This window comes from Pinus tabuliformis, chromosome 3_2 (genome assembly GCF_031772625.1).
Source record: "Pinus tabuliformis cultivar Carrire ecotype Pingquan chromosome 3_2, CPIR1, whole genome shotgun sequence".
Lineage (NCBI taxonomy): Eukaryota > Viridiplantae > Streptophyta > Pinopsida > Pinales > Pinaceae > Pinus > Pinus tabuliformis.
The window spans coordinates 1,265,816,772-1,265,888,860 of NC_142302.1; the positions used below are offsets into that span (position 1 = coordinate 1,265,816,772).

Sequence of the window (72,089 nt, forward strand, 5' to 3'; positions counted from 1 at the left end):
TAATACAATTTTAATAGTAATATTGAATAAATGAATGAATCTTTATTTTATTGAAATACAATCCTAATTAAACTCTTATTTCAACTTAAGGTGGATGAGGGTGGTTGACCTTTTTTTTAATTTATTTTAATTTAAATATATTTTTAATAATAATATTGGATAAATGAATGAATCGTTTTTTTATTTAAATACAATCATAATTAAACTCCTATTTTAACTTAAGGTGGATGAGGATTTGTTAATTTTTTTTAAAATGAGGGTCTAGATTGACTCTCAAGGGAATATGCTCAACATATGCTTCGTATGAATGCTTATCAATAGTTATAGTGTGTTACAGGGTTTGTTAGGTTGCCTTGACTTTTAATAAATTTAAAAAATTTGATGTCCGAACATGGAGCAAGATTCGCGCCATGCCCACCAATTTCCTAGAGATTTTCAAAGCATACCTAATTTTAAAAAGAATGCCTTATATTTTGGTTGGAAAAGATAGAAACTTTTCAACACTTTTGTTTTTTATCAAGCCCTGATATTCTTAAGGGTTAAGTAAAATAAAAGTTAATAATAATGTTCTTGTTGCAATAGTTAATAGTAATATGGATTTTAATGTTGTAAGCAATAAATGTAATAAAATTTTTGTATGTATATATATGGTAAAATTTGTATATATGTATTTTTATTTTATTTTGTAAATTGTTAAATTTTATGAGAAGAATTGAAATTAGAAATTGTGGACATTATAATCATTTAAGTCAATTTAATTTAATATAATTTTAATAATAATATTAAATAAATGAATAAATCGTTTTGCTATTATAATAATAATAATAGGAAAACAACCGCACTAATCTTAATAATACTAATAATAATCATCACACGAAAATAATAATAATAAAACCGAAAGAGAGAAGAAAAAATCAAAAACATTCTTGATGGGTCACTTTCCTCATTCAAGATATTTTCTAGAGGTCTCTATGTCTTTCCATTGGAGGGTTGCGAACTCCCAACCATCCAGCGCTTGGGATTTCTTCTTGGGTATTTTACGTATCTATTCGAGTGGAGAGTTATTCAGGAGTGGCTTGAGGGTTCTGACGTCTAGGGGAGTTTTGAACCTTCGTTGGGTCTGTAGCCTTTTTGTCTCCTGGTCTTATTGGTTTTTGATCAATTTGATAATTCCACATCAACGTAGCAAAGCTAGGATGGGGATGGGTGAGAGAGAAAAAGTTGGAAGATGCAGAAAAAAGTGAGGTTGTTGACTTTATCTTAGCCCATGCAAGTGCTACTAACGACCCCATCCTGACTCAGGATTTATTTGGCAATCAACTCAAACACATCAATTTATTTTTGGATCAGCTTAGTAGAGATTGGCATAATGATAGGAATGAGATTATTTCCTTCATGAACGATCTCCACAGAAAATAATGGCATATGCAAGACAAATTAGCTAGCCTACAAAAAGGGAAGTGGCACTTGCAAGAGAAACTAGATAGATTTGAAGGAAGATTGGTCCATTTGGAGAAACATGTGCATTGTGACTTCAAGCCTCTGCCATCACCGAGATTTAGACTTGAGCATCTCGCTCTAGTAAATTCATCATACTGTTAATGGTTTCTGGTTGTATATTAATCTTGAAAGTTTTATGATTTTATGTTCTTTTTCAATTTTGGTTACCCATGTTTCTTTAGCAATTTGTACTTTTTTTGGTAATTATCCACTGGTTAATAAATCTAGTAAGAGTGAGGTTCGGTAGGATTTTGGAAAACCATATACACTAATGTAATCTTTTCACATAAATGAAACTATTAGATTCACAAAAACAACACTAAGCTAAGTCATAACCTAAAGAAACAAATAATTTATAATAAATTTTCTGAAAAGAATCACTCCAATTAATACAGAATTAAGAAAATTTTATCCCACTTTAAAAAGCAAATATGGATGTCAATTTAATTAGATGAAGGCTTCCTATTTCAATATAAGGTGGATGAAGATTTGTTGACTTTTTTTTTGACCTAGATTTATTCTCAAGGGAATATGCTCAACATATGCTTCATATGAATGCTTATCAACGGTTGTAATGTGTTAGAGAGTTTGTTAGGTTGCCTTGAATTTTAATAAAATTAAAAAAATACGGGGAGCAAGATTCCTGCCAAGAGGCTCCTTCCGCACCAATTTCCTAAGGATTCTCAAAGCATACCTAATTTTAGAAAAATTTCCTTATATCTTAGTTGAAAATGATAGAAACTCTTCAACACTTATGTTTTTTATCAATACCTATGATTTTTAAGGGTTAAGTAAAATCAAAGTTAATAATAATATTTTTGTTGCAATAGTTAATAATAATAATTTTGTTGCAATAATTTTTTCTTTTATATATTTATCAATGGTAGATACGAATGAAACCTTGAGCTATATCAACCACATTAATATTTTTAATGTGATTGAACTAGTTTAGTACATAGTTGCTCTGCAAATTGTCAATAAAATATGGATGTTAATATTGTAAACAGTGAATTTGGTAAAATTTGTATGTATGTATTTTTAATTTTGTTTTGTATATTGTTAAATTTTAAGAAAGGAATTGAAAATGGAAGTTGTGGATGTTAATATTGTAAGCAGTGAATTTGTCAAAATTTATATATGTGTATTTTTTTTTTTTGCATATTATTCAATTTTATGAAAATAATTGAAAAAGGAAGTTGTGGAGATTATAATCATAAAAGTCAATTTAATTTAATACAATTTTAATAATAATATTGGATAAATGAATGAATTGTTATTTTATATATAACTAGCAATTATCCCAAAAGGTACAAAGAGAGGTCGATAGGATTAATAAATTAGAATTGTTGAATTTTTCAAAAAGAGATGTTGATTCAAGCCTAACGGATGAGCAATTAGAGTTGGCGAAAGACATTGTAATTGTTTTTTATTATTGTAAAATTATATTGATAATTCATTGGTTTTACTTCCAAAACCCTGAAGGAATTTGAAGAGCAGGTATAGAATTGCTTTGTGGGATTTGATCCCAAAATCCTTGATTTGTAGATATATACTCAATGAAATGTTAATTGGTTGAAATCCTACACAAATAAACCTACAATTTATCTCTGCAACATAAAATCAGTAGTCGTTTTTGTCTTTTTCTTGGCATTTTTTTTCTTTTCTATCAATTTTGGTTGACATTTAATAGGGATTTTTTTAAATTTAAATATTAAGTTGTGTATAAAGATTTTTTTTAAATCAAGTTTATCTATTATACATTTTGGAAATCTGATGATTTTATTTTGTTTTTCTAGTTTTTGATTTTTTTTGGCAATCACTCTTAAGTCTTTTTTTCTAATCCCTAAGGCTTCTTCTCTAACCGTGTTTCTGTCTTTATATCCAAAATCTACCAAATTTCCAAAATTTATAATAAATAATCTAAATTTTTTTATTCATTTATATATTCAAAAATACAATTTACACAACTAAAATTTACAATCCAAAAAAACAAACAAACAAACATACATCTCCTAAAATTTATCTACGCTCATTCCCTCGCCCTCGCCTTGTGAAAAAAACCCCTGCAGAAATTAAGCATTTCCAATTCATCTCACATTAGATCGTCTAAACTTCCATTAACCAAACCTAATTTCCGTTTAACCCTCGTCGCCTCATTGATGGAGTTACTTTAAAGTTTTTACTGCACGAACTACGAAGATGATCAAATCAGATATGACATTCTACCTGCAAAAGCGTGGCAGCAACCACGATTGGAAAAACTGCAATAAGAACTAACGCGAGTCTCCACTGCAACACAAACCCTATGGTACATGCGACCAACATTAACGCAGAATTATGTACTATCATGGAAATCATGTCGCCAATGGCAGATCTCACATTCGTGGCATTAGAAGCCAAACGAGCGACAACTTGGCTGCTATTGTTCTCTTCTCGATCAAACCAAATGACCTCATTGCGAAGAATCGCCGACAGACAGAAGGATTAGGGTTATCATTAGTCAGATTCATACTTCAAAAAACATAAAAACCAATACTGAAATTTTTTCACAGAAACCGTTTTATTCACCTTCAAGCATTGTCTATAGGACCTGCTTTGTCACGCCCCTACACCTGCGGTAGTCTTTCAACTGCTTATAGCGAGGTGCGGCACCACCGAACACTTTCTTTTCACCAATACTTATGTTCTTGGACTACGCCTAATTCACTTTCTCCTACTTAGTTTGTGTTTCGCAACCAAGTATTATTATGTTTATCCTTTATACCAATGAACACCCATACTCATTCATTATCAATAGCAATTATAACAAGAACACAATTGCACAGTATAAAGGGAGGGGCAACTCCCTGCAATATGAGTCTGCCCGAATCAATATATTATATAATCATCACTTTTACAATGTACAAGCTAAATCTTGGGAAACCCCAAATTTACACTTAGTCAATTTTCACAACTTCGGCAAACTCGGTTGCCCAGCTCGTCGGCACCTCCGCACGGTCGCTGCACGACTCACCAACCCGTTGTTCACCTCGTCGCACGTCTTCGCCAGTTCGCTCTTCGTTTGGTCGCAAACGCCCAAACCATGTACACCTGCCCACACACAGTCCCACTTGCCAACCTTGACAAATGCCCAAATCGTGTGAACAGCATGTAGTACCGCCTCTCCAACTCTACAACCTCCAATTCCAACCTTCGTCTCACCTTCGTGCACACATGCACGGTGGGCGGGCTCTCACCCGAGTCGCCAAGACACCCACGCCAAGTCGTCACACAAAACGGGCGCCACACGTTCACCGTGCACGCCTTGCCCAACCACTGGGCACACCTTCACCCGCACCTTCGCCCAACACCAAGTGCAACCTTCCTTCACCATGCGCTCACCCAAGAACGGCGCATGAGATGTGCGCCTTCACTTCTTGCCTTCTACGCACTAGAACTGCGCACTCCCTTCTTATGCGAAGTTGTCAAGTGATTGTTCGATGTCAAATGCTCTTCAAACGCATCACATATATATCCTTTGCAACGTGTGGGCGGGGCTTGCCCAGCCGACCGCCCAACCTTCGTTTACACCCCCTTATCCAACGTTCAGCGCCCAACTTTTAAGTCGGCCTGCCCGCCATCGCAAGTCGGCCTCAAGCTAAACGCTCCACGCTCCTTTGGGTATAAACTCCCATCGCATATTCATTATCGCATGTTTTTGTTGTAAGTTTCGTCGCACACTTGTTGCAGCTTCGTCGCACAACCGTTGTGCGCTCTAACTCACCTCACGCTCGCGCGCGCGTCCGGCTCGCCCGGCGCCCAATCGCGCTGCACGCACAAGGACATTACATCCTCCTCCACCTGAAATCGTTGTCGTCCTCGACAACATATCATCCTGGTAGCCATCCACCAAGATCATCAATATCCATGATGTCAACTCCTCCACATACTGCAAACATCACTGCAACATATGTAGAACCACCGTCTCCACCATGTCTCGCCCCGGCAACCATCTGTCACCAAGATCACCATACCAAGGTATACACCCATCGGTATGTCATATATCAGAGATCATCTCAACCCATGATCATCAATCACTCTGTCACAATCTCCACATGCTGCTCTCCATCATGGAAGGCTGGTCCCTCCATCCAAGCTACATGCCCACTGCAACATCTCGTGTCGACCTCATCATGTGTCATCATGTGAACTGCTGCCATGATACTCCAACATAATGCTAACACATCTCTGCACATGCTATAGCCCCCATGTCTGAACTAGTTGGGTAGCTAATCCAACTGTCACGCTCAAACCATGAGAATGCACATCCTCATGCCACCATCAGTTGTTTCTCAAAACATCCTGCCACATCCTCAACTCGATCAAGAATCCATCTCCATAAGTGTAAGCCATGCTCAGGTCCATGAAGTAGTCCTCATCTCATCTGCAACATGCTGTCCATGATGTTTGGTGTCAATGTGCTACATGAAATCAGCCACATCTATCCCAACATCATCCATGTGTGTATCTCCTCCATATGAAGAGATCATCTCATCAATCTCCAACTCTCGGTGTGCCACATCCAGGTCCATGAGGCAACCTCCATCATATCTACAATGTGTCATCCCTAAAGTCTACCATAGCAACAAGTATACACTTGTCTCATCTATCCATGTGTTGCCCATGATCATAGATCAATCAGCTCCCATGTCAATAGGTAGTTGAGTCTTGGCTCAACTCATGCCCAAGTGTTGCCACCAAGGCATCATCATCATCGTAACTCCATCAATCCAAAGTGTCTCATATCGATCCTCTACATCAAGTCACTCTTTCAAGCCATTCCCATACATGTACTTGAAAGTATGCACCCCATCCTACATCAAAGTCTCTGACCTCAGCTCCTTAATGCATCAGATCCTCCAAGTCCACCATATATGAAGTCCCTCTAGAAGTCACAACAATCTCATGTCATCATGAGCTCCATGAGTCATCTCCAACCAACATCTCAGCAAGCATACAAGTCTCGGCCCAAAGGTCTCTGCAAGATGCCTCAGCTCTCCATGTAGTAGGAATGCTCCATAGTCTACCCACAACTCCATCCAAGTCCATGGCCTTGTTGTACATAAGTGCACAACCTCTCCATCGGCTCATAATAAGTCTCCATGTCACATCAGCAAATCCATCTGCACAACATCCCTACCTTGGCACTCCTCATTGGATGTCCATAAGTGACACCTCTACAAGTGCTCCCACATAATGTTCCTGCATAAGACTGCCATGCTCCATGTCTCCAACCTGATGTCCATGACTATGTTGTCCATGTAGTCCAATCAAGTAGACCCATCACAAAAATTGATCATCCTCATCCAAGTCTTCTATCTTTGGTCTAGTGAACTCGGTCACCCAACCATATCATCATCATCACGAGTCCCTTCCATCATAGCTCCCCACTGAAGGTTCCACCAGGACTTGCTCTTGGTCTCGGCCATGAGAAGTCCACCCAAGCATCATCATACCCAAGAGTGTGCCCTCCAATCTGTCCATGAGCCATGTTGGGCACTTAGCCAAAGTGGCTAAAACATGACCCACTCCTCCAAATCGATCATCATGTTCCTCCCTTGTCACGGGCCTTTGCACCTTTCATCATAAGGCCACAAACAACCCCAACAAGTCCTGCAACAATCAACAATCCTTGCTCTTCATCATCATCATGAGGTTCCTCCAAATGAGTATCCTCATCCATCCATGTCTGCAAATTGCACGATCTTGGTCCAACTTGATCAATCTCAAGTTCATCCTCCATCGTTGTCACATCTGCAACATCTTCAACTATCATCACTTCCTCTTCCTTGATATCACAATCTGCAACTTCACCTTGCTCCATTTTCCAACCAAGTTGAAGAAGTTTGTCTTCAACATTCTTTTCCAAGACTTCAAGCTTATCTCGAATCCGGGGATTCTCTTCTTTCAACCTCTTCAACCTGTATAAGGTAAGCAAGAGCTTCCCTTCGCATTCTTCCAAACTTGCCATGCCTTGTCGTTCAGCTTGGTCCAAGCACTAAGCTTCACCTCTACTAAACCTGTTTCACCATTCACCAGCTTCACCAAGTTCCCTGCAACCATGAACCAGCCCTTGTTCCACTTATATGTGAAACTAGCTTCCTTCACCTGCAAGTACCTACTTCCACTGTCATCAACTGTCAAGTTTCCAAGTGTACCCACACCTGCACTTCGTCACAAGCAACCCTGCTCTGATACCAATTGTCACGCCCCTATACCTACGGTAGTCTTTCAACTGCTTATAGCAAGGTGCGACACCACCGAACACTTTCTTTTCACCAATACTTATGTTCGTGGACAACGCCTAATTCACTTTCTCCTACTTAGTTTGTGTTTCGCAACCAAGTATTATTATGTTTATCCTTTATACCAATGAACACCCATACTCATTCATTATCAACAACAATTATAACAAGAACACAATTGCACAGTATAAAGGGAGGGGCAACTCCCTGCAATATGAGTCTGCCCGAATCTATATATTATATAATCATCACTTTTACAATGTACAAGCTAAATCTTGGGAAACCCCAAATTTACACTCAATCAATTTTCACAACTTCAGCAAACTCGGTTGCCCAGATCGTCGGCACTCCGCACGGTCGCTGCACGACTCACCAACCTGTTGTTCACCTCGTCGCATGTCTTCATCGGTTCGCTCTTCATTTGGTCGCAAACGCCCAAACCGTGTACACCTGCCCACGTGCAGTCCCACTTGCCAACCTTGACAAATGCCCAAATCGTGTGAACAGCATGTAGTACTGCCTGCCAACTCTACGACCTCCGGTTCCAACCTTCGTCTCACCTTCGTGCACACATGCACGGTGGGCGGGCGCTCACCCGAGTCACCAAGACACCCACGCCATGTCGTCGCACAAAACGGGCGCCACACATTCACCGTGCACGCCTTGCTCAACCATCAGGCGCACCTTCACCCGCACCTTCGCCCAACACCAAGTGCAACCTTCCTTCACCGTGCGCTCACCCAAGAACGACGCATGAGATGTGCACCTTCACTTCTTGCCTTCTGCGCACTCCCTTCTTATGCGAAGTTGTCAAGTGATTGTTCGATGTCAAATGCTCTTCAACACATCGCATATATATCCTTTGCAACATGTGGGCGAGGCTTGCCCAGCCGACCACCCAACCTTCGTTTACACCCCCTTATCCAACGTTCAACGCCTAACTTTTAAGTCGGCCTGCCCGCCATCGCAAGTCGGCCTCAAGCTAAACACTCCATGCTCCTTTGGGTATAAACTCCCATCGCATATTCATTATCGCATGTTTTTGTTGTAAGTTTTGTCGCATGCTTGTTGCAGCTTCGTCGCACAACCATTGTGCGCTCTAACTCACCTCACACCCGCGCGCGCGTCCGGCTCGCCCGGCGCCCAATCGCGCTGCACGCACGAGGACATTACACGCTTGGTCAGATTCTTGCCAATGATTTCCTAAAAGGAATGTTGCATCGTATTGAAAACGAGGGCGCTGAACGATATCTCTATCAGAACGAAGCAATATTTCTTGATTTCATTTTTTATGTATAGCGGATCAGGGTTGTAACAGATGCTCAGAATGGCCCTCAGGATGTAAGCGAAGAGTGCGCTATTGGAACCGCAGACCATGGACCCTACGGATCCTAGTAGGGCATAGGCCCATTCTGGGGCATTCATCTTGACTAGTCTCCAGAATGACCCTGCCTGCTCTATGAAGGGTACTTTCTCTGTTTTGTGTGCTGAGTTGACATCGACAGATGTGCTGAAATCGGAAGTTGAGAAGTCTGAAAGCCTTTTGGAATAGGGAGATCAGCCATAAGAAGAATTTCTTCCAATTATGGGCGAGCTCACAGAATTCCTTGCGCTGGAGGGCCTGGAAATGGGCAAACAAACAAAAAATCAAAACGAGAATACAAATCTATGTTCATTCTATTTCCCCTTTCTTCCCGGGATCATTCAAACTGATAAATACTGAGAATTTATGGAAGGTACAAAACAAGTTTCCTTTCTATCTTGGTGATGAATGAGTGGGTCATTCAGAATGTGACAAAATGTAAAAGTCCATAAACTTCTACAGAGTAAAATCTAAAGTACCAATAAACACTATAAGGGTTAATGGGAGGAGCAAAACAACTACAATTTAAGAAAAAATATTTATCTCTTGACCGAACAAAACCATTATAATTTGAAGAAAAAATAGGAAGGATTTTATGAGAAGGCATCCAAATAGTTTGGTGGAAAATCTTTCACTGTAATAAAACCAAAAAAACTTGGCAGCTGCTAGATAATTTTCCAAAGAAGACCCTGAGGATCTATAGACAAACAAAACAATTATAATTTCACAAACTGCTAATCTAAGGACGAACAAAACTAGTATAATTTTATGAAGAAGAAGCTGAGGATAAGCATTATAATTACAGTTTTACAGAGAAGACCCGAAGGATTTATGGGACTGCAAAAAAATTACAATTTTATAAAGAAGGCGAGAGGATTTGTGGGAGAAACAAAACAATTCCAATTCTATAGACTTTCAGTGGGAAAACTATTGCATAGGTTAACCACAATGTGCCATCATTGAATTAATATAGTGGGATAAAACCTTTACCTGGCACTGCTCTTTCTTGCATTGTTACCAAGCTCATGGGCAGTTTCTTGGAGTCTGATTAATGTTGAATAAGCCCCATCATCCCCTTTTGAGATAAGGTCATCGTGAGTCCCCATCTCCAAAATGCTCCCCTGCTGAACAACTGCCACCAGATCAGCCTTCCTAATGGTTGAGAGACGATGTGCCACAACCACTGTTGTTCTTCCTATCATGAACCTGTCAAGGGCTTCCTGAACAAGTTTTTCTGATTAAGAGTCCAGAGCACTGGTTGCTTCATCCAAAAGTAGTATGGCTAGGTTCTTCAACATCACTCTGGCTATTGCAATGCGTTGCTTTTGTCCGCCTGATAGTTGTCCACATCGTTCACCAACCTGGTGTTGCAGACCCAACTTAGTACAAATCATAACCATGGCTACTATCAACTTTGACATATAAACCATAGATATATAGTGAGATGGAAGAAAAGTGCTATAAACCATAGATATATAGTTCAACTCCTGGGGATTTGGGTTAGAAAGGGAAGGGAAGGAGACTTGATAGTGGGAGAAGGTATTCCAGGATGACAAGGTAAACATATCAAACTGTTGTTATTCACACACACAAGTCATAAAGAGTGACTGGAAGACTGAGCAAGGAAACAAGCATAATCACCAAACAACTAATCAACCATCTCTGCAACAAACAATCAACTGACAACTAATCAATCATCTCTGCAACAAGGAATTTTCAGTTATTACAGCTAGCAGCACATACCTGAGTGTCATATCCTTCGGGAAGCTTTGTGATAAAAGAGTGTGCATTTGCAACTATGGCTGCTTCCTCCATTTCCACCTGGGTTGCATCCTTTCTTCCCAATAGCATGTTTTCCTTGATGCTTGTTGCAAACAATGCCGGTTCCTGACTCACAAGCCCTATCTGCGGTCTAAGCCATTTCAACTGCAGAGTTTTGATGTTAAACCCATCAAGTAGCACTTGACCTTCATTCACAGAAATTAAAAACACAGTACTTTTGAGAAGCAATTCATTAAACTAAAAACCGGAGTTCAGGGTATGAAAATGCCATGTAAAATCATGTATTGGATACCTTCAATGGGGTCATAGAAGCACTCGATCAGAGCAACTACAATACTCTTTCCCGACCCACTTCGACCAACCATAGCGACAGTTTTTCCTGCGGGAATGTTCAATGAGAAACAACTGAGAACGGTTATCTCTGGTCTAGAGGGATATGCAAAACTCACGTTTCGCAGCTGTACATGGCCTGTTACTGTGGGCAGAGTAATTCCAACAGAGTAGTTTCGATCAATCTTGGGCTTGTGATCAATAGTTCGAAATATATTCACAGCAGCAGATTTTGCCTTTGCAAATGTTGTCATGCTGGGAGTTGCTTGCCCCAGTGCTCTACAACAACAGATTCAAATTGTAAAATCACTTCCTACAAATCAAATTGTGGAGAAATAGGAGAAAACAGGCAATTTGGTATACTACATACAATCCACCGATCATGATTGAAAACATAGTAGATATGGCCAATCCTCCATTTGTATCATGGTGCGTCACAAGCCATCCTCCATACCACAGAAGCAGAGCATAACAACAAATATCACACAATAAGTTGATCCTAGACAAAATCGTTTTACCAGACCACTCTTATATCCAATCTTCTGAGCCACACTCAAAGACGCAGAATACGCTTTCAGCGCTTTATCCTCGCCTACAAATGAGAAAACAGTGCGAATTTGTGCCAAGGCCTACAAGTTGAATTGAATTAAATTTAGCCCCATTAAAAACAATTCAATTCCTCACTAGAAAAGGGAGCTGATTATATCAAACAATTCAGCACCTGTTCTGCAATGTTACCAGCCTATGCATATGCATCCTGACTCTTGGAGGAAAGCTTGGTTATCGTTATGGTATGAACGGCTCCAAACAAGGCTATCAATGGCACCACTGTAAGAGTCAGTAGAGCCAACTCCCACACTGTGATGAACCCCACCACAAATCCAGCCACAAATGTCGCCATGTAATGGATGAAATTGCCTAGCTGCGAACCAAATTACATCAAAGTTAATGAAATTTCCAGAATCTAATCTCAAGAGGAGATTTATAAGCAATTTCAAAAGGCCCCAAAGAGAGGAGTAGCAAGGGAATGGAAGGGTGTTCATGAGTTCTTCAAGACCAGTCGTAGACTGTAGTGATAAAAGGAAAAGGTCAAACAAACAAACATACACTAAGTAATCAATTAACCATTAGTAAGACACACCAGTTCATTTTGGCTGTCTCCATTGACAGAAATTGAAATCGTTGAGAACATAGAAAAAGATTAACTGACCTTCTCACTAGTAGCACCCTGAACAGCCACAATGTCGCTACCGATAGTATTGATGATGTCGCCCGTCCGTGCATCAATGTCGAAGTATTCCACATCTTGATTCAGAGTGGCCTCCAAATACTTGATCCGGAGCCTGGTCAACTGCCTCTCCCCTTTCTTCCACCGGATACGCGGAGATAAGGCCACTAGATTTTTGCTTCGAAAACATTACCAATGTAGGAATTTGGAAAGACTGCTGACGTTCCTCGACATGAAAATATCTTCACTTAGGGTGCCATAAACTCCACGAACTCACCCGGAAGCTCGGCACAAGATGTCAAGTGGAGAGTAAAAGTTTTCCGTGCTTTCTTGATTTTCCGTTGTTTTCTTTTCTGGTTCAGATCAACAGTTGAAAGTGTCTCACTTGATCGAACAGAGCAAGGTAAAAGTGTTGACGAAAAAGTTGATGCATAGGAAGGCCTATCGACCTAAATATAATCTTAATTAAACCCTTATTTCAACTTATGGTGGATGAGGATCGGTTGACTTCTTTTTTAAATTTAATTTAATACAATTTTAATAATAATATTGGATAAATGAATGAATCGTTGTTTTATTGAAAAACAATCTTAATTAAACTCTTATTTCAACTTAAGGTGGATGAGGAGCGGTTGACTTCTTTTTTTAATTAATTTAATATATTTTTAATAATAATATTTTTTTCTTCCCTTTGGAAAAAACGTAATTTTCATTAGATGATAAAATTACATATTGTATATGCAAAAGCATAGGTTCCAGAAAAAGATCTAATATTGATGCCTTTTGCCCTGGCAGGGAGGCATCATTTTAAGATGTATTCATCATATTGTTTTATAAAAAATGAATAAATATAGCCATGTAAAGTGTCCATAGGTCTTGCTGTAAATGAGAACATATGAATATTTACAAATGGTAATTTAAAACAAAAAATAGTAACATGATCTAAGCTCCCTGTGAGCTTGCTAAACATCTATGTCCATGAAAGGCCGATGGTAGTACTGGTAAAAAGTCCCCTCTCTGTGTTCTTGGATCATCCAAGTGTCGGATGGCCTGTGCGCAGCTTCTTTGGATAATCTGTCAGCATCTGTATTCTGTTCCCTGTAGATGTGATGACATGTAAATGTGTCAAAAGAAGTAATAAGACGATGAGCCTCATCTAGAATATGTGTCAATGTGTATGCATACCATCTAGTTTTTTTGTTTAACCATTCATAGACAACTTTTGAGTCCCCAAAGAGTTGGAGGTCTCGACATTGGATTTCCAGTGCATATTGTATAAGGAATTTTGCAGAGGACAGTTCTGCAAAATTATTCGTATCCCCTCCTAGTCCCATCTGTATGTGGTAGGAATAAGAAGCAGTGAGGTGAAGTGTGGCCCCTCCCTCGCATCTTTCCTCCTAAGCAGAACCGTCGAAATAAGCCCAAGGCTTTGTATGGTTTATGGTTTTGGGTACGATGGTTTGAGGTCGTGTCGTCTCCTCGTCATCAGGGATGATGGAGTAGTCGGAAATGATATGGGATGCAATGGAAGGCCAATGCGGAGTGGAATTCAGGAAGATGATTTTATTGTGGGCGATCCAAAGTCCCTAGCAAATGAGTAAAGGGAGATTCCAGAGCTTTTTTGGCACATCTCTTAACCACCAAGTTGTCCAGGTCTCCTTCACAGTCGCACCTTGCCACCTAATTGGGGATGGAATCACGACTGATATCGATTGCCAAAGGTCTTGAGTGCCCTGGCATTCAATAAATAGGTGTAAGGTGGATTCATTGTTACATTTGCATAGGTGGCACTAGAAAGGGTCGTGATGGGCTCGCTTGAGAAGGTTGTCCCCAATGGGGATTTTTTTTTTTCAGTATGGTCCACATGAGTAGTCTGCTCCTCGGGGGGGCCTTAAGCTTCCACAAATGCTTCCACCATGACTCTAAGGCTTCTGGACGGCGTTCTTCGACTAACACAAGGTATCCGTCCTTAGGGGTATATTTTCCGGCTTTTGAAAGTGCCCATATGACTTCATCTTCTCCTTTGCCAATCTGGATGTGAGCCTCAGTGAGAGCCATGATGAATGCATTCCACTGCTGTGTCCATTGTTAGGGAATGTTAATTCTCCAAGCCGATTTCCAGGCTTGCTGAAATAGAGTGGAGTGTTCAGAGTCCACTATGTGGACGATATGGGTAATATTGATGTCTCTGAGAAAGGATCTGAGTTCGTCTGGCAGTCTATGAGCATTCCCGCATGCAATCCATGGATCCAAAACAATCCTCACATTCATTCCAAACTGTATTTTCCATGTGATGCAAGCTCTGATGATGTCCAGAGATTTTATTACAACCTTCCATATAATTGATACCCCTGAGTGGAGTCTTTGTGGTTGGCTTAGCCAATCCATCAGGTTTGAGGGGGCAATGTATTTTGAAACGGCCACCCTTGTCCATAGACTGTTTGATGTAACAAGCTGCCACCCAAGTTTCGCTGCCAGAGCAGTGGAGAAGTGCTCTAATTTCTTGATGCCCCATCCTCCCCATTTCTTGGGCAAATTTAGGGCCTCCCACTTGACCCGTGCAAAAATTCTACCTGTCTGATGTCCCTTCCAAAGGAATCTACAACATAAGGCCTGGATTCTAGAGAGCATACCCCTAGGGATCCATGCCAGAGACATCCAATCAACTAGGGTGGCCTTCAGGACAAGTTTGATGAGAATGAGTTTGCCTGCCCTGGAAAGGTATTTGTAGTACCAGATATTAAGTCTTTTCTCCATCTTGGAAATAAGCCAAGTCCAATCTCCTATTTTATACCCCTGTGGCTTTAGCTTGTAGCCCAAATATGTGAGTCCATCTTCCAATCTAAGAAGAGTGTACTGGAATCTTTGCAGCGCATAATGGATTTCATATGGGGAACATCCAGCCCCAGTGAGGGTTGACTTATTGCAACCATTAATAATAATATTGGATAAATGAATGAATCATTTTTCTATTGAAATATAATCATAATTAAACTCCTATTTTAGCTTAACTTGGATGAGGATTTGTTGATTTATTTTTTAGTTGAGGGTCTAGATTGATTCTCAAAGGAATATGCTCAGCATATGATTCGTCTGAATGCTTATTAACGGTTGTAGTGTGTTACAGAGTTTGTTAGGTTATCTTGACTTTTAATAAATTTTAAAACATTGATGTCCTAAAGATTCCTGCCACGCCCACCAATTTCCTAGGGATTTTCAAAGCATACATAATTTTAGAAAAAATGCCTTATATCTTGGTTGTAAAGAATAGAAACTCTTCAATACTTTTGTTTTTTATCAAGGCCTGAGATTTTTAAGGGTTAAGTAAAATCAAAGTTAATAATAATATTTTGTTGCAATATTTTTTTTTTGTTATATATTTGTCGACGATAGATACAAATGAAACATTCAGCTATATCAACCACATTAATATTTTTAATGTGGTTGTACTAATTTAGTACATAGTTGATCTCACAAAATTTATATATGCAAAGTGTCTATAAAATATAAATTTTAATATTGTAAACAATAAATTTAATAATATATATATATATATATATATATATATATATACCTAAATTATCAATTTAGTAAAATTCGTATATATGTATTTTTTATTTTATTTTATAAATTGTTAAATTTTAATTGGAAATTGTAAACATTATAATCATTTAAGTCAATTTAATTAGTCAAATTAATTTAATAATAATATTAAATAAATGCAGCGCCGCCACTGCCAAGAGGTTCACCCTACTCGCAACTCACTGTTGTTAAAGGCAGAATTTGATGTTTACCAGAGGTATAGTATACTAGTAATTGCTGGATTTGACTTAAGTATAATACTGACCCACCTGCCAATTCATTCGTTAAAAATAACAAGGAGCCACTGCCGTGGCGGTAGTCCCTGCCAGGCCTGCAGGGAAGTGCAAAACTTGGAAAAGTTGGCCTGGCGGAAATTGTTCCAAGTCTGGAAAGGATGGGAGGCAGAGGTCAAGGAATAAATGGAGTGAACCACAAATAAGTAATTCATATAAGCCGCTGAAGGCAGGCAGGTACTCTCAGCTGTAAATCATTTCACAGTGGATGCAAATATTACATAGTAACAAAATAGCTATGGGGCCAGTTTGTTGACTGGCCTACATGCTGCAGAGCAGCGACCATTTGCATCCATCTGTCCAGGTATGAAAAGAACGATTATGAACTTAAAGAAGATTTATTTGAATGAAGATGCTAAATAGAAATGCAGAAAATCATTTAGGAACAAGGTTTGGAGATACAAAGTGATCCCTTTCAATAATTCTCAACCACAAATAAACATTCTGTTCAATGTTGACTGAAAAATTAATTGCCTAGACTGAAAAATATCTTTAAATCTCAAAACCAATAATTCATATAAATCGATGTTTAAACCTTAAAACTAGTGATTCATATAAGTCGCTGAAGGCGAGAAGGTACTCTCAGCCGTAAATCATTTTATAGTGGATGAAAATATTACATAGTAAAAAAATAGCTATGGGGCCAGTTTGTTGACTGGACTATGTCAGAAGCACTTCTTGTTGCATGAGTTGCATCAGCAACAACAATTCCTATGTCTGCCTTTTTTAGCCTGCAATCGTTTAACAATCTCGTACTTATGCTCTGCAATGACCAGTCAAAATCAGGAAGGATATGGAATCAAACACTAATTAAGGAAATGAAAAAATAAAAGTATCTGAAAAAACACAGAAGTAAAAGATAATTGTTGCTCACCAGGGAAAACACTAGCAAAACCATCAGCCTTCTCTATCAGTTCATCAACTGGCGAAGCTGCAATTGATTCATCTTTGTCCTGACCTAGTAAAGAGGATGATGGATACATGTTTGTACCCATGTCCAGTCGGCAAGCTGTCTCCTTGGCAATAGCCAATTGATCTCCTGATGAACATTTGCAAGTAAATAGTTAAATGTTGGCTCGTTGCATTACAAAAACAGTAGTGAAACTGATGACAGCATAACCTCACCATACCTGTGATCATTTTGAAATTTACACCAAGATTAAGAGCCCCTGTGATTGTTTTAGCATTGTCATGGCGTGGGGCATCAATCCAACAAAATCCGAGGGCCCTCCTGGACTCTCCTTCCTGCCCTTTGGAACTTGTTGCAAAGATTTTGAGATAGCTATAAAGATATACATAATCAACAAGAAGAACTTACTGGGAAGATTTAGCTCACGGATAAAGAAAAAGAAGCCATATTATTAACCTGATATGCAACTGCAAGAGAGCGAAGTCCTCATTCAACAAAGTTGTCAATAAATGTATGAACTCGCCGGTCAATTTGTGGCTTATTATGTGCGAGGTTAAGAATCTAGCAAAAGGTATTTGGTCATTTCAGTTTTAATAGAATGTGTACAAATAAGTTTTGAAGCACTTTCTAAACAATACAGCCCATTACCAAGTCTAATGAAGAAGGTCAAACTTCCAAAGAACAATACCTGCTCTGGAGCACGTTTACTAACTTGATGCATTTTCCCTTCATTGTCAATATAAGTGAGAGCTGTCCTCTTGTCAGTTGGATTAAAAGGAAGAAAATGGACCTCTTGAATGGCTGCCCACGCCTTTTAGATGCATGGATGTTAAAAGCCACAACAAAAGATACAAATCAGTAAAATAAGCATAGGCCTGCTTATCAACTGAAATTTAATATGATGACATAAAAAAAATACTTGCCTCCTTAGGATCCATAAGCATCCCAACAATTGCTGCATCAATGGCATCTTGATTCTCTGTTCTGGATGCTCTTGCAGCCATCAGGACAACAACATCCTTTTCATATCCTTTCGTGAAAACCTATTCATGACAACAATTAGTAATTGATACTTGTTTGAAGGAAACTAGCAGTACTGAATCATCCAATATTACCACGGACCCTAGCTAGCCAATTTGGTACAACTGCAGTATCACCAAAAATTATGTATTTATGAAATAAGAGAAAGGACAAAAGAAGAATCAAAAGTCCAGAATAAATACCAACCTTTTGGAAGTGGCCAACTTGGTTTGTACTGTTGACAATATGTGCTGGTTAAACAAAAAAGGTATGGACCCCAGTAGCAATGACAACACATTCAAGTTCACCCTGTTTGCAAGTAGAGGCAGAATAAACCCCATTGCCAGGACCCTTTGTTACTGGTAATGACTGACAACTGAGGGCAGACTACACACATTCAAAAATATTGTCATAAAACGTGGCTCAGGAAAAGTACCAAAACAGTCGAAGTTAATCCCAGAAATCATATAAAAGCATATCGAAAATTCCAGCACTTGTAATCAGAAATAAGAAGTAAAGAAAAGGATTGGATTAAGACCTGATCAATCTTTAAAGGATCTCCTTCAAGAAGACGTGCATGCGCAGGAACAATATCTCTAAGTTTGATGCTGATTATGTCACTAGGAACAAGCAATGCTGCATCTTCTTCATTCCATTGTGCATCTCTGAGAACTTGTTAAGTTCAAAGTCTTAAGTCATTGACCAAGGAATTTAAAACTGCAGCACCCATGATCTTAAGAGGATTCTGAACATCCAATTGCATGCTTCCCCGCAAAACCAAGGATAGAAAACTGAAAATATGGGGGCTGCCACTCATACAAAAGATAGTGAACAGACCTTGCTCTTTGGAGCCAGCCGAGTCATCAGTGTTGCAGCAGCATTGTCAGCATTGTTTTCCTCTATGAAACTTATGGTAGAGTTTATAACAAGCAATGTTAGAATACCACCAAAATCTTGCCAGTCAGGAGGTTTTCCATGCAAAGATACAATTTACATGATTAAAGCCTCAACTAAAAAGAGTGGATAGGGTATGCCCTGACTGATACTGGCTACAAGAGAGAAATATTGTGACACGGTAGAACAAGAAGCCATCTTCTTTTCTGATAATATGCACAGGAACCATAAGGATGAAGTAATACTATGAACTACTAAAAATACAATAGAGGGGAACAATATCCAATGGGAGAGACCAAATGCCACACTACTATTTACTATCAAACGAACACAGAAAACACAAAATTAGCAACAGTACTAGCAAATATTATTAATGATGAAAAAAACCATGACCAATTTGCCAAAAAAATACAATTATCAGAAGGAATGGCCACAGTTTAAAGATATGTGTTTAGTTCATGGATTGATCAATGGGGGTATATTATGCAAGCATGTTGAAGAGTCAAGACAGGCAGACAGACATGTTTGATAAACTGAATGTACACATTGTAGGTCCGACTAGGAAAATCCCTTGCAGAGAAGAAAACACCATAGAAAAAAAAAATAGAACATATAAAAGTAACAACATGATATTTGTGGTGTAAATAGCCAAGAGTTTTCAAAAACAAAGAAAATATGGGCCATGCATTTGAACGTTAATCTCTAAAAATGGGGATTTGAGCCAACCGAGCGAAGCCAGGAACTTCTCGTTTTTTGAATTCGAAATTCGAATTAATTTAGAAATAGAGATTTGACCTGAGTGATACATTTCACCCTTTGGTGTTTTTATATCGAAATTGGAATTAATGAAAATCAGAGTTATCCGTCTATGGACATGGATCCCATCCCCTTTCACAAGTCGTTGTACTTGATGCAGTTACGCAGATCACTCCAGATTTAGTGCAAACATAGTTAATGCCGGTAGGGCACCAGCATGAGAGGAATTTGAGAAATCTGTTGAAGTTAACCAGAGAAATGTATATCAGTCATTCTCTACATCACTACTCAGTTGGACGTTTGCAAATTCTGTGGAAGTTACCAGAAATGTATATCGGCCATTCTCTCCTTTGCGCTTTGTAGATTGGAAACCATGTGAGCACTCTTCAGATTGTAAATTGGAAACCATGTCAACACTCTTCAGATCTATGGCATATTCAGATGGTGTCTGGGATAAATTCTTTCCTGGTAGTGCTAGCAGATTTTACCCAAAGCAGTCACCCTATAGCATTCGCTTCGAAAATATAACTCTACGTTTGACTTTGGATCACATCTATTTAATAACATGTAAAAAATTTAAGCAAATTGTACAGTTAACAATAAACAGAAACATAGGTAAAATAAAATAATACCAAATGCAATACAAACCTCTGTGGTGCCTTGAGGGCAATGTACGGAGTTGTCCGCTGATTAGCAAAGCTCTTTTATCATAGCTAGTTATCAGTAGATTTTGTATAGCACTATGCCATAATTCCATCTTCAAACAACATAAATTCATTTTAAAGTCCATATAGTTTGGTGCTATTAATAACGTTTACCTAGTATGGTAACATATTGCTTCTAAGTAGTTTGCAGTACTTAATTTAATAGAGGAAAGTGCCATAGTACAACAAATTAAATAAATTATTAATAATCAATAGATCTATACAGGGAAAATAAATTATTAATACTTAATAGATCTATCCTGGGTATGGATTATTTAGGTTTAGCTATTAAAGCAGATATTAAGCTATTGATACTTTGATATATTTAGCTACTAAATCAGCTATTGATACTTGGGACATCTATGCATTTCGATTTTGTAGTGAGATGAACGTACCATTACAACTGTTCACCAGGGTTCCAATTCCCTATAATCCAACCCAACGTGTATAGCAGAGTAGCAAAGAGAGAGGAGGCTAGGTTGAAAGTGCTAAATAGTTTGGTGGAATCTGGCAGTTAAGCCCATGGAAGTTCTTTTTTTCAATGTAGCATTTCAGTGTATGTATCTGAAACTAGGGAAAATTGGGAAAAAAAACAAATAAGAGATGCCACCTCCAGAACTTCATAGCTTTCAGGCATAACATAGGAAGAAACAGAAATGAGTAACCGATTCAATATACAATTTGTCATTTAACTTCACTGGATAATAAGCACCATGTTTAATCAATCTATGGAACCTTTGGTGTTCGCATTCAGCAGCCGTAGATACAAAATTATTGCTCATCTGATGTTGCATTTGCTGTATTCAACGATATAATTTAAACCAAACACGGTACTTTTTAAGATGGAGCAAAAATATAAATACAAAAGGTGGCAAGACAATGTCTGATTGTCGAGCTTCAAGCATGTTGCAGAATGCCTTCCATTTGAAATACAAGATAGAAACAGAAACAATACTGTTATCACAAAATCACTACTAAGGGCCGCAACCAAGTAAGATTTTATGTAACTCTTTCAACCAGACTTTAGACTAGGAATTAGCCTTCCTAGTCAGAGAGGGCTCTCTCACAGACTTTTAATAGAAATCAATCACAACAAAAGATGGCTAACTCTTCACTCATTCATGAAAACAACAGCTGGTTGAACACATATCAAATTGGTCTTCATTGGGCTATGGAGTCTTACACATTTAATAAACAAAAGCACAGTCATTTCATGGAAGTCAAGGCTCTTTGCATTAGATGTTCAAACATATTTCACACAAACCACAGCTTGCCAAACATACAGGAAGTCAGAGCATTAGAAATGAATTCTGAGTGATTATGTTATAACAAGGCTGTACAAGAACATATAAGATAAAACACCACCATCATATTTGAACAAAATAATCCATTGAGAATCTTGAGAAGAAATAACCACTGTTTTACTATTACTGTAACAAGTCTTACATTGGCCCAAATAACTCTGTTTTTGTATAAAATGTCCAACCTTTTTTACATCAGAGTCATTTCTATATATAGGAAAACCAAAATACTACTACCTGAGACTCCTCAACAAGCATGAAGGGAGCTCGAAATCCTATCATTAATTATCTTATCCATATCTAAACAAACTAATTAATTACAAAGGTATTGCGCTGTGAAAACAGAGAGTTCCATTCCCATTGAAACTCCAAGTCTATCTCCTCGTGTGCATTGGTGCTTTCTTGAAATTTGACACCTGTATCACTTCAATAATAGCCAAGCCATGCTGGAAGAACATTCACTGAATGAGCAGCTTCGGATGCCTGATATGTGGATGACTCATCAACTGATAAGAATCTGTGCCCTATGTTCACGGTCTCTGCCTCCCATTAGTCTTCATGCATTAAAAGATTATGCTTCAAGCCATTTAATCCTCTAATAATCACGCATGATGCAAGAAACCTTATGATCTGGCCACCTTATAAACTGAACAGGTGTACCACTCAAAATCTCGGTAACCCTACCAGAACCCTAATAATTCGGATATAAAGTGATTTTAGGAAGACTTTAACAAAAGACAAAAATTTCACCTTTTCCTTAAATACTCACACCTGTCACCTTTTAAACATCTGAATGGATTTATATAATCTCCATGCTAGCCTCGAGTCATCCCTTTAAGATTTGCTGACCTCAGCATCAATCTCAAATTTTTCACATAAACAGTCATCTACAGCAGTTTCGTAGCGCGCTACGAAACTGCTGTAGGTAATCAAAACTAAGCATATGAACCTTAAAGCAATAATGACTTAACTCTGTGATTTCTTCAGCTATTTTACACAGGTGTAAGAACTTCAAAAAGTTTCAAAAAGTTTCAAAACGATGACAGCCAAAATTTACCAAAACTTGGAAGGCAAATTTCCCCTTGGATTAATTAGCTAGTTTGCCTAGCTTCCTCTTCAAACTGCTAACTTCTTCCTTTAAAACCTTGTTTTCTGCTCTTAAGCTTGTATTCATCTGTTTCATGATTTTTGCCTGCTTCAGAGCTGGCACCGTCCACACATATGCATCAGACACTGAGTCAGTTTGGCTCATCAAACTTGTTCTGCCTTTCATTACAGCCTTTTTATAATTTGCATATCTTACTGCCCTTTCCTTAGAAACATTTTTAATCTGAGGTATTTCTTCTTTTGTTGTTCCTGCTTGTTTCTTGATAGCAATAACATTTCCACCTTGACTGATGATAACCCTATTACCCTTGTTCTTACTTTTGGCTGCTTGAACTGTTCTGGTCAAAACCTCAAGTACCTCTGTCCTAGGCACTTCTAAAGGTGCCTTCTCTTTCTGCGCTTTCTCCACTTCTTTGATTTGCCTTCTTGTGACTGGTCTACGTGGCTTAAAAGCATATTCTTTACTAGGCTCTTCAAATTTCAACCTTTTTGAAGCCCTTGATTTTTTAGAACTTTCGGGTGAAGACTGAGTGAGGTCAATATGCATTGGCTGCACCGGGTGATCTTGCTCAAATTCTATTGGTTCAATCTGTATTGGCTGATCTTGCTCTAATTCAATGGCTTCAAGTAAGTCATTTAAACTGCCCTTTGAAATAGGGCTTTCTTCCACAGTAATTGACTTACCTTTCTCCTTGTTTAGTTGACCTCTGGTTTTCACCCTTGAAATATTTTCAACTTCACTTGATTTAGCTTCATCCTTCTTTTTCTGGATCTTCTGCTTTGATGACTGAGGTGTCTCCTTAGATGATGGCTTAGGAGTTTTCTTCGCTGATGATTTAGGTGTCTCTTTAGCTGCCACAGACTTCTCTGATTTCCTTAACTTGGTTTTAGGCTTCTTTTGGTCTGTCACTTCTCTTCTGAGTTCAGCCAAAGTGGGTTCTTCACTCCTTTCTTCCCTTTCCCTCACAGGCAATGGAGTGAGGCCTGTTTTGCTTGGGAAGCCGGCCATAAACACAAATGAATCCCAATCTCTGCCAATCTTTTGTAAACCATCCAACACCAGCAACTTTACTAAACCATGATGAAACAGGGATGTTTCACAACCATCTTTCTTTAACTGGATTTTATCACACATTTTGCTAATGCTTCTGAACAAATAGAAAGGTATGTCTATTGAAACCTTACCTGTGAAATGTAACAAAAGTTTGAAGTGGTAGGAGTAAACTTTATTGTACCTACCCTCGCATGTCAGGTATTTCTGGATGCATGTGAGGAGCATAGCATAATGTTCTTTTATATAACTCCTTGGCACCGCTTTGGTGAGGTCCTCATTTACATGAGGTTCCTTCAAAAAATCTTTACAGGGACTCATGTCGAACTTGAAGTTTTTGAACCATTCTTGACCACCCCTCGGAATTTCAATGACAGTGGAAATAACTTCAGGAGACACAGGAAACTCTAACATTGACACCTTTGAATTCAGTCCAGTAAAATTCAATGCGAAAGCCTTCGTTACCTCTGCATGTCCTCCCTTCAATTTTCCGCAAAACCTCCAGCAACCAGCATTTCGAAAGGCTCTTGCTACACCTTCATCCCTGAGAGTAACATCTAACCCCTCCGGCTCTGTCCTCACACACTTACCGGATCGATGTTCCCTCTTTTCCATCTTGCTTTGAATATTTTCACACAGGGAACTAATGGTAGCTGTAGCGCGAAAACAAACTCGACTTTGGAGTGCAGGCTCGCTTGCAATGATCCCTTTAAATAAGAACTTGGGCTTCTCATACAGCAAACATGTTTACACATTATGAAAAACCCATTATGATATAACCATCCCTTGTAAAATCCCTTAAGCTGACATTCAAATGCATGACTCTGGACCTTATGGCGGAATGATGATTTATCATGACCTGGAGAGGACGTGAACTGACAAACATGAACGGACCTATGACTCACCTCTCTCGGATTTGACATTCAAAGGAAGAGCGCTACAAAAACCCTGAAACCCCGATTTCGTAGCGCGGACAGTTCAAACTTAACAAGATGCGCTACTAAATGGCTGACAAACAGAACGCTGCGAAAAAACGAAAACATCATTTCGCAGCTAAATTGACCAATCAAACATGCGCTGCGAAACTGCGCAAAGTACTAATGACATGACATGCTTTAACTAACAATGATGGAGGGTATCTAACGATTTTTTCCTTACACGAACTCACATCAATACCTTTTGAAATTCAAATTTCAAATTGACATACACCTATAAACCTATTCACAAAACTGAAAACCTTTATATGAAACTTATGGACAACATTACATACATGAACTATAGTTCTAAGTGATAACAAGTACAAACACACATGCATAAAGACTTTCCAACCTTCTTTCCTGAACCGTTACCTACATTACCCAAGAAACAAAAACTAACAAAACAAGATGGCTTACAACAAGCTCATTATGACTAAAATTTAAACCGACAACAGAAATTTAAAATCTTCTCTTCTCGGTTTGAAGTAGCAATGGGATTTCAAATATTGAAAGTACATTTTCTTCGTAAATGAGTGGAAATTGCAAGTTAAATAGTTCTATTACAGTAAGACCATAATATGAAGAAACATATTCATATCACTTTTGCATTTGCTGTGTACGTGAAGGCAACCATGTTCCTGGATTTTGTAATCTGTATAACAAATAGTTAGTTATAATAAAATGATAACATTGTGAATTGAAGAGAGGACATATTTGAGACAAAAGATGTTAAGGCATATGTTGATGTACCTTCCATTTGTTAGTTGACATGTAATAGCTCACTATCTTCATTGAGTGTGAACTTGCTCTGAATTTTGAAGTCACGTAACATGTAAACAGTGGTAGCTTTCTATTGCAAATATGTCTCATATGATATTGCTTTTAAATCAGGAAGTAAGTCATGTAATAAGGGCTGCCTGATAATGCACTGGACAAAGTTATTTGTAATGGATTCTATTACAACATTTATACAATGCTTGTAGATGAAAGGGCAATTATCATTGCATTGTGAACAGAAAATTGTTCCATTGGTTATCACTATGGATGAGTTCACTGGGGAGTTACAAATTGCACAAACAGGTTCGAAAGGAGTTGAATATGGATTTGTTATCATCAGAATACCTTAGACCTGTTTATAAAATATTCAAACGTTAATTTACATTATTACATGGCAAATGAAAAGCTGGTAAAAACACCATTATTGTTATACTTACAGCATAGGTAGATGTAGTTAGTTTTCTGAGATTGTTCAGTGCATCTGTGTTAAGTTCAGTCATGAACGTTGACTTTGATGCCCTGAATATTGTTTCTTTTGTGTTTACCTTTTTTGTTAAATTTTTGAAGAGGATGAGGGGGAAGTCTCCTTTCTGCAATTGTTTTTCCATTGAAAGGAAAAATTGTTCATACGTGTCAAACAGTTGCAACTGCAAAAGAGAAATTGTTATCTATTGAAAAATACGAAAAGTAATATGCAAATACATTGTTCGTATGTGTTGAAAAATTGCAAGTGCAAGAGACAAATTACAATAACTATAGAGAAATTACAATAACTATATATTGAAGTGATGCATGTTATCTACTGAAAATTAGGAATAAGTAACATGCAAATACATACAATTGCATTGTCATTTTCAGAATCTCCATCTTTGATATGGAGTATGTAATGCAATCCAACCCGTTTGGCAAGTGTAACGGCTGCAGCGATTGTGCCAATTGGGTACATTTCTTTTTTGTTTGCAAATTGCCTAATGGTTATATTGGGAATGAAGCAATATTCTTTGCAAACTTCAGGTACATTTTCTATGATACTTGATTCATTAAGCAAAATTATTTTGTCACAGTCACCGCGATCATAAACAGTTTTAGGCAATATCCTGAAATTTGTAATTGAGATGTTGTTGCCTTGCAAAATTTTCTGTTCATGTCGCTCCACTAAATGTGCAGGTACAGTTAACGTTATAGTCATCATTCCTTGAGCATCTGTCAAATCAGCTCGTAATATTTGACGTGATTTGTTTGCTTTATCAAGGAATGCAGTATAGACAACCATTATGTCTCCAACAAATAGCTGCCCAATTCTACGACTATCGAGATCTTCAATTGATACTTTAATTGGCAGTATCTATTTTTGCCTATTAAAATTGCTTAGTTAGAAATTGCTATAAACATTTCTACAATGCTATGTTTCTCCTAAAAACTGAATAAGTATAAATAGATTAGAGTGTTGTGTTTCATATGCATACCTTTTTGATGTATCATTTTGTACATTTGTTGACTCAAGTATGTTGTGATTGTTTCACTTGGACTAACACAAGTAAATGCACATTTCAATATGATGTGGATATTATCACATGTATTTTGTGATAAGCAATCAATAAAGAAATTATGATATGTAACCTGTACATGTCTTCTTGCTGCATTGTCTGGGGGGACTTACTACTAGTGGTTTCTTCACTCGTCCAAGATTTTCTAATTTATATACATTTAAATATACATATGTAAAAAGAGAAGGCATATATAATAAACATTAATATTTTAAATAGAAAATGGCATATTTGTATAGTTGTCGTACACATACCTTTTCAAAACAAGTGGTTGGCTTGCCTTTTCTAATTGAGTTATGCGCTCTATTTCTTCAATTGTTTGTTTTCCTTTTTCAGGATTTATGCTATGTTATAGAATAGCAACATATATTTAGTTCAATTTGAAAGAGAATATAGAAGTAAAAAGTGAACAAGAACATTAAAACCATAGAACCATACATATGTAAAAATAGAACGCATATATAGTAAACATTAATATTCTAAATACAAATTGGCATATTTGTATAGTTGTCATAGACAAACCTTAGTAAACATTAATATTCTAAATACAAATTAGCATATTTCTATAGTTGTCATAGACATACCTTTGCAAAACAAGTGGTTGGCTTGCCCTTTCTAATTGGGTTATGCATTCTATTTCTTCAATTGTTTCTTTTCCTCTTTGAAGATTTATGCTATGTTATAGAATAGTAAGATATATTTAGTGCAAATTAGAAGTAAAAAGTGAACAAGAACATTAAAACCATAGAACCATACATATGTAAAAATAGAATGCATATATAGTAAACATTAATATTCTAAATACAAATTAGCATATTTGTATAGTTCTCATAGACATACCTTTGCAAAACAAGCGGTTGGCTTGCCCTTTCTAATTGGGTTATGCATTCTATTTCTTCAATTGTTTCTTTTCCTCTTTCAAGATTTATGCTATGTTATAGAATAGTAAGACATATTTAGTGCAAATTAAAAGAACATATAAAAGTAAAAGTTGAACAAGAACAGAAGATCCATAGGAAAGGAAAGGCAAGAAGAATATACTCTGTTTGTTTATGTTCCATGTTGTTGTTCTTTTTTCTTGGTCGTTCTGTTCAATTGAAAAAGGTTTTACTGGCACAATCTGCATTCATAAATAGATGAGGTCATATCTGCAAATTTATGATAGGATGCTTGTGTTGCTTAATTGAAATGGGTGTCTTTGGCATAATTTGCATTGATGAATACACGACCTCATATATGTAAATGTACGATAGAATGCATAGTATGTATGGTGTTATCATTTGGTTTAGTACAAAAAGAATATTGTAATATGCTTTAGTAAAATAGAAATGGTAAAAACAATGAGTTATTGCAAAAATGTCAAAATTTGCAATTTTGTAAACTGTTTCATGTGTATATCATAGCTGAAGGACAAGAGATATTGTATCATGGTCAGACCAATATGTATCCAATATGAAAATTCTATATTTTATATTAGCTAGATTTTCCCAAACATGGTCAATGAATGATTTATGCATGGTATTAGTTTTGTCAATAAGGAAATGAAGATTGTAGTTTTCCATGTAGGTTTCTAGCTACTTTGTTTTTTGATTGCAATGTACCGTATCAATATTGAAGTCCCCTAATATAACTATGATATTGTTTAGATCTAAGTGGCATAAAGCTTTTGCAATGACATTCAAAATATTGTTTAGATTTGCATGTGGCGATGCATATATATTGAGTATTGCAATTTGTAATGCGTGAACTTTTATTTTTGCGAGCAATGCTTCTACAAATTGCTCTTCAAAATGGGTATGTTCAAGGATAATGATATTTTTCTTTATCAATATCATTACTCCATGCTTAATGCAACTTGAGATGCAATTGAAATTTTTGAAATATTCATTTTCCATACACAATGACATATGTGTTTCTTGTAAGCATAAGATATCAGATTGCATTGTGTCATAATCATTGCATACGTCAGTAAGATGTGCATGAAGATAACGAGTGTTCAATGAAATAATAAAGATGGATCACAATGATTGTATTGATGAAGAGTCATATTCTAATTTCCATTTTGCAGTGGTTTGCAAATGTTGCATTTAACAATTTACTTTTTGCTTAACCTTAAAATTATTGTGTTTAAGAGGATTAAGCAAATACAATGATTCTATGTTTCTGACACATGATAGTGTTGTGTATACTAGGCCATGCACTTGTACTCCAGTAGGGTCGAATGCAAGCCTATCCAAGGTTAAGCCTTGTGATCTATGTATTGTGCGTGCACATGCAAGTTGAATTGGAAATTGTTTCCGTATTTTCAATTGGGCCATCTTTGATGTGATAGGCATTGCTTTTGATATTTGCAGTATTGGTGTCCAATCATGTGCTATGTCTAAAGTATACAAATGAGCTAGTTTTCTAGATTGTCGATGACCAATATTAGGGTCGTGGAACTTAATCCATAGAACATCGACCTTATTTGTATGGGTATATGCTTTAACTATTCCATCTGCACCATTCACTAGCCCATCTGTTGCATCATAATTGCAAGCATACATTTCAACTAACATGTTCAACTTTATCAGAAGGTGCGAAGGCAAAACAACTGTATGTTGATGGGTTGGGAAATTACCGTTATTCTCCTCATTTTCATCAATTGCATTAATTAAAATTTCTTTGCCAGGCATCAACATTAACATTTTCTTGTTATGCATTGCAACATCTTTGTTTTTGTAAAATAAATAGGGAAATGTCGGATCATTTGGTACAGGGCGCATGCAACTTGTATTCATATATGTTATATCATCATATGTTTGACAATTTGTTCGCATTCTATTTAACACTGATATGAATCTCTTATTTGTTTGTCGCATAGTCATATGCAATTGGAAGCACTTGACATTATCCTTCCAGAAATCATGTGTTATTGTTTGATTGTTGATTCTTGGTTGTTCAAAAATAAGAGAGTATTGAATAGGTTGTGCTTGATAGAAATCACCACAAAATATGATGTCAATGTTGCCAAAGTATTTGGTTTGGACATGTTTTATGTTTCTGAATCTATTGTCAATAGAATATAAGAATCGACTACCAATCATCGAGATCTCATCTATGAAAGCTAGCTGCAATTCTTGATATAGATTTGATAAGTTGTCCAATACTTCTTTGTTGAGTGGGAACAGTTGAGACTTGTTAAAAGGCATTAGCAATGCAGAATGGATTGTTGTTCCACCTGCATTATATGCAGCTTTTCCTGTGTATGCTAATATTAGACCTTTTGGTTTCATAGGATCAGTTGTGTTTTGTGAATCATAAATTCGTATAAGCATTTGGAAAATTGTTTTTGCTGTGAGTGTTTTACCTACGCCTGCTCCGCCTATAATAAAAAGGTAAATTGGTTCCTTGGGGTTTTTTTTTTTTTTAATTGCAACGTCTTTTACAATTGCTTGTTGCTCTTTGTTCAACATTCTTCTAAGTTTGTAATACTCATTGTTCTCCATTAAAAATGGATGGACAGTAATTTGATATCCAAGATTGATGTTTTTCTTCATTTCAAACTGTTTTGGAAATTGCAAGTCCGATTGCAAATCATATTCCTCATAATGGGAACTGTTCTCTTGGTTTCACATATTCATTTGGTTAGTATTCAAAGAACTAATTTGCTCATTTGTTGCAGTCTCTAAATCACCCCATGTTGGATTGATGTTATATGTAAATTTGGCTTCATTGGCTTGAATTGTTTTTTATGTAATGTATATGCAGAGAGCCATGTAGACAATTCTTGTTTCAATGTATTTTCACAATTTTCAAATGGAATATATAATAATAATTTCTCTCGGCAGAAGTTTTCAATATCATTGTGTTTGTTATATTTGACAAATCGTATAACATTTGGTTTTTTCCTTTTAGATATGGGTGTGCCATCTTTCCTGTAATTTGATACAAATTCTGCAAGGTAGATTTTGCTAATGGAACTTGGGGATCCAATGTAGTAGTCAATAATGGAATGGCACATAACATCTTCTGAATCATCAGGTTCTTGTTTCAAAAGAATAAGCGGTTTAAGCATAAATGTGTGTTCATCAACTGGAGATGTGTTTACAAATATACATTCCCTTGAACTACAACTCAATGGCAATGAAAGTGCTATATGCACTGCTTGTTGAGCTGACATTTGCTGTAGATTGAGTAATGTATTTCCAAGTTTACGAATCATTTACATAACATCAATTTCATTTTTCTGATGCTCTTTGTGTATTCTTCTAAATGCATTTGTCATAGACTTGTCAATTTTGGTCATATATGAACTACAATATGATGCTGCGGCATATGCATTTAGCACAAATTGTGCATCTGTATTTGCATTCCATAAAGTAGGCATAGCCTTCACAAAACTGTTATTCCAAATGTGAGAAGGTTCTCATTTCAAGAAAATTGTTGGTTGCTTTATTGTATGTTGTAATAGTTCTATTTACTCACTTTCTAGTAGTCCTATTTCTAGGAGGAAATTGACATGGGTTATTGAATCATTGTAGTTTGTTTGCTCCAAGAATGCGAAAAGTGATATTGATTTCTCTACGATTTTTTTATTTTGTGCATTGGTTGGCTCGATGATCATTGTTGATTTCATTGGTGGCGTGGGGAAGTTGTATCTGCAGTTTGAATTTTTTCGCTTCTTACAACTTCTTGTATGGTGATGTTTATGCAATTTAGCAACATCTGGGTCCAAATGATCTATATTACAAGTTATGTAATTGTCAAGAAACTTCTCAATTTCTAAATTGCTTTGTTTTCCATATTGGAGCATTCTCTATCCATAACAGTCCATGTTCATGTTCAGTTCCTCTATTTTGGAATTCTGTTACGAAATAGTAATCAGATATTTTTCCAAAGAATGTAGTATCTTGACATATCAATCGCTTTACAACATTAATTCTATGTCTATAGTACTGGCTACATGTGACTGGATATTTTCTTATAAGGTAGTGAATGTCATCATCTTCTAATATATCAATAGCATTTTTATTTGCTTTATTTCTAAACAATGTGACGAGTGTGTCTACTAATGGTTTCGATCGATGTTCTGCACTTGTAAATGTCACAAAGAAAGTTGGAGGCCCCAATTGTCGTATCATTGCAAATATGTTTTTCTTAATTTGTTCCAAATGATCAGAAGATATGCAAATGTTTTTGAAATCTATGTATCCAATATCAGATTTCAATAACTTTTCCAAATTTGCTCGATACTTGACATCTTTTGCTAATATTTTCCTGCCTTTTAGTTGTCCTTTTCTTATTCGTACCCATATGCAAGAAAGCACTTTATCAATTATTATTCGCATTGTCTTGAAAAACAAATTTGTTGTATGATATGAGAAGTCACCACTTGCTTGTAACAATTCCCATTGTATAATTTTTTGGTAACTAAACCTATTTGTGATGTCATGATCACGTGCGTCGCCATAAAATAATGTTGGAAAGTTCATTTCTTCTGCATATTTGTCCTTGAAAATCCCCAGTGGTCGTTGTCCTTCAGCAGGTGCCAGTTCAATAATCTTGTCTTGCAAATGGTAGATGCATTGTGACTCTATTAATCCATGCACCAATGTTTCAGTAGGTGTTTCGTTATTTGCATCACTGTCTGTATCACTTTCATTGTCGCTGTTTGAATTTTGTACAATGTATTCATTATTCTCTTGTAAAACATGGGCCCAATTCTCATTTATACAAATGTTCTCAGCTTTATAAAGACTTATAGAACATAGTTCGTTCAATGCTTTCATGATAATAATTGGACGTACTTTACCTGTTTGGTATGCATTTTTGTATTGCAATCGTCTTTTTAATGCAACTGCAATTGTCATTGTATCAGTTAGATATTGTGGCAATGCTTTTTGCACAACGTCCATATGAACTGGTACATTGATAATTGATCCTGTTAAGCCAATTTGTGATCACCTATATCCCCATTGTCTGATTTGTGCAAATGCAATTCTCAATGACACAAGTCTTTCTTCTAGATCTGAAAGTGTATTTATAGTTGGCAATGGAATGTTACGTCTTATTTGTTCAGGTGTTGAAAATTGTGGTAGCTTTCCATTCTTGAGTGCTTTTTTGCAAGGAACACATATGTTTTCATTGCTGAAGGTCCTATTGTTCAATGTCAAATTCATATGCTTTTCTTGCAACTCTATAGTGAAGAATCTAATATTTTTTGCAAAATGCAATCTGGTACAAACTGCACATGTATTCCTAGGTGTGTCTTCGACTTTTTCCATATAAATCTGTACTGCATCTTTCTTGCTTGTCATTCTTGACTTCTTATTAGAAAATGCTTTTTTGCATATGTCATTGCATTTGCGTTTTGTACGTATGAATTGCTTTAGTTTGTGATAATTGAGCCTATGATGCTTAGTTGGTTGCATTTGTTCTAAATGAGATGCTATCTCAAATGAAATATTATTGTTAAAATGTACTTGAGATATACATTGTTGTTTTTCTAGTATATGCTTATGATGCAATTGATTACAATCCTCTTTTTCTTCCATGTGCACTTGTTGAGAATTTTGAACATATTTTTGCATCATTACGTGGTAGTGAATATGTGATGTATCTATCCTGAATGACATGATGTTAACAATATGATTGCATGTCGAATAAGCAGAACTGTAACTGCCAAAGTTATTAGCAATAGAGGACCATACCTGGATATTGACTTTGAATATCACAAATATCCATTGCAAACAGAATGGTCCGCCTTCTACCTGTCCTTTCTCATATGGCATTGCCATATTTATGAGATATTGTTGCCAGTTGTTATTCATTGCATAGTGTATCACATCAACTACTAGGTATTGTTCTAAACAATGTAATGCATCTTGATTCTTATTCATAAGTGCATTGCAAAAAGATTGCACAATGTAAAGTCGCAAACATTGTGCATCAAATTTTGTTGCCACTAAATAGCAAATTGCATTAAAGAGACTGTCACCACAATTAGATATCATTTGCTTTGCGATTGTTAATTCATTTAAAAGCATATTATCTGCAATATGCATCCAGTGGCTTTCAATATCTTTGCAAATAGGTGACAGGTAGATATTAGACTGGCTGCAAATGCATATTGGAAACTTTTGGTAAACCAATGGTTCATAATGACCACTAACAAGATTTGCATCATGAAAGAGAATGCAATATGGAATTGCATTTTCATGTTGATTAAAAAGAAAATATCTTGTTTTTCTTGTTAATGACCAAACTGCAATTGATATATCTAGCCATTTAGCTAACCAACGTATGCAAAAGGTATCACCCCATAAACCTCGGTCAGACTCCTTTATATTTGTAGATGCAGAACAACGCATTTTATGAAGATATGTACCAATATCATTAATACCATGTAACTCGTATAGGAAGTCAGGTGCTAGTTCATACTCATATGACTCTATTGCTTCAACATCATTGTTGTTTAAGCAAAAAAGAAAGTGTTCTATTAACCCATTTCGCAGTTCATTTGAAGTATAACGAAAATGTAGAAGCATTTTGAATGAGTCAAATAGACAATCTCCTACAGTATATGAAAATGCATTTAGTCTAAAAAGACCATTTATTTTTAATACAATATCAATGTTGTCAGGCAAAATGCATTGCAATCTAAATTTGTAACTGTCAACATCTATTATTTCTTCCATCATTTGCAATTGCTTACCAGAGTTGCCTTCTGCAATTGTCTTCTACAGCTTTGCAAAAAATATTGATCAAATTAGCAAAAAGTGAAGATGATTGTTTCGAACAATATATATATCTATATATATATATATATATATATATATATATATATATATAGATATATATATATTAAAAAAATAGGCTCTTGCATTATGTTGCCAAACAAATATCAAATTTCTAGCAACAAGTCATATTTATAAATAACAAAGAAATTGGAAATGCAAACAGTGGAAAGACATAATGAAAAAATGCAGCATAACTTTAAGAATATTTCTACAAGTTAACAAAAGGAAGCAGTGGAAAGACAAAATGAAAAAATGCACCATAACTTTAAGAATATTTCTGAAAGTTAACATTATTGTCGATTGCATTTGTGAAATAAAATAACAATAGATTGTCTATTGAAATCTATATTTTACTACTTAAACATGTTGCCCGATGTTGTATATTGCCTTTATAACATCACTTGGATTGTCATGAGTTATGAGCACCGAAAAATAAGCGATAGAGCAACAGGAATTTGAGAAGCTTCAAGAAAAGATGTGAGATGTGAGTTAGCTAACATGCTTGCTTTTAATTTTTGACGATTGACCAAACAGAACAATATAGGAACTGTTCGTATGCTTTAATTTGCAAATTACAAAGGAAACAAAATAACATAAACTTGATGAGCAGATACCTTAACATTAACAGAGAGTTAACCTGTTGTGTGAAATTAAGAAAAAACATACCAGAAATTAACAGTATTGAGAATCATATATCCTGAAAACAAAAATCTTGAACCTCAAAAACCTAATCTGAATGTTGACAGATTACTAATATTCATGGCAAAAACCTAATCCGAATGAAAAAGAGTTTCTGAAAAATAATATTGTTTGTCATTCTGCAAACAATTTGAGGGCATAATTGGTACAGGCATCAGACAATCACAGCATGATCTGTAAAGATTTGGCAGCCTGGAATTTTGCCCAACTATAATTCCCCTGTAATCTGGCACACAACAAATCCCGTCCATAACAACCACAGATCTGAATCAGAAATGACAGAGCCTAGGCACAGAAAGAAAGTTTTGTTTACAGTGATGCATTATGTGATGCCAAAGAGAGAAATGTTGTCACTGGGTTTGTTTTTCAGCACGAAAAAAATTGTATAATTGTAGTCATGGGAGGAAGTCGAACCATAAAACTCAGTATAGCAAATCCAAAGAAACTGAATCAAGGCCAAACAAAAATATTACAGACTTTAATAAAATAAAACCATAGTCGTACTGAGGTCGGCAATACTTCAACAGAGACTCTGGTCTACATGAGAAGGGTCAAAAACCCAAGGGTAAAAGCTATAAACCACTACAATAGGAGGAAAGTTAAACCTTCCATCAGATGATAGGAAGATCGACTAGTAGCTCCAGCAAGTATTTGCATGCAGAACAGAGTCTGAGAAAAATAGATTTATCCCTGGAACGAAAGAACAAAGCCATGTTTTAATTAAGACACAAGAACCCTTTTTCTTACAGTGAGATAACCTGAGAGGCTAAATACTTACCTGGAAAAACGATAAAGGTTGGACCAAAGAGCTCGCCGCCCAGCTGCACCCTCGCCAGACCAAACTGCAAGAACTGCTAAGTTTGTGAATTAAGAAGATTTGGTAGGACAATACAGGAAAACATGACCAAAGAGCTCGCCACCCAGCTGACAAGACAAAGTGTTCATGCAGCACCCTCGCCAGACCAAACTGCAAGAAGTGCTAAGTTTGTGAATTAAGGAAGATCTGGTAACAAATACAACAAAACGAAGAAAAGAAAATAGACAAACAGTAGGCCGCACCTCGACCTTGTAATGGAGCACTCCAATCGTTGCTGCAACTAGTCGAAAGCATCATGCGTTCGAATCCCAGAAGAGTTTTCCCTCAGGCAGAGCAAAGGTCCAAAGTAGAGGGTAGCAAATGACCCGCAAACTTTGTTTGAGTACATGACAAGCCACCTGCAACAGCGATAGCCATGCGATCTGCAAACTCAAGCCTACACCGTCAATAACAAGAAGGATCCAGAGAAAGACTGTTCCAGCTGTACACAATTTCCTTTGAACACAACGAGGTTTCTTAGAGTCGGTTTTGATATAATTCTAGTTCTTGCTCTGGCGAAAACTGGAACTGGGTTTCGCAGGAAAACCTATGGACTCTGCCAACGATGCCTAGGAGACCAAGGGATGAGAAAATTGATTCTGAAAAGGGCCTGAAGCAGAAGGGTTTTGAAATTGAAATTGATTTATATCTGGGCCGGAATACTGGCTTGACTAGAGAAAATCAGCCTAAAATTCCTTGAAAATCCCAAATCAAAATTGAAACCCTCTGCGCTTGTGGATCCCGTCCAATAGACTATGAATTGTTGAGGAGAAAGTCTGATATGGAAACTGGTCGGGACGGTCTTGAACCGTATACGCACCCAATGAACTAAGACTCCAACCTTGAGATAAACGTCGATAACAAGAAGGATCCGGAGAAAGACTGTTCCAGCTGTACACAATTTCCTTTGAACACAACGAGGTTTCTTAGAGTCGGTTTTGATATAATTCTAGTTCTTGCTCTGGCGAAAACTGGAACTGGGTTTCGCAGGAAAACTTATGGACTCTGCCAATGACGCCTAGGAGACCAGGGGATGAGAAAATTGATTCTGAAAAGGGCCTGAAGCAGAAGGGTTTTGAAATTGAAATTGATTTATATCTAGGGCCAGAATACTGGCTTGACTAGAGAAAATCAGCATAAAATTCCTTGAAAACCCCAAATCAAAATTGAAACCCTCTGCGCTTGTGGATCCCGTGCAATAAACTATGAATTATTGAGGAGAAACTCTGATATGGAAACTGGTCGGGACGGTCTCGAACCCTATACGCACCCAATGAACTAAGACTCCAACCTTGAGATAAATGTTGAGTGTCCTCCCTCAAGCAAGGAACCAGTAAAGTAGCTGACACTGAAGAAACTTCAGCCATAGCCATGCGATCTGCAAACTAAAGCCTACACTGTTGATAACAAGAAGGATCTGGAGAAAGACTGTTCCAGCTGCACCGGCTATTAAATTGATGACAGACGAATTGAATGACAAGGGTTTGGATTCGTGGCGATGGCGACTTACGACAAACCAACTTGCGACCGTCCTTTGCATCGAACAACGTGAAGCCGGTAATAAGACCCCAATTATTTTCCACACCAAAACTTTGCTTAGACTTAGGTTAAAATGCCAATATACTAAAAATATAACGGTCAAACTACTCGATCAGCGATCGATCAATCGCTAAATCGCTAATAGTCCCAGGCAGGAACTAATAATATTATTAAAAAATAAAATAAAATAAATATTTTAACCAAGCAAATCAATTGATAACTCCAATTTCTCAATTTCAAAAAATAATAATATCATTAAAAAGTAAAATAAAATAAATATTTTAACAAAGCAAATCAGTAGATACTCCAATTTCTCTGTTCTTTTAAAAGGTTGAATATTGCCAGCCACAATGAAAGAGGTAGAGCGCATTAGCCAGGTGATTCAATCTCACCATCACACAGTGCTAGTTATGTTTATGGTTTTTGCACTGCAACATCCTTGTTGTATGAAGCCCAATCTGTATGTGCATTTATCAATGGTAATGGTAACCAAGAGCTCTGTTACAAGTTTTTTCATGCGGGAACTGAAGTAGATATAGTCAAGGCACTTCGTTGATATTGTTAGTAAATTATTTGCTTGCAGTCATGGAAGCCATAGGGACATTAAACAAGAATAACAATACCCTCTGGCTGGAAATGGGTGAAACAGTTGGGTGGGGCGGACTAGGGCCTATTTTTGTAGGGCAATTCTGTCGGCATTCACTTGCAATTGGGCTTGATTTGCTCTTTCTTGTTTCTGTCATCCTTGAATTGTGTTGGAGAAGGTGTAAATTTCGCACACCTCGGCCACCTACACCTGCTGTTCCATTTGACAGCTTTTCCAGTAAGTTTAAACTGGGGATTATGCAAAAGCTGGCTTTAGGTGGTTGCATTTTTCTGTGTATATGCTACAGCGTTCTCGCGATATGGGGTCCTGTGTATTGGTGGTTGAAGGAGAGGCCTGAAGGTTTTGAAAATGTGGGCGAGTATATTGTCCAGGCTCTGACTTGGTTTACAATGTCAACTTATGTTTATCGCTCCATCAGAAAAGAAGGTAAGCAGAAGTTTCCACTTTTATTGCAGTTGTGGTGGAGTCTATCATTCATTCTGCAGGCTTTCTTCATCGTCCTCGACATTCAACGGTTGACAAAACAAAGAAGCGTTGCTGTTGATATCTTTGTTGAAATTATGGCTGTTCTCATTTTGGCTTGCTTGTGTTATACTAGTTGTTGTGCCAGAAGTGGTGTAGAGTCCTCCTCACAGACCATTCTAGAACCTCTCTTGAAAGACAATTCCCAAAAACGTCGAAACATTAAGGCAGTCTCTACTTATGCAACAACCAACCTTCTCAGTCGGCTGTCATTTTCTTGGATGAGTCCTTTGCTTGCTGTTGGTTATAAGAGCCCTCTGCATATTGATGATGTACCCCAAGTTGCAGAGGCGGACAGGACAGGCCAATTATACCGTAAATTCAGAGCTCAGCTAGAGGCCAAAGGTGATACAGGCTTATTAGCAAAAGCCTTACTCCTATCTTTTCGGAAGGAAGTACTTTTGACTGCATTCTTAGCAGCACTGGAGACTTGTGCATCATATGTAGGTCCATTTTTTATAAATGCCTTTGTTCAGTTTCTTGGTGGAAAGAAACAGTTTGAAAGTCAAGGCTATGTGCTAGTTTGTGCTTTTTTGTTGGCAAAGGTATTAGAGTCTTTGTCACAGCGACAAGGGGTTTTCAAACAACATCAGTTAACTTTACGGGTTAGAGCAGCATTGACAGCTATTATATACAGGAAGGGCTTGTTGCTTTCCAGTCAGTCAAGACAGAAGCATACAAGCGGAGAGATTATCAACTACATGAGTGTAGATGTTCTGAATGTTTCATATTTCTGTTACTATATGCATAGTATTTGGAATTTCCCTCTTCAAATTGTTCTGGCCTTCATTATTCTATATCAGACGTTGGGCTTGGCAGCATTTTCAGGGTTGGCAGCCTCATTTGCAGTTATGTTGCCAAATTTCCCACTTGCAAAATTGCAAGAAAAATTTCAGGAGAGAATAATGGAAGAAAAAGACAAAAGGATGAAGGCCACATCGGAGACATTAAAAATTATGAGGATCTTAAAATTGCAGGCTTGGGAGACAAGATTTCTTCGGAAACTAGAAATTTTGAGGCAGGCAGAATATAGTTGGCTACAAAAATATGTTTACGCATCAGCTATCACAACATCTGTTTCCTCTGTTGGACCAATATTTATCATTGTTGCAACTTTTGGTACGTGTATGCTTATAGGAGTGCCTTTGACAGCAGGGAGAATTCTTTCTGCACTCGCAACCTATGGGACACTTCAGGGAGCTATGGGCATGCTTCCTGACTTAATCCCTCAGATTGCTCAAACTAAAGTGTCAATAGATCGCATTGTGGCCTTTCTGCAGGAGGAAGAGCTGCAACACGGTGGGGTAGAAAAGGTATCAAAGGAGTCAACAGACTTCGCGATTCAAATCCGAGGAGGGATATTTTCTTGGAATCCCGATTCCTCTAGTCCAACTATAAGAGGTTTAGATGTCCAACTAGAGAGAGGCATGAGGGTTGCAGTATGTGGAACTGTTGGTTCAGGAAAATCAAGCCTTTTATCCTGCATATTAGGTGAAATACCAAAAATATCAGGCTCTGTTAGCTTAAGTGGTACCAAAGCATATGTCCCTCAGTCTCCTTGGATACAAAGTGGGAAAATTAAAGACGCTATTCTCTTTGGAAAGCAGATGGATACTATTAGATACAATAGTGTACTTGATGCTTGTGCATTGAAGAAAGATCTTGAACTTTTTCCTTATGGGGACGAGACAGACATTGGAGAAAGAGGGTTAAATTTGAGTGGTGGACAAAAACAGAGAATACAGATTGCCCGTGCTTTATATCAAGATGTAGACATTTATATTTTTGATGACCCTTTTAGTGCTGTGGATGCACATACCGGAAAACATATTTTCCAAGTATGTTTCTCTTATCCTTTACATACTGTAAGTTTGCTGAATTAATTAGTTTTAATGTTTTGATGGAATGATGAAGCTCTACAGTAGCACTCTGCAATTCATTGTTCAGTCTGGATAATATACATTGCTGGTTGTGCCGCTGCAAATTCATGTCCATAAACATCTAAGAAATTGGACTTGCTTATTATAGGAATGCATACTTGGTATTCTGGGTTCAAAGACTGTAGTCTATGTCACTCATCAAGTGGAGTTTTTACCCTCTGCTGACATCATTCTGGTAGGTTTGAATTTCTTTCATCCTGTTCTAGTGATATTAAAATTTTCAATGTAATTGGTAAAGGGACAGTGGGTTTATTGATCATTTATTAAGAGGAGGAGATAAGTGATCTATATTTTGTCGATGTAAATGATATTCTTCACAGGTAATGCGAGATGGTGAAATTACTCAGGTTGGCAGATATGATGACATCTTACAATCAGGCACAGATTTTGTGGAATTAGTTGGTGCACATCAGAAAGCTTTGAAAACTATTTCTGCTATGGAGAAATCTGAAGTGCACACATCAGAGAGATTTGTTGAAAGCTCATGTCCTGGCAATACAGCTGCAGTGAAAAATGTTACTGCCAGTGACACACTGGAGCAGTGCGGTGTTCAGAACTCAATAGATGTAGAGGAAGAGGTTGAACCAGAAAACCACAAAGAAAGATTGGATAAAGAGAATAAAAATTCACAGCTTGTACAAGAAGAAGAAAGAGAGAGAGGCAGGGTAAGCATGTCGGTATACTGGTCTTACATTACTGCTGCATACAATGGTACTTTGATACCTATAATACTACTGGCCCAAATAATAAGTCAGCTACTTCAAATATGTAGTAACCTCTGGATGACATCGGAAGCCTCTACAAAAGAAAATGAGAGTTCCCCTATGAGAAAGTCCCTTTTCATTCTGGTTTATGTTGCTTTGACATTAAGCAGCTCCCTGTGCGTTCTTGTGAGGTCTATGCTTCTTTCATTGGTTGGACTTAAAACTGCTAATCAGCTTTTCAGCACTCTGCATAGGTGTATATTTCGTGCACCAATGTCCTTCTTTGATGCAACTCCATCTGGGCGAATACTGAATCGGGTCAGTTGACATTTATTGTTTTAATAGGCTAATACCTTTCATGAGAGAGAAGGAAATTATTTGATTCTAGTGGGTCAGTAACAAGCTCTCTGTTTCTTGGCAGGCATCAACTGATCAGAGTGCAGTGGACACATTGATTCCTTCTCAACTAGGAGAATTGGCTTTTGCATTTATACAACTTTTGGGGATCATTGCAGTCATGTCTCATATTGCTGGGAAGGTCTTCATTGTGTTTATACCAGTGGGTGCAAGTTGTATATGGTATCAGGTATTCTCTGTATTTCTCAATAATAATAAATACGAACTTGCAAATTTTAATTTTCTTAGAGGAACATAAATTGGCGTTAAGAGAGTTTGATTTCTACTTCAAGGTTTGCTATAGGTAGATCCCATAATCTGATTGAAAAGGATGTTATCAAATAGATAAAGTTGCATCAGGATTCTATCACGACAACAGTTTATCTGTATTTCTTTGTTTCCATGCTTTTGGGTTTTTATAGTAATAAGAGAATTCTTGTAACTCCTCTGACCTTCCTTGCATGCAGCAATACTACATAACATCAGCTAGGGAACTGGCTCGGCTGGCATCAGTCTGTAGAGCTCCAATCGTACAACATTTTGGAGAATCAATCTCTGGAGCAGCCACCATTAGAAGTTTTGACCAGGAATTTCGATTCATGGAAAGAAATCTCGAGTTGATTGATATATATATGAGACCTAGTCTCCATAATGTTGGAGCCGAAGAGTGGCTTGGCATTCGGATGGATTTTCTGTCAAATCTTGTGTTTGCATTCTTTTTGGTGTTCCTCATTCGCTTGCCTCAAGATGTAATTAGCCCAAGTAGGTACAGAAGCACTATCTTGGCTTACAATTATTTTTCCTAAACTGATCTCAGCAGACTAGACATATTCTTTATAATGAAATATGAAAGTAAATGAAATGGCACCTTAACAGGCACTGCAGGGTTGGCAGTAACATATAGTCTAAGTCTGAACATGGTACAAGCCTTGGTAATATGGCACCTTTGTGTTGTGGAGACCAACATGATCTCAGCGGAGAGAATAATGCAGTATTCACGAATTCCCAGTGAGTCACCAGTGATTATAGAGAATTGTAGACCAAACTCCAACTGGCCATCTAGAGGAACGATAGATCTAACTGATTTGCAGGTCAGAACTCAATACAAATAGACTCTTTTTCACGCATTCAATGCTAGTAATTTGCATGTCAGTTCATCTATAAATTTGATCCATACAATCAGGTGCGTTATGGACCACATCTTCCGCTTGTCTTGAAAGGCCTTACATGCACTTTCCCTGGAGGCACGAAGGTGGGAGTTGTGGGGCGGACAGGAAGTGGCAAATCTACTCTTATTCAATCCATTTTTCGCATTGTGGAACCAACAACGGGCAGAATTGTCATTGATGGAGTCGACATCTCATCCATAGGCCTCCATGACCTAAGATCCAAATTAAGCATTATTCCCCAAGAACCAACAATGTTTGAAGGCACTATAAGAAATAATTTGGATCCTCTCGAAGATTGCTCGGATGATGAGATTTGGGAGGTTAGTTCTGCTTCATATTCTATAAGCATTAGTATCAATTTTAGCACCAATTATTCTTGCCTTGAAGAATATAGATATTTCCCCTGAGGATCTTGCTGTAAGTTTATTGTTTATGAATCTACTTCGATTTTGCTTGTGCTTTCAGGCTTTGGACAAGTGCCAACTTGGTGAGATTGTACGAGCAAAAGAAAAGAAACTTGATTCCTCAGGTCTGTGTGTCTTTATCACATTCAATGGAAGTCCTGAAGCAGAAAAATAAAACCTTTTACAGTAGCTATTTCTGCTATTTGCTTTCCATCTTAGTGCTCATGTTTTGTTTATTTTTTGGTGTCCTTGAGATCTACCTGGTCTCTAGGACCCCCTTTTTTTAGAATGAAAATTGAGAATCGAATTTAATGGAATGATCTCTTGTACAGTGTCTGAGAATGGAGGAAACTGGAGTGTGGGTCAATGCCAGCTTGTCTGTTTGGGACGGGCACTACTAAAACAAAGTCGGATACTGGTCCTTGACGAGGCAACTGCCTCAGTTGACACTGCAACTGATGGGTTTATTCAGCAAATAATTCGCCACCAATTTTCTACCTGCACAGTCATTACTATAGCACATCGGATTCCATCTGTTATTGAGAGTGATATGGTTCTCCTATTAAAGGATGGTATAACATTTATAAGTTGTTTATTTTCTAGTGTTTTGTTACAGTTACTATTTTTTTTGGACACATTTCATTTTTTACTTACTTTGTATTTGTTTTGAATCAGGAAAAATTGCTGAGTATGATACTCCATCCAAACTACTCAGCAACAAATTTTCTGCATTTGCAAAACTTGTTTCAGAGTACTCCATCCAATAGATATCTTAACTAGAGCTTTGGACATTGATCATATTGGGTTTACAATAGAATGGAGAAAATCTTCATTTCCCTAAAACTCAAGCTGGATAAATGTACAATATAGAGATACAATATAGTAGACTATGAGCTACCATGTAAGCTCATTATTTTCTGATAATATTCTATATTTAGGTCCTTAAGAAGAGTTCAATAACTCTTATCAGTGACTTTGACTGACTTTGACAGTTATGATTTTTCACTTGTTATATACAAATGGAGTTTACCCTTTTTCTATGTAACTTTTATCACTTCAACAAGGTAATCAAGGTAATATTGGAGAACTCCAGACAACTTGGATTTGTACAGGCAGTGTAGTTGGATGTAAGGTGCCTCTAACTAATTTGTCTTTTTGTTTTTCTGCTTTGATTCTATTATTTTGAGTTTCACATCTGCATTTTTTTTGTTTCTATTTTAGTTCTGACCTCTATATGTAGTAATACTATGCCAATTCACATCAACATTTTATTCTCATTTCTACCAAACAAACAAGCTATGTTATACTTGTCAAGGTTCATAGGTCTTGTTATTTATAGGTCTTAATAATAAGTGATGGCTAATTGTTAATGTGTTTTTTTCCTTCATGCAATGAACCAACTCAATTTTATTCATAATATTTTGCAGTTATAAACTTTTAAAGTTACCTAATATTTCAATGAGTAAGAATTTGAGAATTCTACTATCTAACCATCAAATATGCCCAAAAGAGGGAAAAAAATATAAGAAAAAATGAGAGATGTACAAAATAGACATAGGCTTTTTGTTCTTTAAAAGCAATTTATTTTTTATTTAATTATTTTTTTCAATATTTTTTTTTGTGTAATCTTTTCTTTTGAATAATGATGAAAATATTGGTTTGAGTGGTTGTTTTAACTAATATTCAGTTTAACAAGTTTTGTTTTGTTTTTTTTTTTTTAATTAAAATTTTCAACATAAAAAAGATAATTCTCCATCAACTTCAAAAAATCTTCTAATTCACCTAGTTGAGATAAATTTTCACTTTTATCAGGGTTAAAACTTCATTTTAGCTATCGGAGGAACTTGTACACATTTTTTTTGGCACAAAAATTAAATATTTTCTTTTAAAAAGTTTCATACTCCATTGAATGTTTTAAATTCACTATGATAAAAGTTCAACACTAACTGACAAAAGTATAAAGTGTTTTTTTTTAAATGAAAAGTATAAATTGTCTTGTTTAAATGAAAAGTTGTGTCTTGTTTAAATGAAAAGTTTAGAATGCACCTAATTGATTATAAGAGTCCCTCTCAAATTAAAATGGAAACTTTGAAAACAATTCCAAGAAAGTACAGGGAGTTATCTCCTTTGTATGAAAGTATAGGGAGTTATCTCCTTAGTTTAATGTTCTTTCCATGCCAATTAAAATGTAATGAGGGATCATTCCAAACTTTCTATAGAATTCATACTATGCTTTCTCCCCCATTTAAAACTTTCTCATCATTACTAAGGGTTCAGGTTTTAGTGGAGTGAAATTTGGAACTTAAGACCATTGAAAGATCAAAAATGTTAAAATTGGCAACTAGGGCCAAATTCCACCTTGGAACAATTCATTTGATGGAGATGATAATTGCATTAAATTTCACTTTATGAGAGATACCAAAATTGATATAAAAATCATTGCATTTGGACAAGCAGAAGTGTGCGATTTTGAATTTATGCCCACACATGTGCAAAGTGCTCAGGGTGGCCACATCATCATGGAGGCTCATGAAGCCCAATGGACATGACTCTTCACCCGTGACCTCCCAACTCATTTGGCATCATCATCAACACTCGTATTCTTCTCTCGCCTACTCCCATTGGTTTGTACAACTATTGGGCTCTCTTTTCTCTCACACGTGTGGCACAAGGAGGGTGAATTTCATATCTAAATTACAGGGCCAAAATTACAATGTTCATTAAAATTTGACCAATGTTGACTTTGACCTTCCAAGGAGAGTTTGACTTCAATTTTTTTGGGATTTTGGGCACTTTGACCACATACCAAAGTTGCGGTTGACTGTAGATTTCATGACAACAATTTGACAAAGTTTGACTATTGACTTTGTCACTATTTTGGGCTGACTTTGACCTCCAGGCCAAGTTTGACTTGGGAAGACCGAGCTTTTTTTGAGGACATTCTATTGCTGCTTTGACCAACATTAAATTTCTGTTTAGGGTTGTTGCAAAAATTTGCAGATTTGACAAGGTTGTTTTAACAGTGATTTGGCAAGTCAATTTTGGTATTGACTCTTGTATTTGTACTCTCTCTCTCTGAACATTTGATATAATAATGCGAAGATTTGGTCAAAGGGTTCTCCCCACCTTGGGGTTTTTCACCAAATCTAGCGTCCTCTTGTCTTGATGTGTCTTCTGCATATTGTTTCATATTCTATCTACTTTTATTGTCAATGTGATTATTAGTTAATGTGATTGCTATTGGAAATCTAAATTGGAAATTGGCATTGGGCTGCTAAATGAACATTGAAGTAATTGTGCTAAGCATAGAACATACCCTTGTTATCTAAATTTAACATGGTATGAAAGCACATGTGAAGACAAAGCCCAAGAAAGAGAGAAAAACAATCACTAAGAGAGATATGTTGCTAAAGGCTATTGATCTAGCTTCAATGGCTTCTACATCTTACTTCAAATATGAGTATAAGCTCAAGGAAAAATATGACTATCATGCATGGAAGGTGACTTTGGACTCGCTTTTGGAAGAGCATGATGCATGTACTATGTGAAGGGAAGAGTGGCGGAGCTTCCTTCAAATGCACATGTTGTTGCAAAGACAAAATACAAGAAAGGTGAGGTCCAAGCTAAAAGAATTATTAGAGACTCCATTCAAAAACATTTGGTTACTTATATTTTTTATTTAAGAACATCTAAGGAGATTTATAATAAGCTAGTTGGGATGTTCAAAGTAAACAATGCAAATCAAATCCTCTTTCTCAAGAACAAGTTGAAGGACATCAAGATGGATAAAGGGGAATCTATCAAATCTTACTTCACGAGGATTACAAAAATCAACAATGACCTTTTGTCTTTTAGAGAAATTTTTGCTGACAGGGAGCTCACTCTCATTGCTCTCAGAGGTCTTACGAGAGCGTGGGATGTGTTTAACATCACCATTCTCAACAATGATAGGATTCCTAGTTTTGATGAATTATTGGCTAGATGCTTTTATTGGCTAGATGCACTCAAGAAGAGACGAGGATGATGGAGAGAGACAAGCCTTCAAATGGAAATGAACCTATTGCTTTCTCTGCTCATGCTAAGAGGAAAAATAATGTTGGTCCAAGAAAACAGGGTCAAGGATTCAAGAAAGGATTCAAAGAAGGGGGAAAAGGGAGGTGCTACAATTGCAACAGGTTTGGCCATTATGATAGAGAGTGTCCTCACAAGAAGGATACTCCAAGGGATGATGACAACGACAACCACAATAACTACAAAGAAAGTAGCAATCAAAGGAACAACATGCTCAACAATAAAGGAAAAAGGAATGCTCATGTTGCTCGAGATGGAAATGGTCGACCTCCCAAAAGGACAAGAATTCCTGGTACGACGAAAGTAATGTTGTAGGAAAGAAAAAATAATTTTATCTTCTTTTAGTTTATCCACTGCCTCTCCTCTAGATACTTTTGATCATTGGTTGATTGATAGTGGAAACTTAAGACACTTCACTGGGTACAAGGAGGCCCTCTCAAATTTGGTTGAAAAGAAGACTAATTTGGAAATCATACATGGAGATAATGCCACCTATCCTGTGAAAGGAATAGACACTGTCACTCTTCACTTGAATCAAGGTCAAACCATTCATCTACAAGAAGTGTTGCCTATGCCCGATTTGAATAAGAACTTGGTGTCTATTTCTACGATGGAAGAGAAGGGCTTCAAGGTAGCATTCATTGATGGAAAGGTACGTATTTGGAAAAGAAACCCTAAAGATGCTTTTACACTTGGATTTAGGGTTGAAGGTCTCTATCAAGTTGGAGGAAGTCCTTTGGGAGCCTTGACTTGCGATACCTCTCTTCAATCTGACTTATGGCAACGAAGGTTTGTTCACCTTCATTACAAAGCTTTATTTGAGGTAAGGAAGATGGTCATAGGTATGCCTGAGTTCAACATGAACCATGAAGGAGTTTGTCAGGTGAAGGAATTTGTCAGGGTTGTGCAACTGGGAAACTTATAAGGAGACCATCCCCTTCAAGTGAAATTAAAACTTATGATATTCTTCAATTGGTCCATTCTTACCTATCTAGTATGTTGCTTGTAACATCATTGGGAGGATACTTATACTATGCAATTTTTGTTAGATGATTTCTCCCACAAAACATGGATCTACTTCTTGAAAAAGAAGGATGAAGTGTTTAGATGGTTTTGTTCTTTCAAAGCCTTGGTGGAAAATCAAACAGGGAAGAAGATCAAAATATTGAGGACTGACAATGGAACCAAATATGAATCAAATGAATTAAATGACTTTTGCAGAGAGGATGGCATTAAGAGGGAGACAATTGTTCCATTCACTTCAGAGCAAAATGGTGTTACTGAAAGGAAGAATTGAACAATCATAGAAGCTACCCGTGCCATGCTCCATGGTCAAGGTCTACCGAAGTTCTTATGGGGAGAAGATGCCAATACTATTGTGTATGGTCAAAATAGGAGCCCACATCAAAAACTGGATTTTAAGACACCTGAAGAAGTTTTCACTGGTAAGAAACCTGATGTTTCTCATTTTAGAATATATGGATGTCTTGTGTATTTTCATGTGTATAAAGAGAAAAGAAACAAGTTGGAAGCATCTGGGAAGAAAGGTATATTTGTGGGCTATAGTGAGAATTCAAAGGCATATAGAATCTATGTGCTTGGACAAAGAGATGTGGAAGTTAGCCATGATGTCACCTTCGATGAAGATATTGCCCTTGGGAAGACCCAAGATCTCCCCACTCCAAGGAAGGACAATAATGATGATGTTGTGGAAAAATAGGATGAACCTCCTTCAGATGAACCTATGCCTGATGTTGAAGGCCCAATGGATCCCATTGATCCACCACCTAGTGATACCTATACTTCAAGGAAAATATCTTTCTTGCTCAAAAATACTCTCAAAGATGTTGAAAGACATATCGCTCCAAGAGGGCAATTTGTGAAAGTAAGAAGCCAAACAGGTATCAAGGGTACTTAGTTGCTATGAGTATTATTGTTCAATATGAGCCATGTACGTTCAAAGAAGCCATAAAGCACCAATTCGGGAAGGATGCGATGTATGAGGAATATGAATCTATGATGAAGAATGATGTCTGGGATGTGGTTCTTAGACCCAAGGACAAGTTTGTGGTTACTTCTAAATGGCCTTACAAAATCAAACATGGATTTGATGGGAGCGGAAAAAGATAAGGCCAGGTTTGTTGCTCGAGGCTTCTCTCAAAAGGAATGAGTGGACTATGACAAGATATTTGCACCGGTTTCTAATATACCACTATCCGATCTATTATTTCTCTCGTTGCTTCTCAAGGATGGATCCTACACCAAATGGAGGTTAGGATTGCTTTCTTACATGGCTTGCTTAAAGAGGAAGTCTACGTAGAACAACTTAATGCGTTTGAAGTACAAGATCGAAGGACACACTTGTGCAGGTTGAAGAAATCCCTCTATGGGTTGAAGCAAGCCCCTAAGGCTTGGTATGAGAGGATTGATAGCTATCTTATGAAGCTAGGATTTACAAGGAGTGATGTTGATCCTAACCTATACTTCAAGGTTGACAAGGACATGCCTCTCATTTTGGTCTTTTATGTGGATGATCTCTTTCTGACAGGTGCAGATCCTCTCAATTATCAATGCAAGAGGGAGATGGCTTTCGAGTTCGAGATGAAGGACCTAGGTCTAATGCACTAACTCCTAGGCTTGGAGGCATGGGAAAAGTGAGGTGAGATTTTCCTTTCTCAAGGAAAATACATTATGAAGCTGCTTGAGAGATGTGAGATGGTGGATTGCAAGTCTGTATCTACTTCAATAGAACTCAACTTCAAGAAGTTATGTGGAAGTGATGTTGGGCCCAAATTGGAAAACCCTTTCGAATATAGACAACTTGTGTGGGACTTGATGTTCTTGGTAAAATCATGTCCTCACATATTCTTCGTTGTGAATACGTTGATTCAAGTTATGGTTGAGTCTCATCACATATATTGGATCGTTGCTAAGAATCTCTTGAGATATCTTCATGGCACAATCAACTATGGACTAAGATACACTATCGAGTATTTGAGGCTACATGGATATACTGATGTTGAATGGGATGGTAGTGTGGTGGATTGTAAGATCACGTCTGGATGCTGCTTCTTGTTGGGGTCTACTTCAGTTTCTTGGATGAGTAGGAAGCATAAATTGGTTGCTCTAACCACCGCCAAGGTTGAATACATTGCAACTAGTATGTCCTGTTGTGAAGTTGCTTGGTTGAGGAAGCTCTTTAGTGAGCCATTTGAGCATGTGTTGGATACCATCATGATCTTTTGCGACAACCAAAGTGGGATTTGTGTTTCAGATAATCTCGTGTTCCATGACCATTCCAAGCACATTGATATCAGGTACCACTTTATCCGTGATATGGTACAACGAGGAGCTATAAGGCTCCAACACATCAAGACTGATGAGAAGGTCGCAAACATCTTCACGAAGCCCTTAGGGAAGGTCAAATTCTTAGCCTTTCGAGAGAGACTTGGAGTTGTGGAAAGACCCTCCTATGAGGGTCCTGCTTGAGTTGGACACTGAGCTCTGGGAGCTCCTGGGGGCTTGGGGTGCTTCTTGGAGCTATGAGAGACCATAGGATGCATGGCTCACCTTCCCATATTGGTGTGCTATGTAGAAGGTGAGTGGTTCACCTTGCCTTATTGGTGCACTATGTACAGGGTGAGTGGTTCACCTTCCCCTGTGATACCCCATGATGGTTCGCTGTGTATAGGGTGCGTGGTTCACCTTTTGCTACGGTTGACATATGCATAGGATGAGTGGTTTAATTTCTTCTATGGCATATGAGCAAGATGAGTGGTTCACCTTCTCTTGTTGATGCCCCAACATACATCCTACCCATGTAGTCCGGGACTCATGGGAAGTACCTCTTATTTGACGAATGAGTTGGGAAATTTTGATAGGGACCATAACACTACCAATGGGTGCATCAGGTACTGCCATACTCCTATGTCTAAGATGCATATTGTTCAACAACTTGATCTAGGATCAAGACTGACATTTGTTAATGGAGAGTGGTAAGGTCGAGTGACTCACTCTCAATAGTTTCTTCTTGACTATTAATATCAGTTTTCAATAGAGCATAGATGAGATGAGACATAAAGATGGTACATGACAATAGGATGACATGATAATCGATGTCTGACAGGTGTAATTCTCCCTAGTTAAGAAGGAGTGTTAAAATTGGAAACTAAGGCCAAATTCCACCTTGGGACATCTCATTTGATGGAGATGATGATTGCATTAAATTCCTTTTTTTGAGAGGACCAAAATTGATATAAAGATCATCTTATTTGGACAAGCATAATTGTCATTTTGAATTTATGGCCACACATGTGCAAATTGTTTAGGTCGGCCACATCATGATGTAGGCTCATGAAGCCCAATGGACATGAGTCTTCACCCACAATGACTTGTATAAATACAAGTGACCTCTCACCTCATTTGGCATCATCATTAACACTCATATTCTTCTCTCTCCTTCTCATTGGTTTGTACAACTATTGGGATCTTCTTTTCTCTCACACATGTGGGCACACGGAGGATGAATTTCAGCGCTAAATTACAAGGCCAGAATTATAGACTTGACTGTAGTTTGACCAACGTTGACTTTGACCTTCCAAGGATAGTTTGACTTCAATTTTTTGGGAGATTATCTGTTTGGGCAGGCCACATATTTTGGCATAGAAATCGAGGTATTTTGAGCACTTTTACTGTAGACAAAAATTGCAAGCTGACCGCATATTTCAGGACAATAGTTTGACCAAGTTTGACTATTGACTTTGTCACTGTTTTGGGATGACTTTGACCTCCTGATCAGGCTAAGTTTGACTGGGGAAGATCGATATTTTTTTGGGGACATTCTATTGCTTCTTTGAATAGTGATGACTTTCTGGTTAGGGTTGTTGACTGATGCAGAAAATTTCAGATTTGAAAAGGTTGTTTTAATAGTGATTTGGCAAGTCAATTTTGACTGACTCTTGTATTTGTACTCTCTCTCTCCTGAACATTTAATACAATAATAAGAATATTTGATCAAAGGGTTTTTCCCATATTAACATTTTTGCATAGATTCTCTGTGTGTGCTCACAAGACTATTTTTACTGGCGGGACCCAATTTGGAAAAACAAGGTATGAAACCTTCCGAGAGTGTTTTGAGGAATCAAATGACATTTTTTTGGGTAAAAATTTGCTGCTATGACATGACACATTTTCATGTTTTTCTACACATAGAGACATTTCCAACGGCACAAGAAGCACGTCAATCAAAGTCTGTATGCAAAAGTTTCATTGAGAAGTTGGCTTTCCTGTTTTCACACCTAGTTTGGGTTTGGGAGGATGACGCATCAGGCCCCCATTATTAATGGAAAAGGGGCTAGCCACATGTTTGTGATGTAAATTACTCTAGAAGAGTTTATTTCGTAACTCTAGTCAAGAGTTGATGTAGTCAAACTTAACCACTAGTAGGCCATCAAACTATGTTATAATTGGGCCACTAGGAGGAAGAGGTATTCCATTCTTTGGAGATAATTTTTTTGCATGGACGAGCAAAAATAGATGGGAGATATAGGAGGTGGAGAACACAGAGAGGATTTGTGCACTGTAGCAGCCCATGGGCCACAAACATTACATCTTTGTACCTGTAGCCACATTTCTAGACAAAGAAAGAGAGTGACATGACCTCACCTTCCTGTTGGGTTTTCTCTCGAAAGGGTTTCCTAGAGAGCATATCTTGTGTCTTGTGTGTGTGTGCTTATTTTTTCATTCTCTAATTTCCTGCATAATTTCCATTCGCATGCATGCACTAATTACAATTAAGTCCACATATTTTAAAGTTTAATAAACTGTAATAGTGTGGAATTTTTAGAGTTTTAATATAATATTATTAGATCTGTTGTGACGAACCGTCCAATGGAATATCCAAGGTAGTTTATGGATCATGGAGTTCCAAAATTTCCATGGAGTTCATACCATACTTTTTCCCCTATTTAAAATTTTCTCATCATTATGTTGACGGTGCTGGACCCGCCAACATGTCAGGGGATCTCCCTGGTAAGAAGTTCCAGTTAGACCTCAGACCGTTTGGTGTAGGAGTCCCAGCAGTGAGTCGTACGGTATCGCCTTGACCATGGTTGCGCGCAGAGGGAAGTAATATTTCCTTGTTCGTAGCAAGGGTGTGACATGCGCAACAAGCCAAGGAAGGTACATGAATGGTTCTGACACACAAAAAGTGGAGTGAGTGCACCCCTTGGAAACCTATGGGAACATGTAGCTTGGAAGGGAACACATGAGAAAAGATGCATCACAAACTGGAAGGCAGGTGAACCAACAATCCAAAGTGATGGTTAAACTAACAACACATCTTGGTAAGATTCATACATGCATATACAGAAAGAGTCTATACATACATGCGTAAGCAAATAGATACACATATCGTTAGAGTAAAAAAGTTGACTGAAATACAATAACAACATATGCATGAAACATGCTGGCTTTGTTATATTAAGAAGTGAAAGTTCCAATCGTATAGTAAAACCATCACCAACCACTAGTCCTGATAACGGAATGTTACAGTCACTGCTCCCTGCTCCTCCAAAGAGATGTACTAGCTCTATAGTGTGGAGAAGCCAAGGCTCTTTACAATACTCTCCAGGCTTTCTCTAAGATCTTCCTATCGGAAGCTTGGCTGACAAAAAGCCTCTACAAAGAGTTATGAGGTTCTATACATAGAAAAGGGTGGGGTGACCCTTGACATTCCCCTTTGTGACTCTTCACCTATCCTCATGACTCTTCAACTACTCTATCACTGTTACATTCAACTATTGACACTTGGACTTTCACTTTACAAGATGTTACATACAATCTGTACATGTACCCATGTGAGACAAAATAGGTTTGCGCGAACCATGCAAGCTATCACTAACACTCGGACAGTTGTGGGAAGACCAACTCTTCGACATTCTCACGATGGTCGACGATGGCGAACTAATTCCAAGCTTGGTTGTACGTGATGGTGTCTGCATGCTCCATGGTGACATCCTACTAAAAGCAAACTCTTGCCTCCGTTGCATCCGGGTAAAATGATATGACTTCTCCATCCAACTCATTTAATAACATGTGCATCATCATCTTGAGTGTAGCTGGACCAACAACATACTGATGCATAATGTCTGTGCTGATCCCCAAGTGTGTGCTAGTGATCATGTGCATCAACTTGTCGAAATACATGTTCAACTCTAGTCAAACTTGCTTCTTGTCTTTGCCTCGGTGAGTGTGATGATGGGTGGGATCGCATGCATGCGCATAATGAGATCCATGCTCTTGAACACCCTTGCATGTGATCGACGACACTCCTTACCCTGTCTGCTCCGTTCCAGCTACTGGGATGGATCTATAACCTGTATGGGTGCAATTTCACCAGTCTGTGGATGTAATGCCTCCTAATGTACCTATTTATACTACAACTCCTTCTCTCATCTATGCAACTCTTGTTCTTCCCGCGATCCTCTTGTCGCATCATCGCCTCATAGCCTTATTCTCCAAAGTTGCTTTCATCACAAGTAGATCTGCTTGAACTTGCAACTTTTCTCCACCTCGGCATTGTCAACAACCTTCCTTTTGCTTTTGTCGCATGCAAGTCTGATACCTTATGCTGCTGCCGATAGCGCTACTCACTGTGATGCTGTCATTTCATCTTGATTTCCTTGTCTATGAACAACTTGATGTCTTCATAGATAGGAAAGTTCATAGACACTTGATCGACTACATCCCCAATTGTTGTCTCAATGATGTCTTTGACTCTGCTCTCCTAGAATCCATTATACATGTGATGTTGAGAGGCAGACAAACACTTGTGCTACCTGGAGACATAGCAACACTCATGGAAAACAATCTGTTAGTTGAAAACCAAAACAAACTCAAGGGCTGACATGCAACATACCTGTGTGACAGTCTGTGAAGATTACGCAATTTTCACTGGGAGGCTGGAAGACTGATTGCCAAAACTGCACAAAGCATAGTCTGGGCTATCAGGAGGTTGGCTGACTGCTTTAACTACACAATGCATAGTCCAACCTAGCTCATCGAGGACTGAAACTGTGAAATGCACAGTTTTAGTCAACAATGACATGCAAACTAGAAAACTGCATTGCACAGTTTCTGGGGCCAACAAGGCACTGCCTCCCAGAATTGTGCAATGCAAGCCAGGAGGTCAGTGCTGGGCCATAATTGCACAATTTATGGAGGGAAGTGTTATAGACATTTTTGGGCACTACAACCCCAAGCATGAAATGTCCATAAACCAAGGGCTCCTAAGTCTCTAAAAGTGTTGTTTTAACCCCTAAAGGAACAAGGTTAGCTGATTACAGCTTCTCCCAGAAGTTCTCCATGAAAAACTGCTCAGAATTGGTCAAAACAGGATCATTTCAGCTGCTCCATAGGCAAAGTGTGTTGCATATCACCTAAACACACTATGTGGGTGCGTTGCATTTCAAATAGCCATTCTATGGGGTGCGATGGGCGAGAAGTGACAAATGGCAGTGTCATTCCGCGAGGTGGAGAGGCAATGGAAGCTTCCAGAAACTTCTCTTGTGACACTTGCCTCTCTGAATTCGACCAAGGATGAGTAAGAGATCATCAATCTCCAAGTGGAAGCAAGAACTATCAGAGGGAAGACACTAATCAAATCACAAGCTGACTCATCTCCCTTATAGATATCTATATATGGATCCCTCATCCCAGAGATCCAGAGGCTGGAATTTTGCATATTGTAAGAAATTGCTGTTGGTTTCTTGAGACAAAACATCAGATTGTTGAGTGATCTAAGCTTTGTATGAGGTGACGAGGGGCTTCCTTGCTGAGAGGATAATGCTGGGTCAGAACAACTGGTTGTAACTCCCCTTGGCTCTTTCTTGTTTATCAATAAAAGCTATTCAAGTTTTCCTCCATACTCTTGTGTAATTTATTGTTGCTGCATTTGTATGGTCAATTTACATCTGATCCTAGATTGTTTATGATTATAGATCCATATTCTTGTATAGTGCTATGCTACTGTGATCTTACAGGTACTTTGTGAAGCTGGGCGTGCAAGGGAACAAGTAGTGAAAGACTATCAAGAAAGAGAGGAATCGAACCAGGAGATTAGCGCAAGACAGAGGTTGGTCTTCTTTGTTCTTCTCTATCTATACTTCATAAAGGAAAAACGAAAGTAGCTTTACTTTGTTTGTTTCTAAGGCAGCTATCACACCTTAGTGGGATAAGCAGTTCTGAGTAGACACTTTTCCCTGTAACAAAATGGCGACTCTGTTGGGGACGAATTAGTTTGTTTTTTTATCTTCCTTGTTGTCTATTTCATAAACTTATAGATGGAGTCTGAAGTCGTGCCAGGTAGCTTTCGAATTGCATTTGCTATGAAAATGCAAAGTAGATAAATGTCGCTTCAGTCAATCTCTGGGATCCATTTATGATTTAAACAATTGATTCACAAACTCTCTGATGGCCCCTTGTGGTAGCTCTTAGATCCTCCGTAGATCTACCCCTGATTGTTGTATTACTGATTACCATTTGCTCATCCAAAACCCATGAACTGAAGTACAAACTGTGACTCGGAACCCAAGCAAAGTCTTGTCTCTGCCCCAGCGTAGGTACTGTTCTGAGAATCTGAAATTCAGCGCACTTCCCGAGTGTAGTAGGTGTGCTGCATTTCAAATTCCCTGTGTTACAGGTGCGCTGATCAGACTAGGCATTGTGCAGTTTTGGTTTCTGTGATTCATTCTTTGCAGTTCTATTCATGAATTTTGCTGCCTGTAATCAGTATATCTCTGTTTGAAACCCCTTGTCCTTGCTGTTATTCCGCCTCCTTTATACAAAAGAACTGTAAATGTTTTTGTGTGTTTGTTGAGTCATTTTCAGTTCTCCTTTGCAAAAAGTAACTTAATCGCACTGTCGTCCTTTGATTTGAAAGTGTCGCAAGTGTCGTTTTCAATCATAGGAAAGAGTTTGATTGCTGTAGATAGTCGATTATCCTGTTACTATTGTTTTTGGTCTGAATTTGTAATTTTTCTAGTGTCAAAAACAAGTATTCATTTCCAAATCGTAAGGTGTTGTGATTGTCTCCATTTTTTATTTCGAAAAGAAACTTGTTGATAGCTGTCGCTTGAAAAGTAATTCGGATTTGTGCATCAACTTTCTTTTTATCATTTACATACTAAGAAAGTCGAAAACAAATACATGCATGTGCATTTGCATTTAGACAGTGTGATTGGTTTGATTTAGGAAAGTGCATTTAGAGTGTGCTCTTTGCTCTTTGTGAAAGGATTCTGTCTTTCTTTCCTTAGTAGCTAGGATTTTCATTGCACAAAGAAGATAAAAAGATTGTTTATCATCTTAGATTGCATTTTAGGAATTATACTACATCTCGCGGTGAACCTAAAAGGAAAACTTCATAAACAAGATCAACTATAAAATAAATTCAACGCTTTGGAACCTAATGCACAACATTTAGAAGTCTAGGCTAGAGATGTATCCCGGCATTGTAAAGCTTGGTAACTGTTGTTCTCACTGATGGTTGGGTGATTCCTCCACTTTGAGACGATAAGTGCCAGTACGGACTTGTGCTCCCACGTACCGTCGAGTATATTTTTGGAGACCACAATAGGCTTAATCCTTTATCCATAGGAAGCCGTGTCTGCTGCCCTATTGATCGCAATGCACTGAACACAGCATTCGGGAAGATTGACTACCGTACCGTAAAAAGTATTCTGCAGTTTTGCGATTGGTTTGGTAATCCCTCTACCTAGATTTCCAGAGCAGTTCCTTTCGTTCCTTTTCAGACTCTTTAACGGACAAGGTCCATCTGAGCACTTGTCACTTCAGGCTCATTAAAAATCGAAGGCGACTAGAGTCATCTTTTGTTTTTTCTCGACTCTTAAAAATTGAAAAAACAAGTTGTGTCAAAGCGTCTAAAATTTATTTTAAATGGAATAATCATCACCTTTTCCTACATTGATCTTAGGTTGAAGAAAATGTAGTCCACCAACCAAGGAGTTCCCCTTGGAGGAAATCTTAGTCCCTTCTCCTCTTGGGGAGATGTTGGTGCACGCCATATGGCCACATTGTCGCTTCCAGGACTGACAATTGGCTTGCCCGTATGGCTCTTCTCAACCTCTGTCATTTAGAACACCGCAATTCTTGAACAGTCGAGTCAGCAACTAGACGAATCCAGAGTTACCCACCAACCTTCTACTTCCTCCAATTCTTCCTCTCCTCCTTCTTCTCCGCTTGATGGGGTTGGTAAAGCCAAAAATCAAGTACTTGAGAAGAAGAAGGAAAAGAAGAAGAAAGAGAAGAAGAAGGAGCCAAAAGCGAAAGGGGGCAATGGAGCGTCGTCTAGCGAAAATCCACACACTGCACCGACCAGGCCTAAACCGCCATGTGTCATTTGCAAAGGAGACCACCATCATAGATATTTTCCTTGCATCCCTCGGATCTTAAGGGACTGGTCTCCTCATTTGCACAACCCAGTGTCGTCAACCTCTGATGATCATGTTGAAAACACACCGTCGACTAGTGAAAGTGAAGCCCCAGGACAAAAAGGAAAATATAGATTTCCTTGTAAATTGTGCGAAGGCGACCATGCCATCCACCGTTGTCCCTTCTTAGACGAGGTGAAAAGAGTTTTGGATGATCGTCCGGTTTCACCATTACGACTTCCTCTTGGATATAAAAAACTCTTGACGAGTTTGTCACTAGTTGAAAAACCGGTTGACCCACCCAGATGGTCGGCTGAAGCATCTATGATTGAAGACAAACCATCTGAACCCATACCAGACGAAAGTCAAAAGGTGGAGGCGGCAGCTGACCCGGTCTTGCCTTCAGAGGTTCCATCTTCAGATGATACAGTCACCGAAGAGAACAAGGATGACACCGTCCAAATTCTTTTCGTAAGCACAGACTCTGATGAACATGGGGGCAATTTACCCATTCCTTTACCGTAGGAAGGAAGTTCGTCAGAGTCATACCTGGCCGTCTATTCGGTCCTACTTCCAAGCAACCTAGTTGTCTACTTCGATTGGAACCAACTAGGCAGACCCCGTTTACCGGCTAGTGTACCATTCCGCATCATTGTTCAAATATATAGGATGGTTATGGCCGGTACCATCATGGATGAAGGGGCTTCTGTGAGTATCCTTTCCTCGACTGCTTGGAAAGCGCTTGGTTCACCATCTCTTTTTCCTGAGATGAGAAATCTAACAGGCTTTGACAAAGGAACTAGTCGATCGTTAGGGATCCTTCCCAATGTGCCCATAACATTGAGAGGGAAAACCGTTCAAATGAACGTAATGGTAGTTCAAGGACCCTTGGATTATAATCTACTCCTTGGACGAGACTATATTTATTGCATGGGAGCGATTGTCTCCTCACTCTTTAGAGTAATGTGTTTTCCGCATGATGGAAGAGTGGTCAAGCTCGTAGACCAACTTTCATTTCCCAGATCACATAGAGCAAATAGTCATATACTATCCCTGAATGGTCTTTTCACACAAGGAATGTCTCATCAATCTCCAGTCCGTCCGCCTGATGAGCGCGAGTGATTCGGGGGACATGACTGAAACCCAGGGGGCATGCACCCTGGTCTGCTTCGGCAGGAAAACTTCGGGTATAGGGTAGGTTTCCGCGAGAGAATATGACTAGTCTATACTCCCGTCCATGATTGGAAGAGGGGGTTATTCTAGAATAAGATTCTCTTGTCAAAGTTATGTGGGTTGGCAGGCATTGCCACTCACCTTTGTTTATTTCGATAAACATCGCCGAAGAAGTGTTTTGTTTACGCCGTGAATAGAACAATCTTTGGTAACCTGTAAGAGGTAGACCTCTCTCGGTAAAACAAATGTTTTAACGGAAAGAAGAAGGGGTAACCTTGAAATTCTATTTTATACCTGGGGGCATGCAAACCTTTTGGCGTGCAAGCGAAGAGCGACTATTTATTTTTTAAATTTGTAGGTCCTCTAACCCTTTAAACTCGTAGGATTGGTCGTTTCCTAACTTGCATAAAGGAAGGATGTGGGGAAAAACTCTAAAAATTGCCATTTTTATATATGAGACATTCTTATTATACGACTGGATTAATCGAGCAGTTTTAAGACATAGTTCAAGCTCATTAAAAAATAAACATAAGTCATGAGCAAATGTTTCCCCCCAATGTTTAAGCTCAATAAAAAAAAATGAACCGATTTCCGGGTAAATAACCATCGTGAATGTAGTATTTCAGCCTTTAAAAGCCTTGGTCGTGTTCTCATCATCACCTCCACTCTGTATTGGCTGATCATTCACCTCCATTTGATTGTTTACCCCTTTTTGAGGAACAGCTGCGAAGAGTGATCTCACTAGCCATCCTTGTAACACTGCCGTGATTGGAAAATTCCAAACCTTACCTGGAATCAGATGCTACCCATTTTATCACTCGTTCCTCAAAAGACAAGTCTCCTTTAAGCTCTTTTCAATTGACTCGTAAAATATGAAAAGATTTCCAAGCCATTGGCCTCTCCAGCTCGTTAAAGGGACCGGAAGTGCTATCCCTCCTCTAAATTTTAATCTTTTTGGACCTGAGGGATTATTACACAAAAAGATCGAGCGCTTGTTTTGTTCAGCTCGTTAAAAGTATCAAAAATTCATCCCTTCTGTATTGTTTTATACTTTTTCGGACTTAAGGGATTGGATGACGAAAAAGAATTTTAGAGTTTCCTTTACGTTCCTTTTCAGACTCTCTAAAATTGAAAAGGACCGAGTTATCTTTGTCGTTAAACTCGTTAAAATTTTAATAGCGACAAACTTGTCTATAGATGAGAACGAGTTTCACTATCGCTAGGCTCGTTAAAACATAGCGATGGGTTTGCCGGAAGGGAAAATTATAGAACAAGCATATGTTATCCTCCTCAAGCTTGACAAAAATAAAGAGGTACTGGTTAGCAATGACTAGGGAAAAATTGGGAAGAAAACTTGAAGAAACTTTGTTGGTAGCAAGTTGCTCTTGAACATGACACTTTCACTCTGCATCCAAGTCGGGTTGGGTTGTTTCACTCACCGGTCACATCGCCATGGTCCCATCACACCATCCACATTTGGGGTTAATGCTACCAATCCATCATGTCAGTGTCGCCGATATGTTCAAGAGAAGTCATTCAGAGAATTCACCTGTGTCTCACCTGCTACAATGCATTTACACTCCATTCTTTCATGACCGCTACCCTGAACCTTATATCACCAGATCGTTTTCACCTCCATTAAAATCATTTGCTCCGTTCCGTGTCATTGATGTGGGATTCATTAAGGCCCTCCTATGACGGATTGCTTCTTGTCGACATCAGCTCATTATCCAAGAAGTTGATCTAGGAACACCCCATTCAGTACTTTGAAGCTTGCATGCCTCAACGGCAAGTTTCTCACTTCCGACGACAGGTTTACATCAATGATCTTCGACCGAAAGATTTTGCGTGGTGTTCGACGCCAAGTCCTTTATTCACACCACGTGAATTGTACTGCAGTACCTTGAGGGTCATTATCATTATCGGTGATTCCTCTCGCGCCTGTTAACAACTTACATCATTGGCTGGTAATCAGGCGATGTCTTTCCATGTTCGACTCCAGAACATCTCTCACATGGATCGACGTGTACTTCGAGTGAAGATCGAACAAGATTGAAGACCCTGGATCTAGTTTCATCCATCCGGGCTGCGATATGTATTCAGGGAAATAAAGACATCAAATGTACATCATTGCTGCACAGATAATCATCCAATCAAAGGGATGATGGCTCTACCAGAATCATCAGTCTACACTCAGACGATTGTCTGTCCTATGTACATGAAAATGAATTTATAAAGCTGAGCATGGGAATGCCCGCCTCAGCTAGATCATGAAAATATTATGAAGATAACGTATTGTATTGTATCTTATTACAGGTCTCCTCCCAGCTTGAAAGAACTTCGGATCCTCATAATAAAGCATTTCACCCGACATCAAAAGATTAACGACCTCTTGCTTTAGGGGGCAACTGTTATAGACATTTTTGGGAACTGCAACCCCAAGCATGAAATGTCCATAAACCAAGGGCTCCTAAGTCCCTAAAAGTGTTGTTCTAACCCCTAAAGGAACAAGGTGAGCTGATTACAACTTCTCCCAGAAGTTCTCCATGAAAAACTGCTCAGAATTGGTCAAAACAGGATCATTTCAGCTGCTCCATAGGCAAAGTGTGTTGCATCTCACTTAAACACACTGTGTGGGTGCGTTTCATTTCAAATAGCCATTCTATGGGGTGCGATGGACGAGAAGTGACAAATGGCAGTGTCATTCCGCGAGGTGGAGAGGCAATGGAAGCTTCCAGAAACTTCTCCTGTGACACTTGCCTCTCTGAATTCGACCAAGGATGAGTAAGAGATCATCAATCTCCAAGTGGAAGCAAGAACTATCAGAGGGAAGACACTAATCAAATCACAAGCTGACTCATCTCCCTTATAAATATCTATATATGGATCCCTCATCCCAGAGATCCAGAGGCTGGAATTTTTCATATTGTAAGGAATTGCTGTTGGTTTCTTGAGACAAAACATCAGATTGTTGGGTGATCTAAGCTTTGTATGAGGTGAAGAGGGGCTTCCTTGCTGAGAGGATGATGCTGGGTCAGAACAACTGGTTGTAACTCCCCTTGGCTCTTTCTTGTTTATTAATAAAATTTATTCAAGTTTTCCTCCATACTTTTGTGTAATTTATGTTTGCTGCATTTGTATGGTCAATTTACATCTGATCCTAGATTGTTTATGATTATAGATCCATATTCTTGTATAGTGCTATGCTACTGTGATCTTACAGGTACTTTGTGAAGCTGGGCATGCAAGGGAACAAGTAGCGAAAGACTATCAAGAAAGAGAGGAAACGAACCAGGAGATTAGCCCAAGATAGAGGTTGGTCTTCTTTGTTCTTCTCTATCTATACTTCATAAAGGAAAAACGAAAGTAGCTTTACTTTGTTTGTTTCTAAGGCAGCTATCACACCTTAGTGGGATAAGCAGTTCTGAGTAGACACTTTTCCCTGTAACAGGAAGGCAGAGCCTTCACTTCTAGAAATGTGCAATGCTAGTCGAGAAAGGCAAGGTGTGGGCCAATGCAGCCTAGACCCACGAACGGGCAACCAAAAACATGAGAAGTCTGAATGCGTGGTGAACTAAGTGTAAACAAGAGTGAATGATCATGCATGCAAACAAAAAGTGTAGGATTTAGAAAATGGGAAGACATGCATGTGTGTGAAGTGGGTCGCCGCAATGACAAATGTTGGTGCAAAAAAAGTGTCATGCATGCAACAACAGTTAGATGTGAATAAAAACTTAATCGATGCTTCTACAAGCTAACATACATGAAGAGGACAAAAAACGCTCATCAAAATCAAGCAGACAACACTTACACGAAGCGAAACAAAAAAAGCGGTAGAAACGCAGCGCAAGACATGAGAAGTCGACTCACCCTGAAACAGTCTAGCTGAAAGTGCCAAAGACTCCTGGATGCGATGTGGGATGTCAAAGTTGTAATATCGATGTGAGGAATGAGCTATACAGTGTCTAGTTCATAAGTTTTGATAAGATTGAGGTTATGACATGCATGCCACAAACCTAGGAAAAAGCGACACTTGGTGGGAGGTTTCTAAAATGATCCTTGTATGTAACCTCCAGCTTCTAAAAATAGATCCCTCAAATCTAGGGATGCCTTTTTATGCTACCTTTTTCTATTTTCGGGAAAGCAACCCATGCATGCAAATCAATTTTGCTCGGTCCTGGAGGGAATTGGTCAACCTGAAGGCACATGCATCAGTGTGTGAGCCTGAGAAGAAAATTTGCACATTTTCTTAGCTGAGCTAGGTTGGCTGTCCCAGAGGGATTACGCAATTTCTGGGGTCATCAGGTGACTACTACCCAAAATTGCGCAATTTCTGGGCTAAGTTGCAGTGCTAGGCCATATTGCGTATTTTTCTCAAGGAATCCTATTTGACTGCATTGCGCAATTTCTGAGCCCAACAAATTTGCGCAACTTCTAGGTTGAGCTGTAGTGCTAGGCTAGATTGCACAGTTTTCTCAAGGAAGCCTGTGTGACTACATTGCATCATTTCTGAGCCCAGTAGGCTGCCCATCAGATTTGCACAATTTTTGGAGAGAAGGCTGGTTCCCCTCGAGAATTGTGAAATTTTCTGAGGGAGCTACTCAGAAAACAACTAGCTTAGGTATGGAATGGCAGCCTATGAAAGGAGTGAAGCAAACTAACATGCATACGCTGGAAAGCCACTGAAAAACCAATGAATACTATGCACTTCACAGTGCAAGACATGCTGCTAGGATGGTTGGTAGAGAGGCTCCAAAACGAAGCTAAGGAAAAATTTTGGAGGGTGGTTCTAGCTGCTACAACACTTGGTGACACACTGGTAGAACTCCATCTCTTTGAATGAACCTTTTTCATGAAAATAAAGTCTAACACCTCTGGTAGTATTGTTTTGTTCTTTGTTTGTCTTGGTTTCCAAACTTGCTTGATTATAATATGTAGCATCTGCCAAGCTCTTGGTCAATCAACACACATTCCAAGCCAAGAAAACACAATTGTTTTGATTGGGATGAGGGGTATATTGGTGCACAAGCCATATGATATGTCAGAGTTTAAGTTTTCATCTCTTGTGTTGCTTTGCTGCCAGTAGGCCTGGACAGTACCTAAGCAAAGTCACGCAGGAACACAAGCATCGCTCCACTGCCAGCGAGCCTAGTGAGTACCTCGGATGAGTTACTTGCATCACCTCTCTATGAAGGAAGCCTTTATCTTCTTTCGCCTTATTCATTTTTCATTTTTTTGAAATTTTTCACATTTTCATTTTTTCATTTTTGATTTTTTGTAACTGTGCATAACACTTATTCATTTTAGAGGCGGAAGAGGGATCTCAACTTATTGAGAGAAAAAGAATTTGTTCCTTCAGAGAAGTAGTTTATATATATCTCAGACGTGCTTGTTAAGGTTTTCCCATTCACCTTACTCTACTTCATTGAGTTGACAAGGATTAACCCAAAGCAACCGACTAGAGTAGGTGAAACTTGTTAGTGCGCAAGCGTTGTGTTTTCACCAAGCTTCACTTCGAACATTATGTACTTTCCATTAATTTGTCATGGATTGAAGACAACAAGTTCTACATTCAGAGGCAGGACAACAAATAACTGCACAAGTACTCTTGTACTTTACCCAGCTTATTTCAAGAGTCGCACATGATTTCATGCAAAACTAACCTATAAACGTAAACAAGCAAACGAACGAAAAAACAAAGAAAAAGCAGAAGTAAATGCGTGAGCAAGGTGAGTAAGAAAACAAGCAAGCAAACAAACAACATGCAAAGTAAGAAGAAAACATGCATGAAAGCAAACAAACCAAAAGAAAACACTACTCCTACTCCTAAGCTAACAATGCATGGGTCTGCTTATGTAAAGTGATACTTCCAATGCAACCACTGGTGCATTGGTCGACCCATGTTGGTGAAGGCATGGTTCGTGAACAAGACAACTGTGCGAACCAAAAAACATGAAATATATTACAGTGAATCCAAACACACTTTGAGTTTAAATGTGTCCACGAAACATAAGTGAGTGCCAGCGCGTGACATGCAACCATGGATTTACCATCATGTTGTGTTGCACTACGTGCAGATGTTAAGTGTACACATTCTCTTGACTGTGACATGCAAGAAAACGTGAGAAAGGTAGACCACTTACATTGTGCAAGTGTGCTTGTTGTGTAAGATTCCTCTAATGGATGAGCGATGGGATCGTGTAGTTCGAGTGGAGGAAGTAAAATATGAGTGTTAGATTGATCTTCAGTGCATATAGATGAGTGATGAGGAGCCTTGGGTGTTTGAACAATTTCCTGATCAGAAGTGAAACCAACCTCAGGAATTCGAGGGCCTGACATAACTACCAGCTCGGGCTAAAGTGCCTCGACAGTCTGCGGGGTTCGACTTTGTCGATAGATAGATCATCATAAACTAATGCCTTAGAATATTAACAATGATTGGATCATCATCATGATTAGATGAACAAGTATAGAGATCACGACAACTAAGATCAAAAAATTCAGGATGTTTGTCGGCATCCTCATGATTTGATGAATCACACACAGGGGTAGATGAGAAGTAAGAATGTTTACCCTCTGCATTTCCAAAAAAAGGAGATGAAAAATCAAGTGGATCTTCAATGAATGATTTGTCCTCTCCATTGTTGGATGATGGAGTGACATCCGTGTGTTCTACAAATGATCAACAATGGGTGCATCCATATACGGAGATACACATGCGAAATCAGGGATGGCAGAATCACCACAGATGTCAAGAAAAAATGGAGGAGGTGTGGACAGAAGGGAATCATCCTTTGTCATAGATTGATGTTCAGGCTCCCATTCATACTTTTCATGAACGATAGCGCAGGTTGGTTGTGCAACACCAACTTCGACGATGGCTTGATCCTCATTCACAATAGGTGTATAGTTTGGAATGGAAGAACAAAAGACAATGCAATTCGAAGGATCAATAGAACACGAAGATGAAGGTTGAGGTAAGACATGCATGTGACAACCCATGGGCTTCACAACCAAGTCTACATGAAAATTGAGGGAAGTGATGTTGGGAGGATGTGACAGTTGAATGGATGTGTGTGCATGTTCTTCCATATCACTCTGCGGTGGCAGAGCAGTTTGATAAGGGGATGACGGGCAATCACTTGTGACAGTGACAGTGTCCGTTTGAGATTGCACAACTCCATCACCGAAGTATGTTAGGTGGGGTTTGAGCTTGACCTTCTTCTTAAGATTGAAAATTTTGGTAAGGCAATATTCAAATCTTTCCATGAGATATTGGAATTTCATTTGACTTTTTGGAGCTTGAAACTGCAACACATGGAAGCAGTCCCAAAAATCCATAGGCGATTTTGGCAGGATCTTTTGTTGTTTTAACAATTTTTTGTCTAGAGGTTCTACATCAAAATGATGGAAAGTAGATTCAATGAGATCACATAACTGCTCAAGTGAGTGCACGCTGCTGGGTCACAGACTCTAGCACCACCATAGTGGGGATTCATGAAGTGTGTATGCAAGCAACACATTGGCCTCTTCTGCATAGAAATCATTTGCAAGGAATTCATAGAAGTCTTCTAAGAACTCAGGTCAGGCTACTTCGCCTTCACCATCATACGTGAATTCAGACAAGAGATCAACAAACTCCCTCGTGATGTTGAGAGGTTCGGCATGCGAAAAACATCAAGGAGGGATAAGTTTGATAGTAACCATGATAAAGGTGTGAAGATTCAAAATTGATTGTGAGGACTCATCCTGTCATATGGCCCTCCTTCTAGTGCCAAAATGTTGATGATGTTGGACCCGACAACATATAAGGGGATCTCCTCGGTGAGAAGTCCCAACTAGATCTCAGACCGTTTGGTATAGGAGTCCCAACAGTGGGTCGTATGGTATCACCTTGATCAGGGTTGTGCACAGAGGGAAGTAAGATGTCCTTGTTGGTAGCAAGGGTGTGACATGTGTAGCAAGCCAAGGAAGGTGCATGAATTCTTCTAACACATGCAAAGTGGAGTGAGTGCACCCCTTGGAAACCTATGGGAACACACAGTTTGGAAGGGAACAAACGAACAAAGATGCATTACAAACTAGAAGGAAGGTGAGCCAACAATCGAAAGTGATGGTTAAACAAACAACACATGTTAGTAAGATTCATACATACATATACCAAAATATTCTATACATACATGCATAGGCAAAGTGATACAAATATCGTTAGAGTAAACACGTTAACTGAAATACAATTAAAACACATGCATGAAATGTTTTGGCTCTATTATATTAAGAAGTGAAAGTTCCAATCATATAGTACAACCATGACCAACCACTAGTTGATCCGGATTTAAACAGGAACGCAATAAAATACAGAGATAACCATAAAGACAGATATGCAGTGGAAATAATACCTCAATTCATTACTATAAAATACTGAAATATGCTTACAAACAGAAATGGAAATAAACCAGCTAGGGCGATGGTAGCTTATCTCTGAGAAGAGATGTGGTGGCTACATGCCTCTGAACTGTCTTACAATGAGGCTCGAAGGCCTATTTATTGTTGAGAAACAATGGAAAACCCTTCACATTCCAAAACCTAACCCTAGAAGATGAAACACCAAATTGTGGGCCCCATTTTTGGGTAAGTTGGTACATCACCTTCTCAAGGTCGCGAATTGGTCATACTATCTCCGTTTGACGTGCATGATAGTGCGTTGGAAAGATCTCTCTGAGGACTACAACGGAAAAGACGATTTTTATCAAAAAAATTGTTGGCGGTAGATTTCCCAAAAAACGTCGTTTAGGGCCTCAAAACGGCTCCGGAAGTTTAGGACTCGAAAAACTGCTAAAAATAGTAAACTATGCTATAATTAAGGAAACTAAAAAAACTGTAAGAAGCACTAGAGGGGATCCAAGTGGAATTAGCGGGTGGCCACCAATATCCACCTGGATCATTCCTCCCCCCTTAGGAAGCAATGGTCCCCGTTGCATTGAGTGCCTCCATGAGATGAGGGAACTTCTGCTGCACTTGGTCCCTGGTGAGCCACTTGCCCTGGTGAAGGAGTTGTCCTGCTTTGACAACTCGATACAGCTGAATATTCTGCTGTCGAGTGTGCTTGATCTGTGTGTCCATGATCCGATCAGTTGGAACTTGTTCCATGCAAGCTGGATTTAACTATGTGGGTGTGAGTTGTTCTCCAATGTCGGACGTGTCTAGTAATGGTGGAAAGTATGGCCGAAGGCGGTCGACATTGAACATGGGTGCAGGCCAAGGAATGGGGGAATGCTGAGCTCAAATGCATTGTCTCCCACAGCCTTGGTAATGGTGTAAGGGCCATATTGGAGTGGTCTGAGTTTCCGATAGGCTCCGGTAAGGTGTTCCTTTTGCAAATGCAACCAGACTTTGTCGCCCACTTGAAACTTGTGTGGCACCCGATGTTGATCATGTCGCTGCTTGTACTTGGCATTTGATTTCTCCAGAATGTCATGGACCTACTGGCCAATATGTTGGATGTGCTCAATGAAGCTGTTTACCTTATCTGTTTCGGACTGGATATGAGCAGAATCTGCATGAGTAGCTACAAATGGCATGGCCACATCGATGGGACATAGTGGCTGGAATCCCAATCCCACCTGGAAAGGGCTGCGGCCAGTCGAGCTGTGGAGAGCCCGGTTGTAGCTATGTTGAACATAGGGGAGGTTCTCGTCCCATGTGTGTGGATGCTTTGAGTTGTACATGTGCAGAATGTGTACGATCATCCTGTTGACGACCTCAGTCTGACCATCAGTTTGAGGATGGAAGGATGTGGACTTAGTGAGTTTGGTGTCCAACATCGACCAGAGGCTAGACCAAATTGTATTGAGGAACCTGCTGTCCCGATCTGAAATGATAGACTGTGGGATCCCAAAGTGTACCCATACTCGTTCAAAGAAGAGTTTAGCAGTGGCTTCTGCTGTGATATTCTTCTTGCAGGTTGCCATAATGGCCATCTTTGAGAACCTGTCGACGACCACAAAAACACAGTCATTTCCATGCCTAGTGGAAGGGAGGCCTGACATGTAATCCATGGAGATGGATTCCCAAGGTCGACTAGGGGTAGGCATCGGGGTATAGAGGCCTTGATTCTTGATGGTCGGTTTGGCAATGGTGCAAGCAGTGCATGATCTGATGTACTTCTCGTCATCCTGTCGAAGATTCAGCCAATAGAACTATTTCTGCAGTACTGCCACGGTTTTTTCGACCCCAAAATGCCCAACATCCCGACTGTAGTGTGCTTCCCAGATCATCTTGGCACGCTCGCTTGAAGGAACACAAAGGTGACCCAGGTGGCATAATAGGTCGTCCTGGAGGTGAAAATCTGGAACATGTTGACCCTCCAAGAGTGTCTGGTATGTGTGGCCGAATTCCGGGTCGCTTTTGTAGAGCAGTGGCCAATCAGAAGTCTCGTGCCCACAAGAGTTGAGCACGGTGGTTAACGCCATGATCGGTGGTCGTCTGAGGCAATCTGCAACATTATTGGTGCTGCCCTTCTTATACTTGATATTCAAATGGAACTGTTGCAGGTATGTGGACCACTTCTGATGGCGATCATTCTGCAATTTCCCTTGGGTCTGTATGAACTGCAGGGGTCGGTGGTCCATGTGGATGACCCTTTCCTTCCCCAAAATGTAATGCTTCCATTGTCAGCAGGCCTGCACAATGGAATACATCTCTTTGTCATAAGTGGGATACTTCCGGACTGTGTCTGAAAGTGTCTGGTGAGCTCCAGTATTGTAGCAATAATGCTACAACTCCTGGAGCTTCCTATCTCTAATTTTATCAACCCGGTAGTTCGTACAAACTTGGAAGCGACAGTGCTGTATGCACAAGTACTAGCTCTTGTCGCAGCTGTCACTTGGTCAGCTGGCACAAGTCCGCTAGGGCTCAAGCCAACTTCTATATGCTCTCAAAAGAAGCTTGCTAAATGATGGACGAAGGCTATCTTAAAGGAAATTAATCTATTTTGCAAAAATGAACTGAAAGCCAACCAAAACATGGAAACCCTAGTAAACCCTAATCTGACTAGCTTAACCTCTAGGATGCAATTGGTGGAGTGCAAGTGTCTGGAAATGATGCCATTACTTCTAATGATGGAAAATGCATGAACTTAAACTACTTTTATTGAAAAGAACATGTTTTTGTATTTTTGCTTAAATGGTTGGAGTGATGATGATTTTGTTTCTTATTAGGGTTTGGTTGTGCAGAGGTGGTGCGAAAGGAAGGAAAGCTTGGGAAAGGTCAGGGGGGCTAGGAGAGGTCCCAGGGGATCCTTAGAATCAGTCTACAAAAGTCCACAACGTTTGGATGCTCGGCAACCAAGTTTGCAGGCTCCTACAGGATGTCTG

The 72,089-nt window shown here is 38.6% G+C and overlaps 1 protein-coding gene and 2 pseudogenes across 1 annotated transcript; 1 reads left to right on the forward strand and 2 right to left on the reverse strand.

Annotated features, from left to right (window-relative positions):
• Positions 1-3,512: 3,512 nt before the first annotated feature.
• LOC149185347 (ABC transporter B family member 1-like) lies at positions 3,513-14,545 on the reverse strand (annotated as a pseudogene).
• Positions 14,546-16,978: 2,433 nt separating this feature from the next.
• Positions 16,979-19,270, reverse strand: LOC149185348 (plasma membrane ATPase 1-like; annotated as a pseudogene).
• A 19,353-nt stretch (positions 19,271-38,623) lies between these two features.
• Positions 38,624-45,096, forward strand: LOC149185349 (putative ABC transporter C family member 15). The gene is made up of 10 exons (XM_089417901.1): positions 38,624-41,248; positions 41,439-41,525; positions 41,671-42,372; positions 42,476-42,640; positions 42,918-43,212; positions 43,327-43,541; positions 43,634-43,939; positions 44,085-44,148; positions 44,356-44,595; positions 44,699-45,096. The coding sequence occupies exons 1-10, from the start codon at positions 38,867-38,869 to the stop codon at positions 44,788-44,790; spliced, it is 4,548 nt and encodes a 1,515-aa protein (XP_089274027.1). The 5' UTR covers positions 38,624-38,866; the 3' UTR covers positions 44,791-45,096.
• Positions 45,097-72,089: the final 26,993 nt, after the last annotated feature.

What these genes read in the sequence shown, in the direction of transcription:
- LOC149185349 (XM_089417901.1), top strand. Translation starts at nt 38,867, where the DNA reads ATGGAAGCCATAGGGACATTAAACAAGAATAACAATACCCTCTGGCTG. An exon ending in CCGGAAAACATATTTTCCAA is followed by an intron (nt 41,249 to 41,438) that starts GTATGTTTCTCT and finishes TGCTTATTATAG; the next exon opens with GAATGCATACTTGGTATTCT. An exon ending in TAGATCTAACTGATTTGCAG is followed by an intron (nt 43,542 to 43,633) that starts GTCAGAACTCAA and finishes CCATACAATCAG; the next exon opens with GTGCGTTATGGACCACATCT.